Raw genomic sequence first — 64,267 nt, forward strand, 5'->3', positions numbered from 1 at the left:
CTCTCTGAAATCAATAAAAATATATATTTAAAAAAAAAGAAATAGGAGCCAATACTAGCAGCAAGACAGAGCATGAACAAAAATCTTAGTTATTAAAGTGGTTCCCAAGGCAACTTACCAGTGAAAGGCAGGAGCTTTTATTTTGGAATAGCTGCTGCAGAGAATGAGGGCATTAAAGACCTGTCTCCATGCTGTCATTGTGGCTGTTTCCAGGCAGGGACTTCCATTCTTCCAGCAGGGAAGTCAGGATGGTGGGCAGTTTCACCGCAGTTGCAGGAAGGTACCCTGACCAGGTGCAGCCTATGGCATCAGATTTCAGAAGCCCGTTGACCTCCCCTTGGCTGAGTTACTTTAACGTGGGGAGAAAATCTTTTCATCGGTCCCTAGAGGTGATTTCACAGAGCAGTTTTCACTGGGAAAGGTAACACAGGGCTGGCATAGCTTTGCTCTGACTTGCACTAAACCTTTAAAGATGAGAAGAGTAAAAGGCAGGAAAGGAGGTTAATGGGACTGAAACCAAACTTTGAATCCCAACCACTTTAGCCTGAGGTCAACTCTAAATGAGACATATGTTTCCTTGATTAAAAAAAAAAAGATATCTGGGGAAAGTCTAGGGTGACCTAGTTTGAGAAGTAGAGGAGGAATGCTGCTTTCGAGTTCTTAAATGTAAGAAATCTTTTAACGGACTTCATCTATAGAAAATGAAAGTTTTCTGAGAGGTAGGCCATAGTAATACATTGGAGTCCAGAATTAGGTTACTGAAAGGAATTGTTGGTGGATCTGGGCCCCATATTCAGAGAACTTTGGACAGAGCTAACTAGGCTTGAAGTGAGGTGAGGAGCTGGCCTAGTGAGTCTTCTTTGTGGCCTATTGTACTTTCACACAATAAACAAAATTTCAGAAATCTTCCCTTTAATTTCACTTATTGTTCTGCTAATGCCATTCATGGGACAAGGCAGTCCATCAAATTAAGTGTACTTGTATAGGCAGGTGTTCACAATAAAAAAAATAAAAATCAATAGGAGACTATTAATTTTCACAGCAAATAATATTGGCCCACATTATTGGACTGTTACAGTTAGTTTGCTGTCTGTTTATTTGTTGGCACTTTTTAAAATGATAGCATCAAGTGTAATTATCAAGTAATCTTCAGGGCATTAAAAAGAGCTTCATTCAGCTCCTCAGTTATAGCAGTCATTACTGTACTCTCTAAAAACAATTGGCTAGTTACTTGCAGCTTCCAAAGAGCTCCCCAATCTAGGAAACTGCAAATTTCATAGTAATGATTATTGAGGTTCAGTAGTAACTCCAGTCATAATTTCAATGTAATTGGCAGAGCATGAATGGCTATGAATTATGTCATACATACAACCTATTTACAGGGAACTCACAGTTATTTGTGGTATGTGTAATAAAGCAAAACTTAAATCGAAGGTTAATTTTAATAAAAATCACTTTTATAGCTCATTTGCATCTGAATGGATACCACCATTTTCAAGGTGCTAGCAGGCAGTGAAATAAAAATAAACTTTGAAAATACAATTATTTGTCATTTTCCACCTTTTCGAACTAACACTAAAAGCCCATGAATGAAACAAGAAATTTTGATACAGCATTGTTTTCTAGGTCCAGGGGTTGTCAAAGACATCAATAGACATTAATTAAGAACATTAGATCCTTGTCGAGTAGCTCAGTTGGTTAGAGCATTGGCCCAATACGCAGGGTTGTGGGTTCAATCCCCATCAGGGCATATACAAGAGTCAACCAACAAATGCATTAATAAGTGGAACAACAAATCTCTCCCCCACCTCTCTCCCTCTCTCTCTCTCTTCAATTAAAAAAAAAGATGATTAGGATTTTGTTCCTAAGCATGTTCAGCTAAGAAAGCTCTTGTATTCCAATGTAAGATTTCAGATTTTTGGTCATTGTCTACATTTGGGATCATCCAGTAGCAAACCCTCAAACTAGAGTTTGATCACAAGTAGTTTCCTTGGGCGGTGAGCCCAGGAAAGACCAGTGAGGGAGTGGGGACATGAGGTCGGGAGGGGAAGGAAGTGACTAAAGCCTGGCTTACTACTGTGGGCAGTTGGAGCTCAGTGCCCTGGGGGAATCTGGAGATGATGAGCAAAGAACCTCAGACTTGTCCCAAGGCAAGGAGGTTAGAACATCTACCCACCCACACCTTATCTGGAAGTGGCTGGGATGCTTCCGGGGCCTTAACTCCCCAGGCTTCCTTTAATAGTGGGCAGAGCAGGACTAGCAGGCTAAGAGTGCTTCCTCAGACACAGAACCACATTCTCCAAACCACCCTAACCTCAGTGTTCATAGGGGGCACACTTTTTACTGAAGGTGTGGGTAGTAGAGGGATTTACATCTAAAAGAGCATGTTCACCTTAAATGAACAGAACATTAAACTGAATATTAAATATTTCTATTCTTAAAGGTCTTTGCTATCCCTCCCCAGAGAATTTCTCACAGCCATTCTTCTCCTCACTACTTGTTATAGGTTGAATTGTGTCCCCAAAATATAAATGTTCGAGTCCTAATCCCTAGTACCTTAGAAGGCAACCTTATTTGGAGATAATGTGTTTACAGAGGAAGTCAAGTTAAAATGAGGGCACAAAAGTGGGCTCTAATCCAATATGCCTAGGTCCTTAGAGAAAGGGGACATTTGCATAGAGGGAAAATGACAAAAGACATTTTCCCCAGCATCTTCAAGCTGAGGACAGCGGTCTGGAACAGATCCTTACCCCAGAGCCCTCAGGAAGAACCAACCATGCCAACAGGGTTGGCGCTTGAGTTTGGTTTTCTAGCCTCCAGGACTGTGAGGCAATACATTTCTGTTGTTTAAGCCACCCAGGCTGTGGTACTTGGTTATAACAGTCCCAGGACACCAATTATACCATTGTACCCAGATTCCTCCTCCACCAAGACCTCTGTCTCCTGTATTCCCACATTCTTGCTCTTTTGCACAATAGAGAAAGATTCAAATTTTCTGTCATATTATTGTGAGAAGCAACTGGATTCTTTTTAACGAACTCTTTCCCATCTAGGTTAATCCACAAGGAGCCTAGTTGTTTAGAACCAAGCCCATCCATTAGGCTGTTTTTCTAAAACAAAGGAGCAATTCTCTCCTCCCAGTCAACTCCCGGATCTACCAGAATAAAGATAGTATTTCCTGGCTCTCTAGCACCTAGATTTGGGCAGGACAATATAAACATGTGGTGTGGTGTCATGTGGTGGCTTCCAGGAACCTTGCAAGAAAAATGACAGGAGGTATGAGCCCTTTGCCCTCTTCTTTGTCCAGTCTTCCTTCTGTGGTTAGATTATGGACAGCTGGCCGAACGTAGAATCACTATTGGGGACCAGGAGGAAACCATTCCTTGGGAATAGAAGGCCCTATCTTTTAAAACAAGACAGAAGAAGCCTGGATCCATGAAGACGTTATGGCCCTGAGCTGCTCATTTTTGGACTTTTACATAAACTCCATAAAAGAAACAAACTTTTTAAGGCTGCTATTCCTCCTCTTCCACCCCCAATAACTCAATCTAATCCTAACTGATATATTCCCTTAGCTACAGCTCCATCACAAATTAGAAATGTCCTTAAGTGTTTGTTAGTTGAAATTTCCAAGAAAAAGATAGATGTGGCCCAGCTGGCATGGCTCAGTGGTTGAGTGTCGACCTATATATATAATCTAGAAGGTCACGGTTCGATTCCCAGTCAGGGCACATGCCCGGTTGTGGGTTTGATCCCCAGTGTGGGGCATGCAGGAGGCAGTTGATCAATGACTTTCATTATTGATGTTTCTATCTCTCTCTCCCTTTCCATTCCTCTCTGAAATAAATAAAAATATTGATTTAATATATATAAAAATACATATTAAAAAGATAGATCTGTCTAGCCCAGGGGTGGGCAAACTTTTTGACTCGAGGGCCACAATGGGTTCTTAAACTGGACTGGAGGGCCGGAACAAAAGCATGGATGGAGTGTTTGTGTGAACTAATATAAATTCAAAGTAAACAACATTACATAAAAGGGTACGGTCTTTTTTTTTTTTTAGTTTTATTCATTTCAAACGGGCCGGATCTGGCCCGCGGGCCGTAGTTTGCCCACGGCTGGACTCTAGCCTCATCTTTTTCTTTCTTTCTTTTTTTTAATCCTCACCAGAGGACATGCTTAGCAAGAGGGAGGGAGGGAGGAAGGGAAGAGGGAGAGGGGGAGAGAGAGAGAGAGAATGAATGAATATGATCAGTTAACTGCCTTCCGTACTGTGGATCAAATCCACAACTCAGGCATGTATCTGACCAGGAATTGAGCTGACAACCTTTTGGTGCACAGGATGACAATCAACCAACTGAGTCGAGTCACTCTGGCTGAGGGTAGTCCCATCTTTCAATGCCTGTAGCAGAGGTGGCTGGCTTCCACCAGAGACTGTGTTCCCTCTATGGAATTGTGTTTGGGAAGTAGCTGTCCAGTCTGAGACTACATTGGCGAGTCTATGAACCAAAGTTCTTCAGAAGCACCGGTTCTCACTTCTCCATCCTTTGTCTCCCCGTCCAGATGGAAGAGAACACTGAAGCCACGGGGAATGGTGGAGTAATTTATGGAAGAAGACTGGGATACAGAGTTACCATGTAGAAAGCTGCGCCCAAATATCACACTGTATTGTAATGTGAAAGAGAAATAAGCAATTCTTTGTGATAAGCACCTAGACGTTTCTGTTACAGCACTTAGCATTACCCCAATATAATGCGTATCTGTATCTCAGGCCCCCTCTTGCTGACTATGGATTAGCTGCTTGTGGTAGACTTTATAACTGTTCAACAATATCTGGTTCCCGTCCCTGAGAAAGGACTATACTTTCCTATCCCCTTGATCATAAGGCTTGACCATGCGACTTGCTTTGGCCAGTGAAATGTGAGTAGAAGTGATATGTTTAATTTTCAGGAGAGGCCTTTCAGAGCCAAAGCAAGTTCATCATCAGAAAGGAAGAGGTTAGCAGCTGGTCTGCAGCCCATTCTCTTTCCCCTGGGGATACACATGGGTGGTAAGGGGGATTACAAGAAGGGACTTAGTCCTTATGAATGTGCTAAACACACCTTCTGAAGATAATGGAGTCTTCACCTATGGAATGCTTTCAGCTATTTTCTTTTTTCTTCTGCTGTAGCTTTTAGCAGGAGGTAATTTGGCCTGTCTGGGTGGCTGTGGTAAACAAACCTGGGATTTATGTAAACAAATGTGGGCTATGGTCCACTGGAAAATTGTCAATAAGCTATGTATTGATTAGAGTATAAACTGGAGATATTTCATAACTGACAGGCTTCCTTTTAACAAGCGAAGCCCTCCTTAAAACCTACCATTTTAAATCTGGACAAGGATGTGTCCTCATGCAGAAAGGGAGAATTGCATTGACAACCCCAAATTTCTACGTGTTTCACTTGTTTCTTGGAATTGTCTATATCCTTTGAATTATTACTACATTTTAGCATTAAGTAAGTTCTATGATCCCTGTGAGTTTGATTTGACAATTCAACCCTTTGTATTATCTCAGCTATTTTCTTTTTTCTTCTGCTGTAGTGACTAGCAATGCTCCAGGAGGTGGCTGCCCCTTCAGCCTGTCCTGGATTGAGGACGATTTGGAGAGGAACCCCAGCTGACATATTATGGACTTGGAATGTGCATTTTTTTTCTTTTCTTCCTTATGTTTTTTTTTAAGCCAGTAATATTGTGGGTGTCATTTGTTAAGGCAACATAACCTAACCTATCCTGACTGTCCTGCGGTCAAGCACCTACCTCTGGTCTATTGCTGGGTTGGAATAATATGTGCAAATCCACACTGTCATCAAGATATTCTAAGGAGCAAAGTTCCTCAGAAGGGGCTACAGGCAGGAAGGTAGAGTAATCGTACTTACTGCCTTGCTGTTACTTTATTTCTGGCCCCTAGCATTTTCTAAAGTTCTTTGTAATAGGACTGAACAGCGATGTTATTTAGGATTCTTTGATTGTAAGTGTCATCAACTCAATTCAAATGAAACTGGATCACTCTCTTACACCATACATAAAAATTAACTCAAAATGTATGAAAGATTTGAACGTAAGACCTGAAACCATTAAACTCCTAGAAGAAAACACAGGTGGTATGCTCCTTGACATTGGTCTTGGTGAGGATTTTTTTTTGGATCTGACACCAAAAGCAGAGGCAACAAAAGCAAAGACAAACAAGTGGACCAGGTCAAACAAAAAAACTTCTGCGCAGCATAGGAAACCATCAACAAAATGAAAAGGCAACCTCCTGAATGACAGAAAATAGTTGCAAATCATATATCTAATACGGGGTTAATATCTAAAACATATAAAGAACTCATACAATAGTAAAAGCAAAAATCCCATTAAAAATGGACAGAGGATCTGAACAGACATTTTTCCAAAGAAGACATACAAATGGCCAACAGGTACATGAAAAGATGCTCAACACCACTAATTACCAGGAAAAAGCAAATAATAAATGCAATGAAGTATCATCCCACACCTGTTAGAATGGTTATCATCAAAAAGACAAGCAATAGCAAGTGTTGATGAGGCTGTGGAGAAAAGGGAACCCTGTGCACTATTAGTGGGAATGTAAACTGGTGCAGCCACTATAAACAGCAGTATAAAGGTTCCTCAAAAAATTAAAAATAAAACTACCACATGGTCCAGCACTGACACTTTTGGGCAACGATCCAAAGAAAATAAAAACACTAATTTGAAAAGATATATGCACCCCATATTCACTGCAGCACTATTTACAATAGCCAAGACATGGAAGCAACCTAAGTGTCCACTGATGAATAAATGGGTAAAGAAAATGTAAGATACAGATATATTTTACTTATATCACACACACACACACAGCCATAAAAGAAGGAAATCTTGCCATTTGCGACAACATGAGTGGAACTTGAAAGTTGCAAAGAGAGAAGATCTTAAAAGTTCTCATCAAAAGAAAAAACACTGTAACTATGTAAGGTAACTACGTTAACTAGACATACTATTTTGCAATATATAAAATGTTGTTGAATCATATTGTACACCTGACACTAATATAATGTTATATTATCCTATTATCCTATATAATAAAAGGGTAATATGCAAATTGACTGAATGGCGGAAAGACCGGTCGCTATGATGTGTACTGACCACCAGGGGGCAGACGCTCAATGCAGGAGCTGCCCCCTGGTGGTCAGTGCGCTCCCACAGGGGGAGCACAGCTCAGCCAGAAGCCAGGCTCAAGGCTGGCGAGTGCAGCGGGGGTGGTGGGAGCCTCTCCCGCCTCTGAGGCAGTGCTGATGATGTCTGACTGACAGCTGAGCAGACAGCAGTCTAAGCCATCGGTTGGACATCCCCCCCCCCCCCCCCCCCCCGCCCCCCAGGGCTCCAGGACTGCGGAAGGGTGCAGGCTGGGCTGAGGGACCCCTCCCCGGTCCCCCCCCCCCCCGCCCCATTGCATGAATTTCATGCACTGGGCCTCCATACCTCACTAAAACAAAACTCAATTCAGACGGGCTGAAATGTTCCTTGTTCCCAGATTCCTATGGGCCCCAGATTCCTTCACCAGGTCAGGACTGCACACACAATGGTACAAATACAAAGTGGGTCAGAAGACAGGTGATCCCTGCCTACAGTGAATCTCAGCACTGTGTTTCTGCTGGCGAGTGCCACTGTTTGAATCACAATGACCTTCTAAATGCCAGACCTCTGTCTGGAGCACCAACGCGTTCCAACCTGCTTCACCCGGCGCCCCAGATCCAGCCCCTGGCTAGTTGCTGACGGCAGCTAACTGTGCGCCCGGCCTGTGTTCTGCCTCTGCTCCCAGACCCCTGCCCTTTGCGCCAGCTCTGGGGTTCCCTGGCTCTTCTGGGCCACTTTCCATCAGCCCGGATGAGCTGCTGCCTCTCCCCGCAATGTGGTGAGCAGCCTTTGAGGAGCTAAAACACCGTTTACACCCCTCATGGGGCAGGTGAAACAGGTAAAGATGAAATGTCCAACCTGGTCGGCCATAGGCGCCGGCTGAGTGTGAGACGGTTGTTTGCCCGCTAGGTGGCGTCTATCCAGCCTGAGGAGAGAATAAAAGCTTTCCTGTTAAAAAGGCACAAAGTGTTCTTTTGCATTTCGTTTCCTTTGCTGTTTAGTCCACCCACCCCCCTCACCACCCCCACCACCTCCAACCCTGAAAATTACAGTAAAACAAGGCACCTTTCTACTGCTCCCTCCCGGGGGATTCTGGCTTCTCTCCGACTCCCCTGACTAGAGTAAGGCAAGCGGCTGATGCTTGCTCACTCTGACATGATTGCCTACCCAGTTTCATTTGCCATCTGTTAGGTCGTAATTGGAGCCCACTGAGCACCAGCAACCCTCACCTCATCCCAATCCTTCCTTTCTGCTGATTTCCTCCACGGCCCACAACTCAGTTTAGCCACAGGTGTCATTCTCTTCTCTTTAGCCCTCCCCTCCCCTCCCCTCCCCTCCCCCTTTCTCTCCCTCTCTCCCCCTCCCCCTATCCTCTCCAGGAGGTTTTTTGCTTTGTTTTTCTTCTTTATTCTAGGAAAGGGCAGGGCAGCTTGCTTACTATCAGGGGAAAATAAGATCCCTGGCGTGTACGCTGCCGTCTTTGTAAACTCACCGTGAACAGTTTTGAACAACCCCGACTCAGTGGGGTAAAACATAAACCTGTGTTGTCTTCCAGGATCTGGTCCCAATGGTTGAACCTCTCTTTCTCGCTAGGTAGGGACCCCTTGCAACAGCTTCGATTCCATAACTTCCTTGCCCCTCTTGCTTATTAAAAGCTGGCCCAGCTTCTCAGAGCTGTCCATGTTCCCATCTCACCGGCCCTGCGACTCAAGGGACCTGAGTGGGAAGGAAGGGCCACGAACTGCTTGTTCTTCTTCCTTCCACCCTCAGCCCAGAATGGAGGGGCTCGCATTTCCTCTGGGGAGCCTCCTCCCCTTCAGCCTCCGGGCTCTAGCTGCTTCAGGGTGTTGAGCCCCAGTTCACACCCCTGACAATCCTTTCCCTCCTTTCTGAGAAGGTAGTGGGGTTGGAGCGCTGGTCTGCGGCCATGGCTGGTGTTGGAAAGGCCTGGCCTACCACGTCCCAGGAGGCTGTGAGCAAGGTGAGCAACCCAGTGGTTGCCAGTTCTCTTTAGATTAGAATGTGAGGCACTTACCACTTTCTGTTTCCCAAATTGGATCCTAAGCACCAATTTTGGGACAAACAGAACATCTCCACCCTCTTCCCTTTCTCCTGCCATGTCTCCCCTCCTTCCCCAACCTCCCCGGCCGCCCCCCCCCCCCCCCCCCACACACAGACGCACACACATGCTTGGAGGGCCAGGAGCACAGGCAGATCCTGAAACAGCTCACCCAGGCACATCCTCCGGCTGTTCCTCCTTTCTCGCTGCTGCAGGGACCCAGGAGCACGAGGGCCACGTCGTCTGGGCATTGGAGCAGAGGCACCTGTAGCCCTGGCAGTAGGAGAGCTCTGTCCTTTTCACCCCTTTCTCTTCCTTTGAGGCCTTCAAATGTTCTTTGGGGGGAAAATGCCCTCAAAAGGTAACCACTTCGAAGCCATCATCATTAGAGTCTTTGTTCGAGCCCAGGTGAATCCAATAATGTAAGGTCAGCCAGAAGGCATGGCCCCTTCCACAGAGCCATGGACTCTGTTCCTCAAACTCCCCCACGTGGAGGCCACTCTGCTATGGGACTAAATGTCATGCCAGCTTGTGGTCTAAACATTTCAGTTTGTAGTGAAGTGACTTCTCTTCTTACCACCCCCTCTTCACAGGTTTCCGGTACTAGTTCTTAGGAATAACCCAAGGTCTCCCTCTTCAAAAACGAATCTCAATAAGACATTCCCTGCTCAACTTAACAGATTCCTGTTCACACCAACTCATTGTTCTTGGACCACATCAGCCGCCTCTTTTCCTCAGATGAGGTTTTTGTCAGGCCACGTTGGCACCTGTGCACATTTAACTCATGGTGGAGCCTACCCATAGGCCCCCAGAGATGTCCACGTCCTTATCCCTGGAACCTATGTGACAGAGTTTGCAGAGGTGGTTAAGTTATGGGTTTGGGGATGGGGAGACTATCTCTCCTGGATTATTTAGGGGCCGAGGGTAATCACAGGGTCCTTACAATGGAAAGACGGAGGTAGGGGAGTCAAAGATGGAGATGTGAAGTAGAGCCATGAGCCAAGGCATTCAGACAGTCTCTTGAAACTGGGAGGGCAGGGAAACCGAGTTTCCTTCGGGGCCTCCAGAAGAAATGCAGCTCTGCCTCCCAAACGGTCAGAAAGTAAATCTATGTTGCTTTAAGTCACTACATTTGTGCTAATTACTTACAGTATATAGCCCTCCAGACAAGCTCAGCCATTGATAAAGAATCCTGGGGGGAACATAGTCTAGGTTTGCAAGATGGGGTCCCTGTTCCAACTGTTGTGTCAAGGCCAAGATTCCTTAGGCTTCGCACATGTTGCTTTGCTCATGGAATCCTTACTGTCTACGGCTTCATCATCTCACCTCAGGAATCTCATCAGCCTGTTTAGGGTCAAGAGTCTATTCCTATGGCCCAGGGGATGGAAGACTCTGATTGGCTATACCTGAGTCAGGTGACCATCTCTGGAATCAGAGGATGGGTTCATCTTTCCAAATTACACCGGGAAAGAATGAGGAAAGGGTTATCTCTTTAAGGAAAATTAGAGTGATGTGATCAGAAGAGAAAATAGGTGCTAGGCAGGTCTAAAACACAGATGTCCATTATGAAGACTGAGGGAATCAGGATGAGTTTTGAAGTGGTTTTATTGGAATATTAAAGCAACCCTGTATTATAAAAAATTTCATTCTTTTTAAAATATATATTTTTTATTTATTTTAGAGAGGAAGGGAGAGAGAGAGAGAGAAACATCAATGATGAGAGAGAATCATTGATTGGCTACCTCCTGCACGGCCCCCTCTGGGGATCAAGCCCACAACCTGGGCATGTGCCCTTGGCCAGCATTGAACCTGGGACCCTTCAGTCCACAGGCTGATGCTCTACCCACTGAGCCAAATGGGCTAAGGAAAAAATTCCATTCTTTTTTTTTTTAATCAATAAGCTAGTCTTTTTTTTTTCAGAGAGGAAGGAAGAGGGAGAGAGAGATAGAATCATTAATGATGAGAGAGAATCATAGATCGGCTGCTCCCTGCACGTCCCCCACTGGGGATCGAGCCCACAACCTGGGCATGTGCCCTTGACCGGAATCGAACCTGGGACCCTTCAGTCCGCAGGCCAACGCTCGATCCATCGAGCCAAACCGGCTAGGACAAAAAATTCCATTCTTGAGCCCTAAATATAGTAAGCTCCCCTTTATTAAATTGTTTTACACCATCCTTTGGTCAGATTAAAGGATTTTAAGATTCTTGCAGGTAAATTCAATGCATGCATCAGGTTTCCTTTATCTGTAAGAGATACCAGAACTCCCATAATGCCTAGGAGCAGAGCCCCTTGATATGACTGGAGCATTTCCTGTTTAACAGTCTGCCTTATCTAATAGTTAGTTTTTCCAGCTTCAAGGCAGCAGATCACCTGAATCCTAGTGCTTTCAAAGCAGCCTCACAATTGATGCATAGGAAGCAGACAAAGTTAGCAAGCCAGTTCTCAGAGAGGGACTATTAATAAGCTTTAATAAAGAAAAGTTCAAACGCAGGCAGATGAAGGAAAAAGAAAATGACCCAAATGGAAGGTCTGAGATGTAAGAAAGAATTATGCACAAATGAAGCAGCATAGGTATATCTGAGCAAAAATCACTTGAATAAAATGATTAATAATGTACAACTTTTAGGGTTAAATAAGAGAGGCCTAAAATACTGGATAACCATGGACCATATATTGGGAGGAGGATGATCAGAATAAGAGTGTTCTAAGGTTCTAATATGATTCACGAGGACAGTAAAATTATTAATTTTTGAAATGGAAAAGTATTCATGCTAATATATTTAGGATAAGCAATGAAAAAACAGATGGAGAGTATAAGTTACGAGTAGTTATACTCTCCTAAGTTAACATTGGAGAATAACAGCAACAAAAAACCCACCCTCAATTAATTTAAATCTTTCACAAGAAAGGAGAAAAAAGGAACAGATAGATCAAAATAAGATGGTAGAGTTTAATCCAAATATGTCAGTAATCACAAGTGAAATTCCTCAGTTAAAAGACAAAGATGGTCAGATGGAAAAGATGATAAAGTCCAGCTATCTATATGAGGCACACCTAAAACACAAGGATTCAGAAATATTATAATTCAAAGAAGAGAAACTACCTAGTAGGCAAAAAACAAAGAAATGTGGCATAACCATATTAATACCAGACAAAATAGACAAGAAGGCAAAAAAATAATAATAATAGGGAGTCACTACATAATAAAGTTTTAAATCACCAGAAAAATGTGGTAATTAAAACTTGTTTATACCAAATAATAAAGCAATAATTAAACTACTAGGAAAAAAATCAACAAATCTACCATGTTTAGAATTGAATAAAATATCGTGTGTGAAAAGTTGTAGTATATAGCTCAAGTATATCATTAGATGCTTCTATTAGAAAAGAAGAAAAGCTCAAAATTAATGACCTAAGCATAGAGAAATGAGCAGTTAGGAAAAGACTAAAAAATAGGTAGATGAAAGGAAATAATAAATGTAGAAGCAGAAATTAATGAGGCAAAAGCAATCACAATTTAGAGTATTGACCAAGGCAAACATTTTTTGAATAGCTTAATGAAACTGACAAACCCTCTACTAAGGTTAATCAATAAATGCCCTGGCTGGGTGGCTTAGTCAGTTGGAGTATTGTCCCATACACAAAAAGGTTGCAGGTTCAATTCCTAGTTGGGGCATGTATGAGAGGCAACCGATCGATGTTTTCCTCTCTTTTCCCCTTTTCCCCTCTTCCCCTCTTCCCCTCTCCTTCTCCCTCTCCTCTCTCTCTCCCTCTCTCCCTCCCTCAAGTCAATAAAAACATATCCTTATACCCTTACCATACAATTTAGCAATCCTACACATAGGTACTTACCCAACTTGAATGAAAACCTATCTTCACACAAAAATATGCATATTAATGTTTATTTGCCAAAACCCACAAACAATCCAAATTTCCCTGTACTAGAGAATGGATAAACAAAGTGTGGTGCAGCCATACAAATGGAATACTGGGCAGTAATACAAGGAATGAACAACTGACACAGACAACAATAGTGATGAATTTCAAATGCATTGTGTCAAGTAAAAGAAGTTAGACTCAAAGGCTACATATGATATGATTTCACATACATGGTAGGACAAGCAAAATTTGAGGGGCAGAAAACAAATCAGAGATTTCCAGGAATTGGGGATTGGGAGCGGTGTTACATACAAAGAGATGTGGGGGGAATTTATTGGTGTGATAGAACTGTTCTAACCGTGACTGTGTTGATTGTTATGTGACTGAATAGGTTTGCCAAAACTCATAGAACACTATACACAGTATACTAAAATGAGTAAATTTTACTGTATCTTAATTTTATCTTTAATTTTAAAAAATCCCCATTTTCTCCAAAAAATTGTCCCATGGAAAAAATATCTCATGGACAAGGAGAACAGTAATTGCTGAGGGGTTGGGGCAGGGGGAGGTAAAGGTATGGAGGGATAAATGGTGATGGACAGAGACTTGACTTGGGGGGTGAACACACAATACAGAGTACAGATGATGTGTTGTGGAACTGTGCACCTGAAATCTGTATGATTTTGTTAACCAGTGTCACCCCAATAAATTCAATAAAAAGGGAAAAATCTCAGAGAACACTATACACACTACACATGAGTAAATTTTTACTATATCTTAATTTTACCTTAATAAAAAATCCCCATCCTCCCCCCCAAAATTGTCCTGTGGAAAAAAAATATCATGGACCATGGGCCCAGATGCCAGATGCCAATTTCACAGCTGCCTAAAATTGTGTCTGTTACTTTAACCCCTTCCCTGCTAGGCCGGGCCCTGGATAAGGAAATACAGTAGCTAGGAAGCAGTGATGAGCTGAAAAGTGAAAAAAAGAACCTGACTTCACCCCACCACCAGCCTTGCTCTCCCTGCCACTTGGGATTGCAGTCGGAAACAGACCCAGACGAAGGGAGAGGAGAAACTATACACTGTGTAAGAATGTGGAGATTTGCTTACTACACTGAGCTGGACATTAAGTTGCTAAAATGAGACTGTCCCTGTGACTGAGAAATCAGAAAAGCTATGAGATTGGTCTGAATTAAAATAGGGGTGTGAAAAGAATTAGCCTACAGAGGGGATCTGAAGGAGCAGTGAGAAAAAATAAAGTGACTTTTGATGATCACCTCCCTATAGAGCAGTGGTTCTCAACCTTCTGGCCCTTTAAGTACAGTTCCTCATGTTGTGACCCAACCATAAAATTATTTTCGTTGCTACTTCATAGCTGTAATGTTGCTACTGTTATGAATCATAATGTAAATATCTGATATGCAGGATGGTCTTAGGCGACCCCTGTGAAAGGGTCGTTTGACCGCCAAAGGGGTCGAGACCCACAGGTTGAGAACCGCTGCTATAGAGTCGTTTGTTTAGTACAATGGTTACATATGCAATCAGTATGCTAATTGCAAGTGACTGTTATCCAATCCCTATATGAACTAAATAGGGATCTCCTTGTGTTCCCAAACAAGTGGAATACTCTTTTTTTTTAAATGAGCATTTTTATTTTTTTTATTTTTATTTATTTCAGAGAGGGAGAGGGAGACGGAGAGGGAGAGGGAGAGAGAGATAGAAACATCAATGATGAGAGAGAATCATTGATTGGCTGCCTCCTGCACGCCCCCTACTGGGGTTCAAGCCCGCAACCTGTACATGTGCCCTTGACCAGAATCAAACCTGGGACCCTTCAGTCTGCAGGCCGACTCTCTAGCCACTGAGCCAAACCAGCTAGGGCTGAGATAGTCTTATTACAGCTTAATAGAATATCAGATAATGGGCCCTCGCCTAGCTGGTTTGGCTCAGAGGATAGAGCATGGGCCTGTGGACTGAAGAGTCCTGGGTTCCATTCCAGTCAAGGGCACATGCCCGGGGTTGTGGGCTTGATCCCCAGTAGGAGGCATGCAGAAGGCAGCCAATCAATGATCCTCTCTCATCATTGATGTTTCTCTCTGAATTCAATAAAAATATATATTTTTAAAAAGAAAATGGGCCCTATTTCCAAATGAGCCAGTATCAAAACGTATTTCCTGGGAAGTGAACTGGAACCACTGTACAAGCATAAGCAGCAGGAAGGGGTGATTCTATAGCAGCGGTTCTCAACCTGTGGGTCGCGACCCCGTTGGGGGTCGAACGACCCTTTCACAGGGGTCGCCTAAGACCATCGGAAAATACATATATAATTACATATTGTTTTTGTGATTAATCACTATGCTTTAAGTATGTTCAATTTGTAACAATGAAATTGGGGGTCACCACAACATGAGGAACTGTATTAAATAGAGTCGCAGCATTAGGAAGGTTGAGAACCACTGTTCTATAGTCTTAGAGGTATTCAGATCCCAAGGACACCAAAGGACATAAGATTCCCTGGCAGGGAAATTTGTGCTAGAACAGTGCCTGGTACAGAGGAGGAAACATTTGTTGAGTGACTGAATGATTGGAACTCCAAGATGCAAATAGGAAAATGAGAAAGAGATGGCTTTTTTCCCCTCCAGGCTTAAACTGAAAATTAAAAAAAAATTACTATCATAATGATTTTATAGAAATAGCTCTCGGGAACCTATGACAGTAGGTTGAGTCCCAGCTTAATAAGGGTACTGAGTACCATCTAAAGTCAGCTAGTGGACAGTGAATGGGCTGTGGTGACCAAGTAACTATAATTGGAAATCTCTCTTTCTACATGAAAACAAACGGGAAGAAAATTTTGTTTCAGTTCTCCATGGAGAGTATTTTTATTTGTTTATATTCTTCTTGCATACTCTAAAATGCACAGTGTGAATTTCCTTTCCTCAGAAACAGAGGTGAGGCTGGTCCATTTCGCTGAGATCTTCAGAAGGTCTTCGGAAATGTTGCCTTAGGTTTGAGCTAAGCAAGTCACAGGGATTGGTCACGAACGACTACAAAATTACAGGAGATCTAGTTATTATCCGACAATTACTAGAAAAGCATTGGGCACACTGACATACAGCCAGACAGAGGGGGTAACAGAAGAGCAGATGCTGTTTAAGTGATGGGATTTCCATATATACGGCTCTATGTACAGTATCAGAATTCTCTTACACAGTAAACTTAGGCTTAAATCATTTAAGGGCACTCTTATATAAGTACAAGTCTCACTCATTTTAATCTTTTCTCTTTGGCTCACAAATGCACGAAAATACCATGAACAGTTTTCAGAACTTACTGCATTTATATATAAATAAGATACATTACGAATGGGAAGAAAATACAAGACACCTCTTTAACATGGTAAATCTCTGAATATAAATAAGCAAATATCTCATATACCTACAATTAAACAGTCATTTAGATCATTACATGTGTTTTTCCTCCGCCCCAAGGTCAGACAACAGAGATATGCACAATCTACACAAATGAATTTCTAAAAATACAGCAACAGCACACCTGTAACAATGATTCTGCTACTATTTTTCCTTAACCAGATACTAATGGGAAGGGTGTGACTCTTGTCACCGAGTGGTGCTTTTTCTCATCCGTCATCACTTAAGGTGGGGAAAACAATGACAACAAGGTCAACTCCTGCTCACAGGATTTCCCTTGGTCCCTACAACACAACATCTGGAGGAACATCTTTCCTGGGGTTGTTGGGCGAGCTGGTTTGCAGCATGTTTGGCCCGTCAGGTAAAGTTAATTGTCTTGGAGTAGGAACATGCTGTGATCTATTACTAACATCCACACGCTATACATACATACATATATATATATAGAGAGAGGTATATATAACTGTACATATATACTGTGTTCCTAATGTGCAACTTTTTAAAAAGAACATTATTTCCTGCTAACTATCACAAGCTTAAGTACAGTTTTAACAGTATTCAAGATATTATATTTTCCCTCAATGAAATGGCCTATTGTTTTAGCAACTTGCCGAGGTGGCTCTAGCGTGCCAGAGGGGAACGGGAATCCCCATGGCCTCATGTTCTACGGGCGGCTACAGATCCTGGCCCAGTCTCTCTATCTCCTCAATGAGGAAGTCGATGTCAGACTGGGTGGCGGCCGGGTTCGAGATGACCATCCGGAAGAAGTTGGCCTTGTCCCCCTGAGGCTGGTAGCCAACCATGGTCGTGCCAGACTCCATCATCAGGGCTTTGATTTTGGGAGCCACCTTGTGATGGAAACAAAACGAAACTCAAGGCTGATATTAACACCACTCTTTTTACCAGTGCAACCAGTTTCTTGGTTGGGAATAAAGGAGCAGTTTGCTTTTCACCCTTTGTGTTTACACTGACATAAAGACAAAGAAATATTTTATATCTCGGTTTCTTCAGTGGCTAAGATCTAATGACCATTCGAGTCTACCCAGTCATACATTCCCTCAGAAATTTTGAAAGTCAGTCATAGAGCAATGATAATAAAATCAAAATAAAAAACAAACAAACAAAAAAAACTCTTATGGGCAACTACACAAATGAAGGCTTCTGTATAATCCAGAGCCCAAGATCCTGCCTGGCACACAGACAGGCACAGATGAGTATTTGTTGAATGGCTGGATGGTTGGTATATAAAAGAAATATACCAACAAGTATCAATAATATGCAAACTAGATATAGAATCAACAACCAGAATGAATCAGCATTAGAGTAGCCTTGAATTTAGCAGAAGATATGGTAACAGACATAGTTGAATATGGACGTTCCTACGAATATGCATAGGATTCAATTGCCCTGCATACGACCCCTTCTCGATGAAGAACACCAACCTCGGACAGGAATGCGGAGGTTCCTGTTGTATCTGAACCACAGCAAGGGGACAACCCAGACCCAAGTAGAATGTAACAGGATGGCTCCCCACAAGCCCAAGTCTTTAATTTTATTTCTCCCCCATGAGAAGACACATTAGAGTAAGGCTATTCCGACCCACCAGAGAAATGCAAAGGGTGAGATGAGGCAAAGGAGAGAGCCGTACCTTGTGGAGTCTTTCCCGTCGCTCAGGGCTGTCCGGCATGCTCCGGAGGCTTTGTGGGATGTACCAGAAACAGACATTTGTGTGCTCAGGCTGCAGAGATGTTCACAAACAAGCAAACATACAAACAAAACAGAAATTGTGAGAACTTGAGAGAATGCTTCTGCCAAACCCCTATGGACCTTTGGTGGAATTCTCCCCGACCAGAAAAACCCACCAAAAAACAAAGCAAGAAAAAGCAGTGAAATGTTAAAAAATAATTACATTTGGGTAGTTTTAAGAAAGGGTACTATCCATTTGCCATTTTGTAGTGCCTCATATCTCAAAGATGCTCAAAACACTATTTTATTGATAAGTGAATGTTTTTTTGAGCTTACTATACTGATACTGAATCTTTTCTTGATGACTCAGGGTTATCATAAAGAACATTAATACTGGTTCTAACCTGTAAGAGAGGGCTAACTGTGATGCCTAGAATTCTTTAGTGTCCTTCCCTTAAAGACTCCTATGCTTTTCAGTTCTTCCATATTCTTGCTACAGTTTTTCAGTTTCCTTCCCAGTTGCTGTTTGCCGTCATTGTGCCTGCCTCTGACTGGCTTGAGACATCACATCTGTCTTAAAGCTGCTAACAGAATATTTAAAATAATGTAAATGATCAGAGTGAGGTTCCATGGGTGAAGGGCATGAGCACTGTACCGTTGATTTGAACTGCTAGATCCCCCTCCCCCATGCCGACAGGCCTCTTTCTTCCTCATTTGGTGATTCGCCGGCGTGCTCCTACTAGTCTAGACTGCCTAATAAATTGGCTAAGCTGAATGTAGGTGGTGTTATATTATATTGGGTTATGAGTGGATTTTCTTTTATTTAACACTGGCTCCTATTCAGCGATGGAAACATTCTTTAGCCAATTGCCAGCTCCGTTAGGGCAGCGACAGTCTATTTTTTGGTCACTGCTATATAACTCAGCTCCTGGCATGGGGCATCCAATTCACGAGGAGCCAAACTTCCACACAGCGGGCACTCAGTACTTCGTTATGTACCATGTAGATATGAACTCAGGGCAGACACGATTGTACCTTGCTCTCCTCATAATGAATCTATGCAAAGTAGAACTTCACTTTAGAACCTGTCTTGGGAATCATGCATATACCCATCCTATAAGCTTCTTGGAACTGAGAAATAATCTATATATATAAAAGGCTAAGCTGACTTGCACATGCGCGGTACATATAAAGCTCTCACTGGCGCCAATCGCACGCATGTGTTTCGATCTGTCACGGTTGATCATGAATTTGGTTGATGCTTCTATTATAGAGAAAGGGCAAATAGTGATATTAAAATATTTCTTCTAGCCCTAACCGGTTTGGCTCAGTGGATAGAGCGTCGGCCTGTGGACTGAAAGGTCCCAGGTTTGATTCCGGTCAAGGGCATGTACCTTGGTTGCAGGCACATCCCCAGTAGGAGGTGTGCAGGAGGCAGCTGATTGATGTTTCTCTCTCATTGATGTTTCTAACTCTCTACCCTTCTCCCTTCCTCTCTGTAAAAAATCAATAAAACATATTTTAAAACATTTCTTCTAATTAATTTCCTTTCAATGTACATGAATCCGTGCACCGGAACATTAGTTTATGATAAAGGATTCAGACCTGCCAAGGAAAGACCTCTTGTCTGCAAAGAGGTGAAGGGGAAAAGTCATCCCAATGTTACTGGAAGAAAAGTTCATGGACACAGAGAGAATTAAATGAATAGTGCATGAGATTGAAAATTCTGAAACAGCTTTTAACAATGTTAGAAAATATGGTTTTAGGAGCTTCCCTCGACAGATTTTCTGAAAATGCTATATATCTAGTCCATGATGACAACTTACCTCACCATTGAAAACCATCTCAAATTCTTCTCTGTTTTTAATTTTGGCATAGAGGTATTCAGCCAGTTCCAAGCATTTGTTGATCTGATTTTCAAATCCCACTGTTCCCTGTTTTAAAGAAAGAAAAATCGAGTTTATTGGTGAGAGGTTGTATTTCCACTGGTGATGGGCATTTGAGAAGGCCATGCTGTCCTTGTCTACTGGAAATGGACATGAGACTATCCTCGGAGATGGACAGGAAGCAGCATCTGACTGTGCACAGCCTCTTCGCAGCTCAAGCGAAGCATGCCTGCTCTCTTTCGAAGGCTCTCTAGTCTCTGGGCAGTAATTCTCAACAGGGCTCTTAGCTCCTGCTAGTTATTCACAGCCTGGACCTGGAGTCTATTTTCTGGTTTGCTTTATGATACTGCTACTCAGTTTATAAACTGTAACCAGCCCATGATAAAATGAGTACAGAAATTGAGATTTCTCAATAAGAAACTTTTATAGCAATGTGACAGAATAACTTTAATGTCTACTGAATCTAATTTTAAAAATTGGCGTTTATACCTTGGATGTTTTTCATTTCGTTTTTTTTCTAGCAATTCATCTCTATTGTAACTGGCTCTTCACCACAGTTTGAGAAGCATTGCTTTAGACCCACCCTCCCCAGCAGTGAGTCCTGGTCACAACATGTCCCCACGCTCCCAGGCAGGCTACCTTCCACAGCACAGAATCATCCTTTGTGCTGACAGGCAGGCAGGCAGATGGGGAAGCCACTGGTCTCAGTACATGCCCTGAGATCGCAATAGCTCCAACTATTGACGAACTGGTTGAGCATGAGTTTCAAAAGCCAGCATGGCTGATTAATAACAGCAGTGTGGAGGCTGTTCAGCGGGTCAGTGTTAACAAGAGCAGATGCACAGGCTGGCTTGTGGATTGCTAATGGGCCTGGGCGAGGTCCAACACTGGCAAAGCAGCAGTCACTGCTAGGCGTACACCCTGGCCAGGCCACTTTCCACTTGGGAAGCAAGCCTGCACCAGGGGCCCCCCCTCAGCCACCGATTCACAAGGAGCCAAACTTCCAGCAGATGGCTCAAGGGGTTATTTTTAGGTAAAACAAATAAGCAAATTACTGAGACAGTGTGGTTATTATATTTCTAAATGATAGGGCTCTTTCTCTTGTTGCTTATGGCTATTTGTATGTTTAAAATACCTATAATTTCTTTGTGGTAGACATAAAATTCAGACTACTTATATATTAAGACACAATGGCTACATCAGGGGAAAAAACTAAGAATCTTGTCAAATTCTTCCTACAGAGGAAATACGTGACTAGATATTTCACTGGAAAGCCTTGTTTTGGTATTAGGTCGACCCAATCTTAAATCATGGAAGTTAGTAAAGTTAATTTACAGTAGGTAAATAAAAATTATAGATACAGTATACAGCTGTAAAATAAAAATTGCCTTTACTTGATTGCATAAAAGCACTTTTGAAACAAATAGTTAAACAGTGATCCTCTCCCCTCACCCATATTTTGGGGGAAATTCCAATAGTTTGCTTTTTTTAAATATATATATAGACACAGAAACATAACCTGAATGGCCAATGAGTGCAGATCCTGCATTCAGTCTAGCAGTAGGATTTCTTGGAATAAGTATGATTTTCCAGAATAGTGTATCGAGTACAAATAATGAGAAAGCCATATTTAAACAGATCTTAAAACTGTTCTGCTTTGCCCTAGCTGGTTTGACTCAGTGGATAGAGTGTTGGCCTATGGACTGAAGGGTCCCAGGTTCGATTCTGGTCAAAGGCACATATCCAGGTTTCGGGCTCAATCCCCAGAGCGGGGCGTGCGGAAGGCAGCTAATCAATGATTCTCTCTAATCACTGATGTATCTATCTCTCCTCTTTTGTGAAAATCAATAATAAAAAAACAAAAATTGTTCTGTTTTGTTCATTTGTTTTGATATGTTCATTGAATATATCCCATGATTGGAGGCCTTATAAAGGCATTCAGGGTTCTGTTCACATCAATGCAGTAATTTTATCTTTATCTCTTTCTATATCTACACTAAATAACTTCAGCATCCCTAAGGATTGCTGTCGAAGTCTGCATCTTGGCATCATTTTTAGTTGTTATAAGAGAAAGTTATAAAAAAAAAAACTTCATGCTAATTCAAACTGAGGAGATTGAATGGAGGAAGGGAGAATTTGACATGAGAAAGAAAGTGACTTCATTCACAAAGAAAATACAGTTAACTCAATTATCTAGATATTGATTGAACACATAGTGAGTTATCTGTGATACAACTTTGCCTCTCTTTTGCCAGCCTGTGCAAATTACATTTCTGCTCTATTTCCTGAATTCCCTTTTTCTTACCTTTGCTTTCCACATCAGCCAGAACTTGAAAATGTCCACGTGACGGCCACACTGAATTGCCTTGTCCCCAGTGTCATAGGAGACATCATATTGCTTGTCTGGCTGGAAGAGGTAGCCTGCACACATCTGGTTGCATCCTTGGAGTATCCCCTATCATGCAATTCAAGACAGGCATGAATCTGTATCCGCAGATCAGAGATGTGGTGGCTTTGGAGCAGGGCTGGCTGGATGAGGGGTCACAGGCATCCTTCCTGATGTCTTATGAGCTCTTGCACTTGTTCTCTCGTCCTTCTCTAAAACCACTCTTGGGAAAACCTTCGCCCCTTTCCCTCTGTCACTCTCATTAGAAAATAATCTTTTGTCTCAGATGCCAACCCAAGGACCCCACTGCCCCTCTTAGGGACATTTGGAAATACGTGTGGGTGTTTTGGGTTGTTTCAAAGTCTGGGAAGTGCTATGGCATTCAGTGGGCAGGGGATAGAAACTTCCTGCAGTGGGTGGGACAGTCTCATGTTGGGAAGAATGTTCCTCCCCAAAAGCATCCCCTAGAAAGTCTTCTGATCTTTTCCAGGAGGTGCTATGCAGTTAGAGGCCCTCTGAGGGGTGGAGTAAAGCACGCATGCGGGTTCTGGCTCCTACAGGTTGGGGACAGATTCTTTGGGTTGCCTCAGTGTGCAAAAGTTTCCCTTCGAGGGCAGGGTGCTGTTATCAGATGCTTCTGGAAGGGAATCCGCTACTAACTCATTTACAGAAGCTTTTGGTCAACAGTCCTCGTTACTCTGAGCTGACATTTGTAAATATGTAAAGGTCATCTGTATCTCAGCTCCTGAGGCCACAAATTCAAGCTAAGAATTTCAAGAATGTTCCAGTGACCACTTTGCTGCCCTCACTCAGGTTCCAATTGCTCTCACTTTGTTTGTATAAACATGAAGGAATGTGAAATGAAATAATACCCTTAGAGTTCCTGTCACTGACAGGGCCCTGAGCCCTGAACAAGGAAGGACAGTGGAAGGCAGGAGCCTAGAGGAGGCAGGAGATTAGCTGAAGACTAACAGATAAAGGCAGGGAAGAGCAGCAATGGTGGTCCTCACGGGCAGTCATCGTGTGAGCTTGTCACCGAGTACTGTATCAAGACCCCATGCCTTTCTCTTCTTGTGCCTTCTAAACTTTAATAAAGGGTGTGCAGGCCACCAGCTCATCTCTGGAGGGAGTACAGACCTTCTCCTTGACGAGGATGGCGGAGCACTGCAGCAGCACGCCCATCATCTTGTGAGGGTTCCAGGTCACCGAGCTGGCCCTGCAAGAAGCATGTGACACTCTGAGAAGGTGCAGGCATCAGCAAGAGACTGTCCTCTTAAGGAAAACACCATCCTAGGCAGCCCACGTTTTCGACGCCTAGTGGTAAACAACTGTTTTGCAGGCAGTCTCAGGGTACTAAGGGGCAGATTCCCGCTTCTAAACAACTCCTGTTCATAACGGCTAACGTTCGTGAAGAACTTGCTGCGTGTCCTATTACCGTGGGAGCTTTGCAGGCGTTATGCCAGTGTGGTGTCATGGTTCGAAACTCCGGACTTCGGAGCCAAACTGTCCGAATCTGAATCCTGGCTCTGATATTTGCTAGTTTGGGCAAGTTACATAACTCCTCTGGGCCTCAGTTTCCTCATCTGTAAAATGGGGGGTATGTGTCACAGAATTGAAGGAGAAAATGAGTTAATAAATACATACCGCTAATAACTGTGCCTGGAATACTTAATTCTCATAACAACCCTATGATACAGGAACTACTGTCTATTTTAGATGGAGAAACTAAGGCACAAATAGGTTAAATACATCACCCAAAAGCACAGAGCTAGGAAGTGTTGGAGCCAAGATTCAAGTCCAAGGAGTCTAATTGCACAGCCAGTGTTCCTAACCCTTCTGCAGCCTGCCTCCCTCTCAGCCACAGACTCTGGCTGCTTCAGCCTTCAGTTCTTATTTATAAAATGGGCTGGCCATGCTGATCTGCCTACTTATGAGGTAGTGAGTGGAGTGACACTTAAAAGCAAGGATCAATTAGGCAGCCCTAGACTTTGACTATGTAGCAGCTTTGTTCAAATGCTAAATGAACATGACATTGCCAGTTTAGGCCGCAATGATAGCTTAACAAGCATGGTCTCCTAGCAACCGCATCACTCTGTTAGTGAGCAGCACACTAGCTAGGACATTACGGAAAGGACTAAGTATACTGTATAATGACTACAACTTGGGTAACTCGCTTCGGTGGTTTACAGACTCCTTCCCAATGGCCTGGCCCACAGCTGGGCTCTGCGCTTTCATATGTTAAGGATGTTCTCCCCAAACAGAGCAATTGGCTCTGAAATACACAGACTCTCTCCCTAGAGCAGTGGTTCTCAACCTTCCTAATGCTGTGACCCTTTAATACAGTTCCTCATGTTGTGGTGACCCCCAATTTCATTGTTACAAATTGAACATAATTAAAGCATAGTGATTAATCACAAAAACAATATGTAATTATATATGTGTTTTCCAATGGTCTTAGGCGACCCTTGTGAAAGGGTCGTTCGACCCCCAACGGGGTCTCGACCCACAGTTTGAGAACCGCTGCCCTAGAGCTAACACTTGCTGTGAATTTGTAACCTCTCCATCTTGCCTAGGTCCTTTAGAGGGAAAAGGGTGTATATTGTGTGACGACAGGGTGTGCGCTGTGTTTCAAAGATAAGAGAGAAAGGCCTGAGGTCCTGTTGTTCTAAGTGGGTAAGAAAGAAAACCTTTGAGAAAGAGACCCATGAGAAGTTCTAAGGAAAGTTGACTAAGTGCTTATCTCATTAAAATGCATCAGTGAGTCAAGCCATATTTAATCAATTTTCTCATAGCTCTCCTCCCTGAGCCATTCAAAATTATATTTAGACCTCATGAAATGCCTTAAATTAAGTGGTTTTTTGAGTGTCCTAAAGGTCTGAAGTAAATGACTCTTTGCTGCTACAAATGGGAAATAATAAGACATGATATGGATTCAATTTCCTTCAGAAGACATACATGCTCTGAAATGTTAGATAAGAAAAAGGCTAGTGCAAAATGTTCCTACGCTCAAGGATGGAAAATAAAAATTGCCAGATAAACCTAAAGTACAGTTGGACTGGTTCTTCTATATTTAATATATTATCCTCCAAGTTACAGAGTCAAGGAACTATGCTGCAAAGGGTCCGTCCCGGTCACTTTGACACTGGCTTTTCAAAACTGGCCCAGAAGGGAAGCGGCACAGCACAGGTCACAGAACCTCTGTGAGAGAAGCCACTGGTGCGCTCTCCCTGGTGCCGCTCCCAGTCCGCGCTCTAGCCTTGTCTGCTCTCACCTGGCACTTTGCTCCAACCTCACTGGACTCTTTGATGGTCCTCCAACTTGCCAAGAACATTCCTGCTCAGGGCCTTTGCACCTGCCCTTCTCAGGTGAGAAGTATCCTTGCTTCCTGTCTCCCTTTATCTGCTGAAATGTCACCTCCTCAGTGCAGCCTCTGACTACACTGCCTTGAACAGCATGCCTTGTCCCTCCCTGTTATTTAACTGTTTTATTTTTTCCCTCTGAGATAGATGAAGTATCTCTTTGTTTATGAACATCCAGCCCACTGGAACGTAAGCTCCGGGAGGGTAAACCTCTCAGCTGATAACACCTTCCATATGTTGCCGTGTTTTCCTACATGTAGCAGATACACGTTTTTTAGGAAAGTGCCATGCATGGCTAGACTAGAGGCAGGCAACCAGATATTCACATCCATGTCTTCCTGGCTCATGATAAGTGCTCAGTAAGTATTTGCTGAATCAATGGGATCAACTGGGATCAATACATTGGCATCAGGTCAAAATCACATTCAGCTGAGCACACCCACCAAACTTGAATGGTGAATGAGAAAATACATAAGTTGGATGAGCCCAGTGTCCCACCCTTCTCGCAGCAGTAAGCTCAATGAGAAAGAAGAGTGAAATGCACCCTTGTAAACTCTCATTTCGCCTCCAAACTCCCCACTGCTTGGCTCCTCCTCTCTTCTACCCGAGCACCTAGCAATCACATTCATTGTTGTGCTTATCCCATTGGGTTGTAACTATTTGTTTACTTGTCTCTCTCTCTAAATTATAAACTCATTGAGGTGAGGACTCATTTGACTGAGAAATCAATCATAGCTGATCTCCCAGTGCCTGGCACACCATCATTGCTCAATAAATCTCTACTCAGCAAAACTGAGCTCAGTCAGATTGAAATAAGATGTTGGGGACATGAGCAGACTCGGCGGCACAGCATGTCTGATGGCCCGAATGGGAGGAGGCCCAAACTCTGGCCCTTACCTTTCTATGCCACTGAGTTTATGACGGTGCTTCCTGGACATGAGCAGCCCACCGCCCCAGGCAGCCTGTGAGGACAGAGAAAGGAGAGGGAGGGGGAGCCGTGACATTTAAGAATCCGAACCAGTCACTCCACACCTCTACTAAAACATGAGAAAGTAAATGGTGAAAAACATAAGCTTCTCTGACAAAAGGAACCCATACTGATTGTTCAACCAGTGGCAGCTGTAATTCATCATTTGTCAGGTCTTCAGAAGTTCCTCCAGCTTAAAGTCGGAGTAGCTCTGAGGGACACAGGTAAACCTGGTCTGAGCCTGTGGTGCCAAGACCCAAAGGCCTAGAGCACGCCGGGAGGGCAGAGACACTCCGTGAGCCCCAGGGTGGCTCTGGGAGGGACACAGACTGGCGCCCGCCATCAGATCCTGCCCCTGGTAGGAGTCTAAGGGCGTCTGCAAACTCAGAAAGCAGCAGCCCTGCCAGGCTGGGACGTCCCACCACAGCTCCTGCAACATGAAGACATTTTGTGGGCACCCTGGTGCGTACGTTTACTGAATAGCTTGGGACACAGCCTTTGTCGGTCATTTGTTCAATAGTAACGCAGATTATCCAACTGTCCAGTTGTGAGAAGTTACATCCATAAGAGAATGGAGCGAGGAAAAAATAAAAAAATACACTCAGTCATGCATGTGAACAATGTACCTTTTGTGTTCCTGGGAAAATTTGATTTGGGACTACATCTCTTAGCTGATAACACCTTCCATATACTGTCTTATTTTTTCCTACAGGTACCAGATATGCAATATGCTTTTTTTTTTTTTTATAAAAGCGTGTCATAGATGGCTCTGACTGAAGGCAGCTAGTCGAGCGTCCAGATTCATGGCCACTTTCTTCATTGTACCTTATGTTTTTTCCCTCTGAAATCAGTTATATTTCCCTCTGCAGCTATGTGTCCAGACAAAAGCTACCTGGGAAGGCGATAGAGACCATATTCTAAAATGAATCCCAGGAGATAGGAGCCAGAGAGGAGGGGAACTAATGCAGTGTGGGGAGAGAGCCAGCTGGGCAGTGGGAGAAGCTTGAGGCAAATCACAAAGCAGAACCGCGTCCACCCCTATGGGCTGGGCCACACTGTGAGTTACAGCACTTACATCGACATGCAGCCAAAGGTTATATTTCTCACATATATCTGCAATCTCCTGTATCGGATCAAAGGCTCCATAAACAGTCGTGCCAGCAGTTGCATTGACGTAAAGAGGAACATATCCCTGTAAGGCAAGAGGGACAGGCTGATTAGTCTCTTTAACCTCTCTCCTTTCCACAGGAGGTAGATGAATTGCAGTAGCATTTATTCACAGATCAGCTGTGGTATCAGACACTCTATCTGGCAGTTCTTCGTTGGTACATTTACTCATTCATTCATTTATTCAACACATAGTTTTTGAGCGACGTTTTTGTGCCAAGCCCTGTTGTAGACGCAGGGAACATAGCAGTGAGCAAAAGAGATGAAGATTTTTGTCCCTGTGGAGGTTACGTTCTAGTGGACAGTGACAGCAAACAAAATCAAATAAGCAAAATACACAGTCTGATATTGACAAGGTCTATGGCAGCGGTTCTCAGCCTGTGGGTCGCGACCCCTTTGGCGGTCGAATGACCCTTTCACAGGGGTCGCCTACAACCATCCTGCATATCAGATATTTACATTACGATTCATAACAGTAGCAACATTACAGTTATGAAGTAGCAACGAAAATAATTTTATGGTTGGGTCACAACATGAGGAACTGTACTTAAAGGGCCAGAAGGTTGAGAACCACTGGTCTATGGTGAACAATAAAGCAGGGAAGAGAAATAACAAGTTTAAAGTGTTAGGCAGGTAGTTCTGAATAGCATCTGGACACTGTACAGTTGAGAAGCTGTGTTATTCTAAGTGTACTGATGTAATAATAACACTGAAGCATTGCTTGGTTATTTAAAGCCAGTCTATACACTGTTTCACTAATAGTGGATGTGGTAAAATGTGTTGATGTGAACAAGAAATAAACAAGGAAGTGGCGTCAGACAGACTGAGGGAAACCTGTGAGTCCTACGCGTTATTGGAGCTCAGCTCCACCTCTACTCCTTGCTCAGTCCTAGTGACATTTCCATCCATCCTCTACCGAAACCCCAGCAAACAACTACAGTCAGAGAAGGAGGCTCAAGAATGTAACCAAAACAATGAGTTGGTAAATGGTTTGTCAGCTATCTGGCACTGCCTTGTGGATACATCTGCTCTATGAGATTTTGTTTTGTCTGTTTAATAGACTTGACTGAGGCCGATTCACCAAGTATCATGGTCCACCTGGCAGGGCATGGAAGTACTTTGTTAAACAAAATCCTAAGCTAAAATGATACTTGTTAAAATGAGATTATACCTAAGAAGTAAGTGAAAACTACAATAGGCTGTATCTTTGTGGTGCTTGGGTAGTAGATTTATTGAAGTACATAAAACCAATCATTTGGCACAATTAAAATAGGGCAAGAGGTTTAATGTCTGAAATTTTTATTTTTCAAAAAAACCGATATGGTATAGACCAGCCGTGGGCAAACTACAGCCCGCGGGCTGGATCCGGCCCGTTTGAAATGAATAAAACTAAAAAAAAAAAAAGACTGTACCCTTTTATGTAATGATGTTTACTTTGAATTTATATTAGTTCACACAAACACTCCATCCATGCTTTTGTTCCGGCCCTCTGGTCCAGTTTAAGAACCCATTGTGGCCCTTGAGTCAAAAAGTTTGCCCACCCCTGGTATAGACACAGCGTTAAAGCCAAATCATCTCACAAGTTGGAAATAAATAAATATCTAAGAATAGAATTTTAGAAACACAATAAAATAATATCTTATACTATCAAAGATTTTTACTTTCTACAGCAGAGAGAAGGTATTTTTAAAAATTTGTATTCGCCAGAGTTTAGATGTACCCTAGAGTATATACCTTTTGCTTGGCTTCAAGAATTTTTGCCTCTAAATCAGCAGGAATTATCTTCCCCCTGTAATTGTTATAAAAGGAGAGAAATGAAAATGAAAAATCAATGAGACTGCACATGAAAAAAACTTCAGCCGCAGTAAAAAGTAATTTAATCGGATATTTTCAACAGACCATTAGCAGCTTGGCACACTGTACTGAGTCAGTCCTTAAGCACAATAAAACAAATTTAACAGATGAACACATTTCATACATCAAGAACCTAATAGTCACTCTCCCCTGCCTACCTTTCATTGCACTTTATCAAAATCACATTGTCGGTTCCAAAGCCAAGCGCAGCCCCAGCCTTTTTTATGGAGTAGTGACTCTGCAACAAACAGAGGCTCGAGGTTAGATGTTCCACAGTCCCGTGGAAAACACCACAATCCACGAGCAAGAGCACCTGACTCACATGTTCTGAGGTGAAGAGGACCAGGTTGGGCACGGCCGCCATACCCTTTGTCTTAACTTCTGGGAAGTACTTGTAGCGCGCTGCCATGATGCTGTACATGTTGGATATGGCTCCCCCTATCGGCAAGCAGACACATTGGGTGGTGTTGCAACTCCTTCGTTATTTTTTCTAACAGCAAAGGCTAAGCCGGGTGTCTCAAGAGACAAGGGAGGTCAGAAAGGGGGAAGGACAGTATTCTGATAGGATTTGATGGCTTCCCTATTGCCAGGAACCCTTTGCCCAGGGAATATAGTGGTCACACTCCTTACCAAAGCCATCTAGGCAATTTGGTTGGAGGTGCATCACATACTCCAGTGCCTGCCCCACCTGAAGCCTAGACAGAAATATAAGAGGTGGCAGTGGCTGTAAAGAGAGAGGCGAGTTACAACTTCCCTGCTTCTGCTCTCTGCTCAATCTATTTACTGAACGAAGATTAATTTGTTCTCTGAGTCAGAAAGACAGAGAAAGAGAGAATTATGGAGCCTACTGAAGGAAATGGTGACATTGCCTGGATACTCTTCCAAGAACAGCCTAACTGAGTAATTTGGGAGAGCTCTAAGTTGATGAAAATAAAACCAAACGTGTGTTTACTTAAATAAAGACACAAGGAGAAGTCAGGTAGCTAGGTACATCTGGCCAAGTCAAACTAATTGCTTTTGCATCAATTACCTCACAATTAAACAGGCAAATTGGTGGGTCGCTTGAATTGCTTGGACAAGTGTAATTCTTATTTCTTTTCCATTTGAATACAATCACACTGTCTCTGACACCATCCCAAACTCCTTCCTATCTTCCTTCCTGTCCTTGTTTTTAAAATTTTTATTGTATCCTTTGAACTAGAGATCAAAGTAGATAAACTATTTTGGCAGAAATTGATTAGTCAGTTGACAACCTTGATTCACTTATCCTCAGCTTAATCCAACCATTGTTGACAAACTGGAATTATTTAGCATAATTTAGACACAATCTTTCTCAGTTTGGACAGGTTTAGGCCCTGCCTTTGTTGGTTAGTACACACAGAAGGTAGCATTGTTGCTAGCCTTCACCCTGACAAAGATAGGAAGGCAGAGGATCCAAAAAAAATCTTTAAAAGTCATTATTCTTCCATGAACTCACTCTGTGGTTACTATTCTCAAAAGGGTCCTAAGGATCCATATTACAAACCTGTAGGAGAATCAGGGAAACAGAACGAACAGAAACTTACCAGGAGAAAATATCCCATCACCATCTTTATTTGACCATCCAACTATCTCTCTCATCTTCTTAAGCGTTATTTGCTCCATGAGGACAAACACTGGAGCAATTTCATAAGTAAACCTGGAATGGTGGTAAAAAAATGAATGAAAATAAAGAAGTCAACCACTTATTTGAAGAACACAGATGACTGTTTTAATATTTGTACTTGGGATCTAAGAAGAAAAAAAGGAGGTTCAAAACCACTAAAACAATTCATTTCCTGGAAATGCATTAGGTCACCAATCATAAAATGTCAGAAACCAGTCTGTGTTACCAAAAGAGGTGGTTGAAGTGCCTGCCCTATGATTTTTCACCAACAAAATATATTCTTATCTAAATGGAATGTCTTCAGTGTGGTTCACCCAGAGAAAAAAAAATGAAAGATTACTTTTCTGGGTCCCTTTCACCTCTGAGATTGTTGCATGATGCAAATATTAATTGAAAAAAATGTATCCTAACATTCATATAAAATCGATTTGCAACATTAAAAAAAAACACACCTTGACTGCCAATTTCACACTTGTAGAATCTATAAAGCCCAGAGCCAAACTCTATCTTTTAAAAAACAACGTAAACATCTGGAAGCTAACTGTGAAGATAATTGGAAATATTGACCCAGGTTTTTAAGATCTCAATTTAATTACCTACATGGTTTTTCTACTGAGAATCCCCAAGGACAGCTCTATTTCCATAGTTCTCTGAAGTTGATATCGGTCAAGAATAATTATAAGCGATGATTTTCTAATTACCAATTATAAATAACAAGAAGATGGTCAATTGGCATAAACAGCTAACTATGGGCATTAGATATCCTGGTAGGTTAGCTTTGTCTTCTAACAAACTGATTTAAAAGCAGCAGGCCATGCTCTTCTCAAAGCAATTCAAAACAGGGCACGGTCTGGCAGACAAGTCATTGAAACAAGATCATGGTGCCAAGTATAGGACTTAGGATACATCAAAGAAGGTGCATCCACAGAAAATTGAGCCAGAAAACAAAAAGACATTTATCAGCTCTGAGGCTCGCTGTCTTTCTTCCTTTGGCTTGACCCTCTCAAGCATTGGAGTCTGTGACCATGCTCACTGAAGAGAGATGCCTAGATTGACTCAGCTGAGTGATAGGGGAAACTTAATCATTGGGTAGGGTGTTTGAGCTGAATGTCAATGCTGAGAACTAATGGAAATTCTTACTGGCTTAATGACTTAGAAAAGCTATTTGCAAGGATGAGATAACAATGGTTGCATATAAGACATAGGTGAAGCTACTAAGTTTTAATCATGGAAAAAAAAGCCATCAAATTAATCACACAGCTGTAAAAGAGAACAAAAAGATCCTGGAGGATCCTCAGGCTATATCTGCTGGTAGAAGAATTTTGTTTCCAAAATAAAAAGAATATGTCTATTTTCCTTAGTAGGAACTTGAAATTTAGGAGGAAGACCCTTGGAAATCATGTGTTCCGTTACCATCACCTCTGGAGTTCACAATCATGCTTTGGTTCTCTCTGAGCCCCATCACCGTAGCAACCAACACTCCCTCATGTCTGATGGCCTGATAAAGGAAGAAGAAAAGAAGGATTCCTGGTTTAGCCTGTGCTGCTGAGTGTACCAAGAGTCAAACTCATGATGTGCTCACCATTCTTGAACAAATGTGCTAATAGTGCCATTGACTTTTGGAAATGTTGGCATAGCAAACATGTTTGCATGGTGAATAGGTACTGGTGGCATTGTGTGTGTTGGAATGTCACAATAGGCAGGGAACATGGAATCATATACAATAGTATCAGAGCCTTACCGAGGATTGGATGGAAGCTGAGTTGGAATCAAGTCAGTGTTAGATGGTCAGGCAGGAACCACATGGGGAAGGGAGAAGAGATGGGGCTGAAGGCCAGGGTTTGGTCCGCTTCATGATTTGTATCAATTTAGGCCCCCGGTTTAGTCTTAGAATTCGTCTTCCTACTCAAGGACCAGGAAGGAACAAGACCACTACTCTCAGGACTGGAAGAAAGAGTCTAGAGAGTTTGATCATGAGACTATCTGATCTTATCCTTTTCAGGTTCCTTATTTGTGCCAGGTTCTCAATTCAGAAACCTTTCTTTCGGTTCTGTTCAACAAATGCTTACTGAATGACTATTCTCTGCCAGGTAGCAGCTTGCGTACTGAGGAGACAAATGTGTTATAAGACACCACTCCCAACCTTGAGGAAGAAGCTTAGGAGGATGAATCCAGCATAGGTTCTTGGCCTTAGATGCATCCTGTTTGACAGTTCCTACCTGGGTCTTAAGGACCAGTTATTTCATAGCTACTACCATGCTTATCTTGATTATTAGTCCTGATGTCCTCTCTTAGAAGTACTAGTAGATAGGTTGGCTCATGACTGTTGATCCTCCGCCAGGCCTGTCAAATGGGCTGACATGGTGCTCCCTGTTTCTGACATTTCTGTGACCCTGCCTTCCCACTGGGCCATCTTTACAACTGGTTGTCTGCCTGCACCCAAAACCTTATAGAAGGCCTTGAAGTTCACCCTTCAGCAGTGATTCTTAACTTAATTGGGGCCATAGACCCCTTTAGGACTCCTCGGAAAGCCATAGCCCCTCTTCCCAGGAAGAAAATGAGGACACACATCATTTGATATACAATTGTAGGAGACACCCCTCTTGCAACCTGGACTCCAGGTTAGGTACCCCTTCCCTAAATGACAGATGAAAGAAGAGAAAGTCGAGAGATCAGAGGTCAAATATGGATTCAGAAGAAGCTGGTTAGATGCTACAGTTAGAGTACAAGATCATATTTCAGAATCAGAGAACAAGAAACTAAACCTGCAAAAAGCTCTGAGTTGAAGCATAAGAACATGAGATTGGAAGTAAAAATGTAGAACAGTCATGGATGACACTGAAGGAGACTTCTGGGCTTTTCTACATTCTGAGTAGAGTAGTGAGTCAGCCCTTTTTGTGTGGCTCAACTCACCTTCCCAGAGGGATTCACTCAGAACCCAGGTAAATTGCTTAAGAAGCTACATTTCTCTGTGGCAGAATCTGCTGGTTGCTAACCAGTATCAATCTTCTCTTGCTTCATTCCATTTCATTTGGGATGGCAATTCACCCAGATCAGAGACTACCCTTCCTAGCCTCCCTAGTGTGGCTATGGGGCTAAGCTCTGGCTAAAGAGAAGCTGTGGGAAATGTGTGGCACTTCTGAAGTTCCTTGGAAGGAAAGAGTGTGTTCCCCTTGGGCCCTTCCTCCTTCTCTCCCTCTCCCTCCATCCTCCCTGAGGTCTGAAGCAGGGATGCGATACTAGAGCTCCAGCAGCCAGCCTGCGCCATCGTGTGACTGACTCTGAGGACATGAGCCACGTGCTACAATAGGGATGAAAAAGGCACAAGGAATCTGGATCCCTGGTGACTGCCAAATTGGAAACTTCTTTAGTGAGCGAAAGAAATAACTCTCTACGTTGACCATCTTGACACTCCTCTTAGATCTCCCCTCCTTACAGCTGTGGCAGGTGGCCTATCTTCACCTTCAGAGCAAACACATCTGGGAGGAGCTTAGTGAGCCCTCTGGTGTCCAGAGAGGATGAGAGACAGAAACAAAAGAGCCAAAAGGCTGAAGGGAGGGTCTTGAATGACAACAGCACCTGCAGGGTGGACTTGCTTTCCTCAGTGTGTGCCTGTGCCCTGCATCTTGGATACACTGGGTGCTGAAGACCGGTGCCATTTTCAGTCTTCAGAACCACCCTCTTGGATGGGTATTATTATCCCCCACTTTCCAGAAGAAGAAAATGAGGTTCAGAGAAATTCAGCGATTTGCTTTAAGCTCTCACAGTTAGTTTCAGAGTCAGAATCCCCAGTCCTTTGTATCACATCTGCTTTTGTATGACAAACGAGAACGGCTTCCTGCAGGCTCTCACACTCTGCCCAGTGTTAAATGACTGATAACTCTCCTAGAAAATTCCTCCTGCGTAATTTCTATGAAAACAAAGCACTAGATAATTGAAACCCTAGCCTCAGAACAAAGGGCCGGGATAGGTCTCCCCATAAAGATTATGTATGGTGCTCAGTTACTTGTGGGCAGGCTGCTGTGTACACTTGGGCACAAGTCGACCTGCACTGTTGTGGTTGGTGACCCTGTTTTTGGAAGGAGAGAGTTGTATGTGTACATTTGTGAAGTTTTCTTTGGATCTTCACTGGGTCCTCGCTTGGAAGAATACAACTCCAAGATATATGCACAGGCAAGTATAAATGCATGCACATAAATGTGCTTTTTATTCCAGCAGCCTGATACCTCACACTTTGTCACTTGCGTTTGGATATTGGACATTTCTTTTAAAAAAGACTATGCTGAGGAATACAGTCACTATTTCCTATTACCAGTGCTACCCACACTTAATGATAGCACGGTAAAAAAAATGAGTATATCACAAACTCCTACTCTGCCAAAGAAAGAGCCTTTTGCTCTTCTTTCTCAGGCTGATTTGGACACTGTTCCCAGTTGGAGGAGAAACTGTCACAGGGAGCACATTTCTGCATAAGCTCCCGACAGCGCTGCTACATTTCATGATCTTCCAGGGGAACTGGCTTAGAATAATTTCTAGATAATAGTTATGCCTTCTTCAGGCAATGCCTTGTCTCCAACTGACAGAAGCTATTTCACTCTTTTAAATAACCTTCTCTATCGATCTGTTGGAATCGGATCATATTTTATAAATATCCTTTGTTCAGTACAGCTGCAATTACTATGTGCCATGTGGTTGGACTGGCCTTGACCTCAGATGGCTGGGACATATTTTAGTGTTTCATGGCTGAGCTGCACTAAGGGAAGAATAAGGGGCTTTGATTTTTATGAAGCCATACAAACAAGGAGAGTTTGAGAACTCTCTGGTTGAAGAAAAGCCGTTCAGGAGACTATCTGGTCATAAATGGCTCAAAGGGGTGAGTTCCTTTTAATTACCTTGAGATTGGGCTATATATATCAGGAAATTGCAGCTGGGAGACCTACAGAATATACACTTAAACATGCTGGGTGAATACAGGGCCTATATTAATAAGGGTATTTAGACCTTAATAGATATGTAGCTCTTACTCTATTTTTCTTACTTATTTTCTAAAAAGTTAAGTTTTTTAAAAAAATATTTTTTTATTGATTTCAGAGAGGGAGAGGGAGAGAGAGATAGAAACATCAATGATGAGAGAGAATCATTGATCGGCTGCCTCCTGTATGCCCCCCCTGGGGATTGAGACAGCAATCCAGCAATGTGCCCTGACAGAATCGAATCGTGACCTGGTTCACAGGTTGACGCTAAACCACTGAGCCACACGGAAGTTCTTTTAAAGCTATACTTTCTAATTAAAATTGTTCATTAGTGTGAAATGCTCCAATTAAGTGTTAGTATCTTTTCAAGTTATGAGTATATCATGATGTCTGTGCTTGCTGATACATTTTTACCTCACAAATCATAACACAGTAAAAAGACAAGATACCAGCAATTATTTCTTTGACCCGAATTCCTCTCTGCCCTTTGCAGCCTCAGCGATTCAACATGGACACTCTGTGAAGTTAACCATGACTTGCGAGCAGGGAGCGTAAAAACCATTTTCAATTTTAATCAATTTAATCTTTTAAGCCTTTTAGCATGAAAGGCTTCACCTGTCACATTTGCTTTTCAAAAATTTGTCATTGTTGTTTTAAATTAGCTAACAAAGCAAGAATCTTTAATTAATAGAAACTTTTCTGAATGGAGTTAAGTATTTTGAGTCACAGCATTAAACTGCTTTGGAACACACACGACTCAGTAAGTAATTTTAAAGTGCCCGTTCAGGTTTCATGGCTGGGAGAAAAATAGAGTACCTTGGACTTTAACAACTTACACTCTATCTTAATGTCTGATGGAATTTCTCATTTTAAATAATACCACCATTTTACCTAAATTTATTTTTCAAATCTACTTTACCATGAATTTAAAAAGTGGGGGATTATTTTTTGAATAGTTTCATAGTTACTAAAACCCATGTAATTCTTATGTAGTTATTTTAAAATTATTGTAAAAAATTTGTTTCATTATTTCTCCTGGATACTTTAACAAAATGTGGTGCCATTGTCTAGGTCACCCGTGGGCAAACTACGGCATGCGGGCCGGATCCGGCCGTTTCAAATGAATAAAACTAAAAAAAAAAAAAGACCGTACCCTTTTAAGTAATGATGTTTACTTTGAATTTATATTAGTTGACACAAACACTCCATCCATGCTTTTGTTCTGGCCCTCCGGTCCAGTTTAAGAACCCATTGTAGCCCTCGAGTCAGAAAGTTTGCCCACCCCTGGTCTAGGTGCATAGATGGTGGTAAAGCATAATCATAGTGTTGAGAGGAAAGACAGTACTCAGGAGGCTATGCTGACACTACATCAACTGACCACCAGTCCTTGTCTCTGACAAGATAATGTCTATGTAGAGCAGTGGTTCTCAACCTTCTGGCCCTTTAAATACAGTTCCTCATGTTGTGACCCAACCATAAAATTATTTTCGTTGCTACTTCATAACTGTAATGTTGCTACTGTTATGAATTGTAATGTAATATGCAGGATGGTCTTAGGCGACCCCTGTGAAAGGGTCGTTCGACCGCCAAAGGGGTTGCGACCCACAGGTTGAGAACCGCTGATGTAGAGGAAACTGTGAGGTGATTACCAGAAGTCCACCCAGGAAGCACATGCACCCTCCCCCCGCACCCAGGACCTTAGAGTCAGTTTCATATAAATGTACAAGAACTTAGAAACAAAGGGTTCACCTACTCAAACAAGTATGGGGGAAAAGCAAATCCAGAAACAAACAATGATTTTGAAAGGAATGTATCACTACCAACTGAATTTTGTTTTGGAATTTTTAGTTAACAATAGGTTGATCAAATTAGTTTGTGAATTTATGACAGCTTTAACTATAAAGGAAATACAACTGAAATATAAGGACCAATAAGCTTGGATGGGAAAATGGACCAAGATCATACTCTACAACATGACCTCTTTAGATACATCATTAAGATATATGGAAATTCGCAGTAAATTTTGAAAGCTAGAGTTATTCTTTCTTATAACTATGCTTTTATTAAATTGCATCATTCAATTAAAAAATAGTTCATCTATTATCCACTATTATCAGTATAAACCTACTAGATTTATAAGGTGATAAACCTAAAATATTTAAAGATAAAAGATGACGAGGGTAACTGTAATAGATTATTACAGAGTCACTGGAATTGAAATGTTAAAGTAAGAAGCCATAATCATACATCATGGTTGTTTATATGAAAATAATAAGAAGGACTTACATGTTGGTGTTGGCAGTTGATGTCAGCCATTCACCAGCTAATCCAATGATATCCAGTCCAGTGGAAAGCTGATTGAAAAATCGAGGATGACCTAGAGAGGAAAGTAACAGGCAAGCATCAAAGCAAACCCAGATTTTTCAAGCTACCTTCAAAGCAAAAGCCTGCTCTCCCAGGCCTCACAGATGGGGCCTCCATCCCAATGGTCTAATAGGGCTGCCCAAGGATGTGGAGAAGGAAGAGCAGGTTGACTCACCCTATACCAACTTTTACCATGAATGATGTCCCCCAAATTTATATGTTTCTAAAGCATAATGCTTTTAAATTTTAAAAAATCCAATGTCATGAAACTAATAATCTTTCCAATATCTTAATTTCCAGATGAAATTCTTATTGTATTTATCTTTTAAAATATATTTTTTTATTGATTTCAGAGAGGAAGGGAGAGGGAGAGAGAGATAGAAACATCAACGATGAGAGAGAATCATTGATCGGCTGCCTCCTGCATGTTCCACATTGGGGACTGAGCCCGCAACCTGTGCATGTGTCCTTGACCATAATCGAACTCAGGACCTTTCAGTCTGCAGGCCGATGCTCTATGCACTGAGCCAAACTGGCTAGGGCTTGTTGTATTTATTTTTTAAATTACAAATTAGGATGTAGTGGTCCTGATTTTTCCCATAAATGTTTCAACCTTTAAATTTTTTTGTTTTGTTAATCCTCACCCAAGGATATTTTTTCCATTGATTTTTAGAGAGAGTGGAAGGTGGGGGGAAGGGAGGGAAGGAGGGAAAATAGGAGGAAGGGAGGAAGGCAGAGAGAAACATCGATGTGAGAGAGACACATTGATTGGTTGCCTCCTGAACACACACCGACCGCGCTGGGATGGAACCTGCAACCCAGGTACGTGCCCTTTACCAGGAATCAAACCCATGGCCCTTTGGTGCTCGGGCCAACACACCAACCACTGAACAACACTGGCCAGGGCTCAAATTTTAATTTAACATCTCAAGGATTTAATCCCCAAATCAAGGTTTACTAATGGAGGAGAGGCTGCAGGCCTCAGAGAGTGTTTGTGGCTCTGTGGACCAAACCAAGACCAGGCAGGTGCCAGCTATGATGCTGATGCCGAGGGCATGCCATCACTCTCTGGGTCTCTGGGTCAGTCAAATATGGCATCAAGCGTTGGTGTGTTTGCCTATATATAGTCACGTGGATGTTAAACTAAATTTACTGCTGAGATGACCTGGCCTCTCCTCTGTGAAACAGGGGTGGACACAGCCTCATTCACTCATTGAGTTGTTGGTAAAATAATTGTTATTATTATTAAACTTCAAAGTCCTTTGCAACCCAGAGTAGGCTTTCACAGGCTTTGTTCTCAGCAATTTCAGGATTGCTGCCAAGTTTTGGACAACTTGGCATTCACGCAAAAACTCAACCCCACATCAGCAGGCTAGGCTTGGCTGTCCCAAAGGAGTCAACGCGATAGATTATCTAGAGGTACGTGACAGGGAACTGGTGTTAGAAAGATATGCTGACTGCTGTGTTTCTAGTGGAAATTGCTTTTGCCTCTGAAATAACTGTCAGAAAGCTAGAGTTTGGCAGTTCCTCCTCTAAGCCCCCTCTCTGAGAATGTCTGTTCTTTCTCACATGTGATGGGGACTCATTCAGAACATCTGGACTATTACTTCTTTTATTTAACATACAAATTTTTGTGCACTGGGCGGGGGGGTGTCCTTCAGCTCGGCCTATGCCCTCTCGCAGTCTGGGACCCCTCGGGGGATGTCCACTTGACAGCGGGGAGCAGGCCTAAGCTGCAGTTGGACATCCTTAGTGCTGCTGAGGCAGGAGAGGCTCCATCCACCACCACTGTGCTGGCAGCCGTCAGCCTGGCTTGTGGTTGAGCAGAACTCCCCTGTGGGAGCGCACTGACCAAAAGGGGACAGCTCCTGCATTGAGCATCTGCCCCCTGGTGGTCAATGTGTGTCATAGTGACCAGTCATTCCCAGTCATTCTGCTGTTAGGGTCAGTTTGCATATTACCCTTTTATTATATAGGATATTTATTAAATGTATTGGGGTGACATCGGTTAACATGAACATTCGACTATTACTTCCTATCAGAATAGTCCAATCCTTGCATCTCAACAGTACTCAGAAAATAATACTGATCTTTAGAAAAAATAAAAGAAGCATAAACATTAAGCCTAGTGTAAGTATGGGGCCAGATTCTAGACCAGGGGTGGGCAAACTTTTTGACTCGAGGGCCACAATGGGTTCTTAAACTGGACCGGAGGGCCGGAACAAAAGCATGGATGGAGTGTTTGTGTGAACTAATATAAATTCAAAGTAAACATCATTACATAAAAGGGTACGGTCTTTTTTTTTTTTTTTTAGTTATATTCATTTGAAATGGCTGGATCTGGCCCGCGGGCCGTTGTTTGCCCACGGCTGTTCTAGACATTCGGGTAGAGTACCCTAAATAGTTTAAACTAGCCCATTTCATTCTGCTTTGCTCAGTATCAACAGAATCTATGAGATCTCCTGCAACATAATTTTGTTGAAATTCATTTAAAAATACATGTGATAGCTCTGGCCAGTGTGGTGCAGTTGGTTAGAGAGCCCTCCAGTGCACAGAAGGGTCTCAGGTTTGATTCTCAGTCAGGGCACATACCCAGGTTGTGGATTCCATACCCAGTAAAGGCAGATGGGGGGTGGGAGCAATAGATAGATGTCACTCTCTCACATCAATTTTTCTTTCTGTCTCTCTCCCGCCCCATCTCTCTCTCTCTTTCTCATCAATGAAAAACATATCCTTGGGTAAGTATTAAAAACAAACAAACAAAAGAACAAACAAATACAAACACATGTGATACCCATTTGAAAACTTTTAACAACAAACCTTTCATTTTAAATAGGACTGAATCATAAATAAATTCAATCACACTATTTGACAATGTCTCAAAACCTCATGGCCTGGCAGAGACAAAAGATGGTCAAAGATGAATGACAGAAATGACCTCAAATAAAAGTGAAACAGCATCTCATTTCCATTAAAATATAAAGGACACAAAAGTAAGTAAAACCTTAGTTTTCTCTTATGGCTACAGCTTTATGCCCCCAAAATCTCATATGAGAATTTAAACCAAGTAACAAAATGACCCAGTTTAAATTTCAATTTCAATTCTCTACAGTCAATGAAAATAACAGATGACAAATATGGTGATGTGCTACACATGGCCTGGAGTCAGAGAGTGGGAGAAAAAAGTAATTTCTTAAAGTTCAAGTTTTATTTTTGAACAAATAAGCTTCAAGAAAGAAAAAGAGAGCTGGAAGGGAAAATCTACTTTGATTATGAGACATATCAAACAATTGCAATGTGAGGCACTTATTTGGGTTCTGACTCAAACGAAATATAACAAAACAAAACATTTCTGACTTTCATGAGACATTGAAAATTTGAACACTGACTGAATATTTGATATTAAGGAACTATAAATGTTGTGGGGTTTTGTATATAATAATGATATGTGATTATTTTTGTTTAAAGAGCCCTTGATGGTGAAAAATATCTCTATTATAAAACCCTAAAATGCAAACAGACTGAACTGCAGAACAACCGAACAACTGATCGCTATGATGTGCGCTGACCACCAGGGGGCATGCGCGGACTATGGCAGGCGTCAGCAGCAGGTGGCAGAGCATGGAACATGGTGGGCATTGGCCACAGCAGGATGGTGGAGCAGGTGAGTGGGGGTGCCAGACCAAGGCGGGGCACCGGTCGCTGTCATCGGGGCAAGCCTCTGGTGGTTACTGAAAATTCTTTGCTCCTGCGTGCTCCATCCCTGCCAGGTGCTCTCACCTGCTGCCAGCGCCCGCCCCGCTCACACCTCTGCTGGTGCCCGGCATCAGCCCTGATCACTTGGCACCGTCAGCGGGTATGAGAAGCAGCTGCAGCCCGGATTGCCCCTCAGGGCTTCTCCACCTCCCCCTGTCCTGAGGGGCGATCGGGGCCAGCAGCCACCTCTCACACCCGCTGCTGGCGAGGCCCCGCTCGCACCCACTGCCAGCGCCTGGCGCCGGTCCTGATCACTTGGCGCCATCAGTGGGTGTGAGCAGCGGCTGCCAGCCTCAATCACCCCTGAGGGCTTTTCCACCTCCCCCTGCTCCTGAGGGGCAATTGGGGCAGCAGCAGGTGCAGGCGGGACTGGCGCTGTCAGTGGGTAGGAGTGGTGGCAGTGGGAGCGGAGCTGCCAGCAGACAGGGGGTTGGGGGCCACGGTGGGAGGGGCTGGGCAGGGATGCAGAGGATGGGCTGAGACTGCCGCTGTGCCCACTGCAGCCTTGTGGCCCACAGTTCAAGGTGCACGAATTCGTGCACTGGGCCCCTAGGTTATGGATAAAATAATATTATGCCAGGGATGTGCTTTCATATAATACAGAAGAGGGGACCATGGGCGGGGGGACAGGTTAACAAAATTGGCAGCAGCTGATAATAGTTGAAGCTGGGTGTTGGGTATACAGGGTTCATTATACTACTCTACTTTTGTATAAGTTTTAAAATTTTCCATAATAAAAAGTTAAAAAGAAAAATTAAGGAATTCTACATATTTACTGTGACTGAGGGCTGATTAGCATCTGTCTCATGGACAATCTACATATACTGGTCCTTTTTTCAGAAGTCTTTTGTTAATTTGTAGAGAAATCTCCAAATGCCATTATCACCCTTCACAGAGTGTACCCAGATCAGCATGTTTTCACTATTAAAACCCAATTCACGCCCTGACTGATGTGGCTCAGTTGGTTGAGCATTCCCTGAAGGGTTGCGGGTTCGATTCCTGGTGAGGGACGTGCAGGAGGCAGCCGATCCATGTTTTGCTCTCACATTGATGTTTCTCTCTCCCCCTTCCTCTCTCTCTAAAAATAAATTAAAATAAACCCAAACCCCAATTCATTATTTTGGCTGATCATTAATATCCTTTTTAAAAGAATAAAATATCTTCTTCTGTGTGTAGCTACCTGTGGGGTTTACCCTGTTGCTTTGATATCTACCTCTGTGTTAGAGACCAGCATCCAGAAGCTGTTTTCACATGGCAGCCACAGTACACTTTGCCAGGGTCAATACCCTGAGATTCAGCAGAAGGCTTCACATTGCCTGGAAGATAGTAAACTCTAAAGATGCAAATACCTGTTCCCAGAAGCTGCTCTGAAGAACAGGGATGAATGGCTACAGGGTGAATATCTAAGTGAATTCATACACTGAACTAATAAAAGTCCATGCTTCAGAGCCCAGAAATAAACCCACATCTATACGGTCCAATAATATATGACAAAGGAGGCAAGAACATACAATGGGGTAAAGACAGCCTATTCAATATATGGTGTTGGGAAAACTGGGCTGATACATGCAAAATAAGGAAACTAGGCCACCTTCTTATATCATACACAAGGATAAACTTCAAATGGATTAAAGACTTAAATATAAAACTCGAAACCATAAATCTTCTAGAAGAAAACATAGGCAGAAAAATCTCTGACATTTCTCTTAGCAGTATTTTTCCTGCCATATCTCCTTGGGCAAGGGAAACAAAAGAAAAAGAAACAAATGGGAATACATCAAACTAAAAAGTTTTTGCACAGCAAAGGAAAACCATCAACAAAATTAAAAGACAACCTACTAAATGGCAGAAGATACATTCAATAAGGGGTTAATATCCACAATTTATACAGAACTCGTACAACTCAACACCAAAAAATGCCCCCCAAGCAATTCAATTGAACAGTGGACAGAGGACCTGAATAAATACTTCTCCAAGAGGATATGTAGATGGCCAATAGACATATGAAAAGATGCTCAACATCACTTATCAGCAGAGAAATGCAAATTAAAACAACAATGAGATATCATGTCACACCTGTCAGAATGGCTATCATCAATAAATCCACAAACAACAAGTGTTGGTGAAGAGGTGAAGAAAAGGGAGCCCTTGTCGTGCACTGCTGGTGGGAATGCAGACTGATGCAGCCATTGTGGAAAATAATAGGGAGGATCTTGAAAAAATTAAAAATGGAACTGCCTTATGACCCAGTGATTCCACTTCTGGATATATACCCAAAGAAACTTAAAACACTAATTCTAAAAACTATATGTACCCCTATGTTCATTGCAGCATTATTTACAATAGCCAAGACGTGAAAGCAACCCAAATGCCCATCAATGGACAAATGGATAAAGGAGAGTGGCACGTATATATAATGGAATATTACTCAGCCATAAAAAACAATGAAATCTTACCATTTGCTACACCATGGATGGACCTAGAGCAGTGGTTCTCAACCTTGGCTGCACATTAGAATCACCTGGGAATCTTTTTAAAATCCTGATTTCTGGGCCTCATCCTCTAGAAATTTTGTTTCTTTGTTATAGGGTGGGGCCACAACATTAGTAACAAAGAAACAGAATTTCTGGAGGATGAGGCCCAGAAATCAGGATTTTAGAAAGATTCCTAGGTGATTCTAATGTGCAGCCAAGGTAGAGAACCACTGACCTAGAGTATATTATGCTAAGTGAAATAAGTCAGACAGAGAAAGACAAATATCATATGATTTCACTTATATGTGAAATCTAAAGAACAAAGTAAATGAACAAACACAATAAAAACAGACTCATAGATACAGAGAATGGACTGATGATTGCCAGAGGGTAAGGGGGGAGGGCTGGGTGAAAAAGGTGGGGGGATTGAGAAGTACATATTGGTAATTACAGAAGAGTCATGGGGATATAGTCAATAACATTGTAATAACTATGAATAGTGCCAGGTGGGTACTGGAAAAATCAGGGGGAACTACTATGTAAAGCAAGCATGTCAAACTTGCGGCCTGTGGGCTGCATGCCTCATTTATTTGGCCCATGTTAGCTGTTGAGTTTGACATGCTTGGTGTAAAGTTTATAATTGTCTAGTCATTATGCTACACTCAAATTAATTCGAAATAATATTAAATATAAACTATAATTAAAAAATAAAATTTTAAAAAGGAGCCTATGATGCTTCAGTTTTATCATCAATAGGGGTTGCCATTATGACAAATCCATGTATTTTTCTTTAAGGGACAACACTATCTGGGCTTTACTGATAAAAGTATGTGGTCTCATCTCTCTGAGAAAGTGTATTTAGAGTGAGCTGACAAAATAAAAAATGTTGGCTCAAAGCAAGTCAAGCTAATTCTGACTCTTTTAATCTAGCCACATAACACTACTTAATTTCCATCAGAAATGGGTTAGCCATTAGATACCAAGGTGAGATGTAACTAAATTGATGAGTGTGCTTTTCTTTAAAAATGAAACACAGACTTTGTAATATAATTGAGTCGTGTCCACCCTACAGTTATTCAAGGAAGTTACACTTATTCCAGTGGTGTTGGCAAACCTCAAAAGCTGTTTGGGATTCTTTATTTAAAAAAAAATGCTTCTTTGGCCAGCCTCATTATTTCATTTTAACACTTTGTTTTTGACATCTAATAGCCTTACTCAGCTCTATCTCCACCAACCTTCCCAGTCATATTTTCAAATGACTAGGAAGAGTAAGAGGGATAATGAAAGAGAAGGAGAGAAAAAGAAGAAAAAACAAGAGGCTACCAGTAGTGGTCTCAGGAGCTCTCCATATGTTGGAAACTATACTATGAATTGCCAATACTTGTAGAGCTATCTGCCAAGAGCTCAGGAGGGCCAGGCTGCTGTGGGGAACGATAGCAGAGAGAAGAAATCACTGCTTAACTCTCAGGCTTGGACGTAGACAGGCAGAAATCCAAAAAGTCCTTGAACTTGAGGCAACTGAAAAGTAACCACTTTGGCCAGGATTGCTGATTAGAGAGGGTTTCTATAACATGAAAAGGAGGCAAGAGGGGATCCTCCAGAGCTTCCTGTTGAGATGGGAGTTGGTGATTTAGGGTGTCTAAACTCCAGAGGTAGCCCTAGCCGGTTTGGCTCAGCGGATAGAGCATTGGCCTGTGGATGGAAGGGTCTCAGGTTCAATTCCGGTCAAGGGCATGTACCTTGGTTGCAGGCTCATGTGGGAGGCAACCAATTGATGTGTCTCTCTCATATCAATGTTTCTCTCTCTGTCTCTCCCCCTCACTTCCACTCTAAGAATCAATAGAAAAATATCCAGGTGATGGTTAAATAAAGAAATCTCTAGAAACTCTTAAAAAAAAATCAAAGTTTTAAACTCCAGAGGTAGGAAGAGAATTTGAAGTGTGTGTGTGTGTGTGTGTGTGTGTGTGTGTGAGAGAGAGACTTTTTGGTCTAGCCAATAGAAGGGGTTGTGGGTTAAATTGTGTGCCTTAAAAAGATATGTTCAAGTGTTAACTCCTGGTGAGTGACTATTTGGAAATAGGTTCTTTGCAAATGTAATCAAGTTAAGATGAGGTCATAATGGATTGCGGTGGGCCCTAGACCAAAGATTGGTGTCCTTATAAGAAGAAATTTTGACACATACACAGGGAGAATGCCATGTGAAGGTGAAAGTGAAGGCAAAGACTGGAGTGATGCATCTACATGTCAAGGAATACCCACAACCACCAGAAGTTGGAAGAGGCATGAATGGATCCTTCTCAAGATTCTTCAGAGAGAGCATGGCCCTGCAGACACCTTGATTTCAAACCTCTGGCCTCCAGAACTGACAGAGAATAAGTTTCTACTGTTTTATTCACCCAGTTTGTGGTAATTTGTTATGGCAGCCTTAGGAAATTAATATAAGAAGGAAGAGAAATGGGCCCAATTCTCCCCAATTTCAGGGACAGGCAAGAGCAGGATTTATCAGAATGAAATGGCCATGAAAATGGGTCCTTCTGCTCTCTTTAGGTTGTGAATGCTTAAAACCAAGAATGAAAACTTTATACTGAAGCTGACAGAGTACCATGTACTGTATATCTTTTAAATCTACTTTCACAACAATAAATGATGATGGGCTTTTGCCAGGGTTGGGGCCTTCCATTAACTGTCACTGCCTGAGGTGGCTGTGTGGTCACTGAGCACGTTGCTGCCTTCCCTCACTAGGTTTGTGCTCTCCTTCCACATGGGTTTGACATCCTCACAACTGGAGAGGGTGTGGTGTAGGGCAAGCTTGCCGCTGCATGTCCACCTGGCTCCCACCCTTACCTGTGCGGACCCCATACTTCAGGGTGTCTCTGCAGTCAACCAGGATCTGCTCCAGGGACTCAGGCTGGTCAGAGAGCTCCAAGTTGAAGCCCTCCATGCCTTCCAGCAGCTGGTGTGGGTGATGGAAGTCCAGCACCTTGGTGGAGCGATCAAAAGTCTTGCGGACATAGTTGAGGAGTATGTCTACCACCTCCAGTAGGAATTGCACAGTTTGCTCCTCCCCGTTCTTAGCTGGAAGCAGATCTGGGAAGTGGGGGGGGGGGGGGGGGGGGGGGGGGGGGGAAGCCAATGAGTGGTTATCACTTGACTCATATCTGCCTTTCCCAGGCCCAGAAATTCCTAGCACCAGCCATGATAGCTCTTACAGGCCTAATTTCATTCCAGGGTATGTACCCATATACAAACTGAGAATCTGATGTACCATCTTCCCAGAAAAATCGCACATAAGCATATACACAGAAGTTCTGCACACACTTTCTGGGGGTCCACAGACTTCCAGATAGTTGGGCTGCTCATAAGTGAAATGGAGAGCTTTGAGAAGCTGTGAGCAGCCTGCCATTTGCAGGCCGAACGAACATCTGTCAGGTTTGTGATGGAGGGGGCTTCTGTCTTGCCCCCCTGGTACCATGCGTGTCCCTATACATCTGATTCAGACATTGGCTTTTGATTTAGTGTCATGATGTGCTTGATCTGTTGAGGCGGAGGGTCAGGCCTCTGTGGGTAAAGGCTGAGGTCTCCCTTGAAGAGGGTGGTCCTTTGTGATGTCCTTAGACAGAAAACTAGAACTAGAAGGTGGAACTCAGGAAGGTGAGCGGTGTGATGCTCTGTGTCTATTCCCTGGATTATCCCTGAGGTTTAATAAAGTCTCGTTTACTGTTCTGGTCACTCCTGCTTGTGGGGAGTTAATGGACAGTGTGGTGGTGGACTTACCTTGGAGCTGTTTGGGAGAGAGAGACGGGGAAAGCACCAGTGATGTGGGGGACAACAGTAAATACTGAAAGGTCCCCAAAAGGAAAATGAGTTTTGGGACAGCACTTTGGCATGAGGTCCAGACACACAGCTTCCCACAGGGTGATTTGGTTCTTACTGTTGTTGCCAACCTTGCAGGATAAATGCTATTAAGGAAATTACCTATATTCCTATATTCTAGGAATCCATATTAATCCTTGGAAGTGTTAGAATGGACTGTTTTATTGACTATCCTCATCCAGCTCCCAAGGCAATAAAGACTGGCACTAAGGAAAGGGATTCAAATGTTGAAAAAGTAATGACATCTTTGGTAAAAGAAGTAACGTTTTAGGAAAAAGTCAAGAAATGCAATAGAACCTACTGGATAGCTCTGGAAAAATGGGGGTAAGGGACGGGTGGGGAGGGACTACCTCGAGCAAACAGGTTGGAGAAATCAGTCTCCGTGCGCCTGAAGTGGCCATCCCTGTCGCTGTTCTCGCAGGAAATCAGGTTCTTGGAGGCCTGCCTGTCCTTGAAGGCGCTCACCAGCCGGCTCTTCTCTTCCAGGCTGTTGGTCCTTTGCAAGAAGCCTGTAGTGCAAGAAGCTGGGTCAGAGATGGTGCACTGAACCCCAGCCTCAGAGGGTCAGCTGCTGAGCCAGGCTGACTGTGCAGGCAGGGTTCTCACTTCTCCAGAGAAGCTGTCTGCGTTTTCTACAGAAGGGCTCTGGCACTGCTTGCCTTCAGGCGGGGAAGGGGCAGTGCCAAGTGTTATCAGTGGCACAGACCCAGTCATGCAAGAGAGAAAAACAGTGAGCAAAGCCCATTCTCATCTCCAAACGTGACAGCGAACTCGGAATTAAGTCCATTGGACAGCTTCCACTCCAGTAACCAGCCCCAGGATGGGCTTTTAAGGGAAGGACGCAATCGGAGAGGATACTGCCAGCCCAGGGTCTATGGGCTGTGCAGCCGAGGGAGGGGGTGAGGACCAGCAGTGGGGATTAGGGAAGATGCTTTCCTCAGCCACCAAGTACAGCTCACAGGTTGAATGTAAGTGTAATTGTTCTGAAGATAAATGAGACAGACCCCCTACCCTCCAGGAGCTTACAGTTTGGCAGATGGTAGCCAAGGCTGTAATAAAGCTAGAAAGGCATCCAAGAACTCCACGGAGATAGACTCTGAGCCCAGGGTGGGATTCAAAGTACCTCACCTCTGCCCCTCCGAGGGAATGGATCTCTCCCAGAGAAGCAGGCTGAGCCGAAAGGACTGGAGACTCTCCACACATCCCCTCTGGGCTCGGGGCCTGCAGGCCCCCACCTCCCCTCAGCATCTCCTCCAATTTAGCCTCAGGCTTAGTCCTTCGCCTGAAATGCACCACACTGAAAAGAGGAAGGGAGTTCTAAGCTTCTTGGTGACCCCAAAGCTGTCTTTGTAGATACAATGATCCTTGGGGAGTCGCTTACATCACAAGGGAGGCTTGGAGCAAAGTCCCAGGAGGTTCAAGAAGAGGCAAGTTAATCTGAGGAATTCCGCTTTACTTCCCCAGGACTGCACTTCAGCGGTGCTGGGTGGAGGAAGGAGGGATGCAGGGGGAAGGCTGGGTGATTAGAGTCCTCCCACACACAGGAGTAGGGTCTATTTTTGGAGGGAAGAACAGGAAGGCAGAGGCACCAGGCCCTTCATTGTTCCCAGCATCTTGCAAACTTACCGCTAAAGCCCGAAAGGACACCAGAAGAGGAGAAACACACCACTGCAGTGACTTTCAACCGGTGTGCCACAAGAATCTTTAAAACATGCCATACCTGGCGATTTAGTCAGGGGCACTGACCTATTTTTCCTTAGATTGTCAAATTAAAAAATGACAACAGCCAACACAACAATAGCCGTCCAGTGTGAATGAATCAGAATTATACCTATTTTTTTTTTTTTTGCAGATCAGAAAAAAATGTATTTTCTGGTGTGCCACAGAATTTTAGTAATTAGTTTATGTGTGCTGTGCAATGACAAAGGTTGAAAATCACTGTACTGTATAACAGAGCTCTACACTTGGATATAAAGGTGGGGTCTTATCCTTTCCCTCACCTCTTCTCCTAAGTTCTGAATTCCTCCTCCAAATCCCCAAAGTCCAAAACTCACTTGCCAGAGAGATGCAGGGTCGCCTGGCTCCTGAATTCAGAGACTGCTGCCCTGCTCCCAGCACAGGGAGCTGTGGAATTTGCCAGGCTGAAAAGACCAAATTTGCCCTGTGGCAGAATGGAGGCGAGGTCCTGCCTGCTGAAATCCTACTCTTAGGTCCTTAACCTCTGGTTGGCTCTGACCCACTCCTGGGAAAAGCCTTCAGTCTCTGTACTCTGGGCAGCTGCAGGACCTAGGACCTCCACTTGGGCTTTGAATGTTATCTCTAAATCTCAGAGGTGTCCTGATGGGGTTGAGAGGTGACAACTGTGACACAACTTCAAACCTGCATCCCATTCCTGGACCACCCTCCCTGGAGTGCACTAGGAATCCATATTTTCTATAAGTCCTGTAAGTGGTCTTATGACTAGCACACTTACACTGCATTATAATTTGTGGCAAAAACCAATTAATCTGATAATATAAACACTTACTGTATATTGTTATTATAATAACAATTTCTTGGAAAGTATTTGTTTTCTAAAATACTGGGAGCCTCGCTGGGCTCTGAGAGGCTCTGGAAGGAGCTGTGAGCTTCTGCAAGGATGACCAGGTGGTGGGTCACATTGAGGTCAGTGTGTTGACAACTTCCCTGCGTAGCAAGAAGTCCCAGAGACGGATGCAGACTGTATTCCCTCTTGCTCTACACCCTGGCGCTGAGGATCTAGTGTAAAGTAACCCAGCTCAACATTCTTAAGAGGCAAAGAGGCAAATCAGAGTGAAAGACAAAGCTGTAGGTGGCTTTGGTCAGGCTGTAGCACTCTGGCTAGCTTCAAGCTGAGGACAGGAGGTGAGCCTGTCACGACTCCACCTTTGGGCTCTGGGGAGATCCTGCTGATGGTTCCACATGCTGACACCAAACTCAAAGGTCTAGGTGTCCCAGTGAGTGGGGAAGTGTGGGAACTAGGGGGTACCTGACACGAGCCAGTTGTTTCCAAGTGGGGCTTTGAGTAGCACAGGGCATAAAAGCACATGGCCAAGCTGGGCACTGGGCCTGAAGCCCAACAGCTCTGTTCTCCCCAGCTGTAGCATGGAATTGCATTTAACTAGAGGAAGGGACTCTTGTTCTGATTTCTGTGGGCTAAAAGTACCCTGCCAGATCTCCCCCCACTCACACCTTTAATTTTATTTCACGAGAAGCCAAAAATGTATTTGAAGTCTCTCCCTGTTTAAAAGTTGGCAATTAACACAAAATCAAACATACACACACAGAGACACACACACTGCATAGGCTAAATAAGGGCACAGGGGCTGTAACTGGCAGCCGGTCTGGGACCTCTGCAAAGATAAGTGATGGAGCAGAGCCCAGATTCAGAACTTCGGGGCTCGCTGCATCTCCTCTTTCGGTCATGCCACCATGCCTGTAGCCACCCCAATCTCAACCTCTTGACAAGACTTGGATTTCTTCCCCAGGGGATTCTGCCTCCAGAGCTAAGGGTACCTCTGGTGAGACCCAGGTCTTCCTTGCAGCCTCATTCCTGGGGGTTCCAGGGAAGGGGGTAGGAGAGTGGGTGGGGTGAAACTTGGCGAGGCACTGAAGAAGGTGGGGGGGGGGCGGTCAGCAGGGCAATGAATTAGGAGATGGGAGGAGGACCATTAGTCCCTCTGCTATTTTAAGGTGAAAGATCAAACCAACCCCAAATGGTAACAGGTTAGGAGGGCAACCTTCAGGCCACAGAAAATCTGGAATGAAGGGAGTGGAGGTGTCTATGTGGGGGGAGGGGGAGGGGCTGTGGATTCAGGTCAAAACTAAAGACTGCACTATGCCTCCACTAGATGAAAATGGAAAGCCAGAGTTGGCCCAAAGGATGGAAAAGAAATCCTCCTGGCGTTTTTCTTTCCTTTCAGAATCAAACCTCACGTGAAGCCTCCTAACCGGTTGCGCCAAGAGCATGCATTTTAGCAGAAGGCAATTTTCCCTTAACGACTACCAGCCCTGTCCGCCTCCGATGGGTTTCAGCTTTCCTGAAATTACTGTTGGGGGCGGGGGTAGAAACAGAGAAGAGCTCTCTAAGGACGGTGGCCCCCCACAATGCCCAAGGGCTCTCCCTCAGGGGAAGTTGATGCAAACTCGGGGGCCCCTATTCCTGGACCCAGAGAAGCTCCTTTACCCAAAGGGCCGTTTAGACCTTTTCCTGCAGACTCGAAGGGCCGAAGGACCGGGGCGAGGCCAAGAGGCGGGGACGGGGCGGGTAAGGCTGCCCACGGGCCGGCCCAGGGCCGCGGGGACAGCGGCCCTTTCCCCACACCTCTCCCACCGGCCCTCAGTTCTGCTCGCCGACCGCTGACAATGACGGCTGCTGGAGCCCAGCGCCTCGCCGAGGGGACACGGCGCGGAACGGGCCATTAGGCCGGGAATGGCGGCGGGGGGAGGGGAGGGCTATTTATAGAACAAAGCTCGGCTGCTGCGGGCTGCCCGCCGGGACCGGCCCCCCGCCTCGCCCCACCGGCCTAGCGTGCCCGGGAGAGGGCCAAACCCTGGGGCTGGGCTTTCCCTGGAAAATGGCTAGGTCTGGGGTGGAGCAACCCTTCCTCACCGTCAGAGCTGCTCCCGGGATCCAGAGGGCAGAGCCCCAGCAACGCAGGGCGGGCGCCGCGGGGGAGGGAGGGTGGTTCCCAGGAGCTGCTATAAACAACCCGCTGTCGCCGCCCGGGGCCGGGGCGCAGCGAAGCTCGGGGGACCCGGCCCCGCTCGCACCCGCTCGCCCCCCGGCGGGCGTGCCGGCGAGGCCCGCGTTATCTCCGCGAGCAGCAGCTGATGGATGGCTCCGTAATAAGCCCCTCGTCCATCTCCCGCGCCGCTCCGCCCCCTGCCCGGGGAAGCCCGTATTTTCTGGCCCGATAAGGCTAACGATTTTAGACGGTGAACTGTAGCCAGGAAAGCAAATCCTCATTGTTCAGCCGGAGCCACTCGGCTGTGTCCCTTCGAACAATCTCCTTTTTTTTTCCTTTTAAAAAAAATGACATCCCTTGAGCGCTTCCATTTCAGACCTTCACGTCTCCAGAGAGCTGTTCTTTCTCCTTTCCAGTTCCCAGATCTATTTCCCTTTCTCTCTGGCAAACTGCACCCGACTCCCCCTTTCCCTCCTGAGGCCCCCCGCCCTCGCCCGCTCCCTTTCCCGTCCCTCCTCCATTTCAAGGGCAAGCTCGGCAAACCCTCGGATCTGCGCCGTCCGCACCCCACCCCCCACCCCCCAACCCGCCCAGGTAGGCCACCGGGGGCTGCAGGCAATCCTTTCTCTTGCCCTCCGAGGCCCCAGAGAACGAAATCTGGATGTTATGGCATCTCGGGGCGAAAATCTCCACCCGGAGAGGCCGCTTTCCATGCACGATGGAAAGAGGGGAAGGGGAGGTGTCTGCCGCCGCCTTGGGCCAGCTCTCGGGTGACGCCCGCCGGTTCACCTTTCTGCTCGACCTTCCAGACACGCGGGCGGAGCGCTAGGGCTGGAGCGGCCTGGGCGCCGGGCCGCCGCGCGGGGGCGCTGTGCTCACGCGCTGGCACCTAGACACGCGGCGGGTGGCCCGCGGTCGCAGGCGCCCGAAAAGTCCCTCCAGGCCAGGCCAGGGGCAGGCAGAGGAGAGTCCCGGCCCTAGAGCCGCGTCTCCGCGCCGCCTACGGACTGTAAGCACCGGATCCCGCAGCCAGGAGTCCCTGGCAAGTGCATCCCGCTCCTAAACCCGCGAAGCCACCCGCGAAGCCGCCCGCAGCGCCGCCTGGCCCGGCCCCGGAGGGCCTCTTCACTCACCGCAAATCTTGAGCCCCAGTTTTTTGGTGCATCCATGGGCCACGCCACACCAGGTGTCATACGCTAGAAAGCAAGAGAGGGGCGATCAGTGAGGCTCGGACCACGGGAGAGCGGGTGGAGAGCAGAGGTTTTTCTGGGGAAGGAGGCGCAGGGCTTGGCCACAGCTCCTGGTTCAAAGCTCTCTCCTGAAAGGACCACGGAGCCAGGTCGGTGGGCGGACGGGCACACTCGCGTCCTGCTCCCACGTCCAGGTACAGAACGGGGTCTCCGAGAGGCCGCGCCCCAGCGCCCCGCCGGCCTCCGAGCGACCCTCGCGGGGAGCCGCGGACGCGGGTGGCAGCCGATCCCACGAGCACAGGGCCAGCCCCGCAGCACGCATTGCCCGGTGCCCACCCGCCTGGCCCCGGCTCTCGGTCTCCGCCCCAAAGACTCGAAAGGCGACCACAGCCGCCCGCAAAGGGAACACGGAGGCATCTGGGACCAACACATCTCATAATTTCTTGGCGGGTCTCCAGCCGAGTGGCAGCTTAAAATAAACTGGCATGAAATGGGGGTCGCGGGAGAGTTCAGGAATTAATTGGGTGAAAAATAGTATTTGACTAGATGATCGGACTCGCTTGACTGCTCTTCTGCCTGACGGGGGAGTCGGGAAGACAATAGTGCGCATCCGGTCCTCATCCCCGGCCCCCCTTCCCAACCCGCGCCCCCCCTCCCCATTAACCCTTCCCTCGACATCTGGGGTCTGGAGATAGCGAAGGGGCCTGTCCTCCGGTCACATCGGTGGACCCACGAGGTGCCGTATTATCAGACTCCTCAGGGCCTATCCTGCCCTCGGGTTTCAACTTGCAGCCAGCAGCACCGGGGTGCCTACGAAGCCCCCGTGAATTCCCTTCGGATCCTTCAAAGCAAGACTCCTCCCACCACTCCCACCCCACCCCGCTCTGGCCGGTGCCTGCAGCCCCTGGCGAGGGTAGACTGCGACCAGGACAGTGAAATCCATGGAACCGAGGCCCAGCGGAGCCCCAGCGAGGAGAGGAAACAGCCCCAGGTCAGTGAGGCAGCATGGCACGGTCGGAGTTCCTGCAGCAGAATGACCTCGGTGCCAAAGTCAAACCCTGCTAATACCTGGCAGGTAAAAAAGCCCATAAAGTGCTTTCACTTTAAACACCACCGCGGCTAATTTTCATAGCCGCCCTGTGAGACAAGAGAAGTGTTCATCTAAGACCCATTTTACAGATAAAAGCACCGAGGCTCAGAGAGGCTACGCGTTTGCCAGGGTCAGGCAGCTGGGGCGCTGGAGTTCAGACCTATCCCCCTGTCTTTCGGAGTTGGGGATAACAGTAAAAGAAAAGGAAAAGGAAGTAGAGGAAATGAGAGAGCAGCAAGTGGCGGAAAGCAAGGAGGAGGGATGGCTGGAGCAGAGGCGAGTCCTGGGGTGCAGATTCTGCAAGGCTACCTCTCTGGGGCAGAGCAGCGAGCCAGCTGGGCGGGCGGGGACGTGTCTGCAGCGGAGGCTGAGAGTGTAGAGAGCCCAGCGTGCAGCCTGGGATGCTCCCGCCACAGCTGGCTGGTGGGGGCCCTGCGACGGTGTTCTCCCCGACAGGTGCATGCACTTCCCCGCGGAATCTTCTTCTATTTCCCCTCTACTCGGCGGATTACAGTCGCGCCAGGCAATGTGCGAACTCAGATCAGAGCTTCTGCTGGGGTTCCGACCCGGGCTGGGCACATGCCACTCCACGGCTGGCTGCAGCCGGGAAGGGAAGTAGGAGCTCATCGGAGGTGGGGGCGCAGGACTCAAGGGTGGAAGAACACAAGGGCCCTCGACAGAAGAGGGACGGGAGCAGGAAATGTGGAGAGGACTGGGAAAGAAATCCATCCAGGCCAGAGCAGCAGACAAAGGCGCCTGGCCTCGATTTCCTCGCGGCCTGCTCCGGCCAGCTCCGCCGCCAGTGCCAGACTCACGTGCTGCCAGGGCTGGCGGCCCTCCCGAGCCCCTCTTTGTTGTGTGGGTAATTGTAGCCTGCGGGGGCGGGGGGGGGGGGGGGGGCGGGGAGAGGGAGCCGCAATGGGAACTAGAACGCAGCCTAAGGACTTAAGACAAGGCCTCCAGCGCCGGAGCCAGTGGCAACACTAAGGGGATGGAGAGAGGGCTTTACCCCATAACACCCCCCATCTTCGCTGGTGGAAACCAACCACGTTTTCTTAAGCGCATAGAAAGTGTCGTAAAAGCGCAGCAATAAGCCCTCTCAAGGACCCTGCCACCCTCAGGCTCTCTTTTATAGAAATTTTGGGGCTGTTACTATCTGAAGCTGATGGATTTGGGAATGACACATTTCAATCCAAATTGGAAAAAGAAAAAACAATTCTCTCATCCCCGTGCCTCTACAGAAAAGTGGGATATCAATCTGAATTAAAGGCATTCTGGAATGGATTGAAGAACTGAACTAGGAGTGGGGAAGCATAACCCCCCCCTTACCCCCCCCCCCCCCCCCCCCCCCCCCGCCTCTGCCCTTGAACCGGTTCCCCCTTTCTTCCTCTCTCTTCAGGACACTCAATTGCAGACAGGTCTCCTGCCCGGGAGAAAACAGAGCGGTGCTCTCTCCCCCCGCCCTGGCAAACCTTCTGGCCTTCTGGTTCGACAGCTCTCGCCATTCAGGATGCTGCCCGCTCCTTTTTTTTTCCTTTTTCCTTTCTTGTCTCTGGGATGTAATGAATTGTCTAAAATGTTCAGGCTCAACCTCAAATCATTTTATGCACCTTTCTTGCCTTTGACTTCTCCCTCACTTGTCAATAGCTAGAGGCAAATTTGGAGCAATTAGGGACCCCGAGTTTTCTAAAAGCTGCAATTAACGTCGACGTTCCCGCTGATTGTAGACTTGGAGTACAGCGCGCGGGGAAGGGAGGAGGGGTCAGATCTCGGCTTAACGAAAACCGGAGCCAGAAAACTCTATTCCAGCTGAGACTCCCGACTCCTCACACCGCCCCCTACCCTGACCCCCGACGTCCCACCAAGCCAAGAAACCACACACAACACAACAAAAACAACGCGCTCGCCGCCCGCCCCTCTCTCGCAGCAAAGCCCTAGCCCTCAACCATCGCTGCCACTCGGACACGGCGTGGTCCCCTTTCTCCAGCGCCTCCAAATCGCCTGGCAGCCCAGTCAGCTGGTGACCTCTGTCCGGCCGGGAGCGGACCGGGGCCCCATTTCTTTCCAGCCTCCTTCCCCGCTCTCCCCCTTCCTTTCCGCCAGCAGAGCCTCCTCCGGTCCCAGCACTCATCTTCCCTGCAGTGATTTCCTAGGAACCCGGGCAGGACCTACTTGTGGGACGCAGGTTGGCAGTATTGGGGTCCGCTCCAGCGTTCGAGGAGGTAGCCGATGAAGAAGGGGTCGAAGACGCCATCGCCTCGGTCGTGCCGGGGCCTCTGCTGCCCGGGTCCTCTGCCCGTCAGGCGCAGGAATAGGCTGTAAAGAGAAGCGATAGCTGTGCGGGGAGGGCTGGCGGGGTCCGGCGCGCGGGAGGCGGCTGAGCTACCGGGGGGCGCGGACGCTCCCCCTGAAGTCCTGGCTGGGGGGAGAGGAGCGGGGGGAAGGGCTGCTAGTCGGCTGGGTCCGGGTGCGCAGGGGGTGAGGGGGAACACGCGCGGGAACTCCGAGACTCCGGGGTCGGCCACGTAGCCCCGGGCGGCTCTCCAGTCTTGAGAAGCAGCGGGGCGACCTGGAGCGCAGAGCTGAGGCCAGAGGCGCCCAAGGCCAGCGCAGGACGCAGGGTGCGGGGCTGGGCTAGAGGGCAAGGCAGGCTCGGGGCGCGATTTCCCAGCCCAGCCGCGACAAGCCCCATTGGGTTCTCGTCTGCCGGAGGGCGGGAGAGGGGGGTGGGGGGAGCGGCGCACGGGGCGGGCACGTCTGGTTCAATGTCTGATTCCCGTTGTTGTGTCTGGCTAATTCCCTGGAAAGAAGGAGGCGAGCTGCTCTGGGAAACCGATGCCTTCGGTGAGACCAGGTGAGGACAAAAGAGTCCGGACCTTTGGGTGCTTCCTCGGACTTGGCCGGGGAAGCACTCCAGTCACGCTGCACTCCAAACCGCCAGAGAGCAGCGGGTCGCAACCTCGCGGGTCTCCCTCTGGTCCCACCCCGCTGTGAGCCATCTCGAAGCCTCGGATGAGGCTCGGTCCAGGATTCTGTGTTTCCCCTCTACCCAGCCCTCTGAGGTCCCCGGATCCCTCGCCGCACAGAAAGGGCGAGGGAGGCCAGAAAGGGGAACGTCACTCGGGAAACGAATTTGCGCCCAGCGCGCGGGAGGCGGCGGACAGGGGTTGAGACGCGGCACCCTTGCTCCGCGCTGGCGCGATGGCGCCCGAAGACTCGGGGACAGAGAGAGGGAGGGCGAATCTGGGCCGGTCTCAGAGCGCGCGGAGTAAAGCCCACCGGCCACTGCCTTCTCAGCCTCCCTAGGACCTCGCCCCCAGCTCCGCGCTCGCAGGCGCACGAAAACGCAGGCACAGGGTAGACCGCGGCTCCTGGAGGAGTAACAGGTTATCGCTTCGAGTCGCGCCTTCGGCGGCGGCTGCCCCCGAGCCCTCAGGTGAGACGGGCACTCGCAGCCGGGACGCGCGGGCGGAAAGCACTCGCCATCCACGTCTGCGCGAGCCTCAGCCTCGGTGCATCCCCGGCGCGTGGATCTCGCCGGTGGGCACAAGCTGAGGGCGAGGGCGGGGGTCTCTGCGACGCACCGGCGGAGAGGCAGGGCCGGGCGGGAGGCACGCACTCGGCCGCCGAGGGTAGATGGCGGGCGCCCGGTATTGACCGAGAGACCGCGGGAGCCTAGGCTGGGCACTGGGAAGTCCGGCGGCCGCGCGCTTACCCACCTTGGCTCGGCGACAGCAAGCCGAGCGCTTCCGCTGCTCCTCCGCGCGGCGCCGCGCGATCCGCTCGGCTCGGCTGGCTCCGCCACAGGCTTAATCGGCCCCGCGTCCCCTCCAGCTGCCGCCTCGCTCCCACGAGCACGGTCCCGCACACTAGCGCCGGGAGGAGAAGAGAGCGACGGGGAGAGGCGGCGGCGAGGCTTGGGGGAGGCGGGGGCGGAGTAGGGAGGCGGGACCCGCGAGGCGGGGGAATCACGCGGCCGCTGCTCGCGGGGGCAGCTCGTCGGCAGAGCGGCGGGGCTCCTCTGCAGGTGCGTGACCGCCTCTGGAGCTTTACACGGCGATTATAAACCCAGATCACGGTTTTGCGCCCGGAAAAAAAAAATGACCCTATGAGTAATCCAGTATGTACTCAACACGCTCGTGGTTTTTTTTTGTTTTTGTTTTTTTTTTAAATAGTGTCGGGTGAGACGAGGGAAAAGATAATTCCTGTGAAGAATTCTGCTGGGCCGGGCACTTCTTCCTCCCTTTCCTACCCCCACCCCCATATGTTTGAGAAGGCAAGAGCAGCGGCTTTGCCTCAATTTCTTTCCCCCAGACCTACCAGTGTCCTCGCCGGCCCTCTACTCAGCCAGCATTGTTGTAAAAGCAAAGGAGGCAGAGATGGGGGAAACACTCAGACGCTTGACGGAATCTCCATCTCCTTTTCGTTTGTTTTCTTATCCAGCTGAAGGTCTCCCCAGAGTATCTCACTTGAGCACAGCTACCCAGTGCCACGGCAGAGAAAGGGTCCCGTTTCCCACCCCCTTGAGGCTCCCACCTAAGGTAAAGGCTTTGGCTAGAAATAAGTGATAAAGATTTGTTCAAGGGTCTTAGTGTGTGCAAACCAGAAACACAAGTAGGCAATACCCAGAGTGTTCCCAAGGAGAAAGGTAGGCTGAGGGCTCATATAGTACAGATTCTTAAGAAAATTCAGTCCTACATTCTAACTCTTTGGATTGGTCCGAGATGGTAATCCTCTAGATGACAGGGTGGTTAAAAAGTTGAAATTCCCAGGTTAGTTGAAATAAGAATAGCATGGTTTCCTCATGCCTCAACCTACTTGATTTTAGTAATTTAGAAGCCTGGCTATAGTGACTTCATTTCTTTATTCTGTTCCTCACTGGCTTTGCTCCTCTTGGTGATGGGGAAAGAAGTAATTTTGATTGATCACATCTGAAGGTTAATAATATGTAGAAGCGCCACTCTACTCACGCGGGGAACCGAGCACAGAGTGGTTATGGTGTGTGTGTGTGTGTGTGTGTGTGTGTGTGTGTGTGTGTGTGTAGGTAGAAGCCCTTGCTTTTTAGGTGCTCCTTTTGCAATATTTAAGCATATTTAATGAATTGCCGGGTGCAGCAAGCCCCTTACCACAAAAAGGCGTTCACGGAAAAATTTCCACCAGAGGGCGCCAGGCGCCCAGAAACCGAAAGGCTCGGTGTTAGCCGGGTCTTTCCGGATGCGCCAGAGCCCACACCTGGAGGGGCTGGCTGTGCTCTTCTGTGCCTTCGAGCCCTCCCTCAGCTACCCTCGTCGCTAAATAATGCTCTCCTCTTTCCTCGACTTCAGCTTCTTTTTATTTAGGGCAAAACAGAGTTATCTTTGTGTGTGTCTAGATGACACCGGGTAACCTTTACTCGTTTTCACAGTAATTTTTTTCCTGTTGCTGTGCAGCAGGGAAAGGTTATTCATGGACACCGCTGCGGCCCTGCTGGTCCCCACCCCCCCTCCGCTGTCCCTCCTCTCTTAATGGCTGATCACTTTTCACCACGACACAGTGGAAATGCAGAAAATCTTACAAATCACTGTAAATTCCATAAGGGTGATGGAAGATGCCCTCTGAGAAAATATAGTCCGATCAGTAAGAAAGATCTCGCTGTGAGGTTTAAAATAACCGCGTTGCCCTTGATACCAAAGAAAACACTGTTGCCCTCTCTCGACCTCACAATAAAAGCTTGGGCACTTTTAAAGGCACAAACGCATCCCGAAAGGCGGGCCTGGGGAAACCACAGCTCCGGGGCAGGGCTTGGGGCTGGGAAGGGTGGGCGTGCCCACTCCGCGCAGGAAACGTTCCTGGGAACCACACACCGCGCAGCTCCTCTGTCACGCTTGAAATGCGCAGTTTACTCTCGGGTGAGGCTGGGAATTCCACCCATGTCCCCTGCTCGAGCCTTTCTGAGATGGTTGTACCAATCATGGAGCCGGGTGCGGTGCTATTATGCAGGACGCACGCGGGGCCAGGAGACGGGAGGGAAGAGACCACAAATCCCAGCGCCCCTGGGGGCAGCAGTCGTGGGAAGATGCCCGCTCGTCCTCTGTCTCCTCAACCTTCTCCCATTTCCCGAGATTCTCCTAAAGGAAGATTCGTTTACCTTCACCTGTGGCATCAGACTGAGAAATGCCCAACCACTCCCTCTTCTGACTCCGGTGTCCAAACCACTCACCCCTAACGTTTTAGCCAAGAAAATGATCTCGTTGAAAAAGAAACCTACAAGAGCAGGCATCAGAAATTAAAGCTGAGTCGGTCCAGTTGCGATGACAGTCCCCCCTTTCTCCTTTATAGAGGGGAGCGATAAGGGCGCGTCCTTAATTTTAAAATGTTTAAGTATTAGAAATTGAACGAGTATTTATCCCTTACTATGTGCCAGACGCTGTTCTCATGGAGCTTACACTGTCCCAGCAACTTCTATTATCCCTGCTCTCAAGGAGTTGACATTCCAGTTAGGCGGGGAGAGTAACAAACTTGGGAACTTGGATTTATTTTCCAATTATCTTTCATCCCAACCAAGAATCTTGGGCTCGGCGGAGCTGACAAGGAACTCAAGGTCTGGAACCCCACCGCCCTAGCACGTCGAGTTCGGAGGCAGGGCCCAGCCCTTTCAGCACCAAGGACAGCGCCCACCGTGCGGCGCCTCCCACCTCTTTAGCCTCTTCAGTCTCCAGCGTTTGGCCCACCCGCCCGGCTCGCCCCCGCCCGCCTCCCTTCGGGCAATAACTGACGTTTTTCCCTGTCGGCAGAGGTGATGGTGGTGGTGGTGTTTTTCGCCCCCTCCCCCCTCTCCATAAGAAATCGTACGGAGGGTGGTTGTGGTCGTCTTTTGGCTTTTGGGAATCTATATTTTTGTGTTTTTCACTCCTCTTTTTGTCTTTTGTTACTACCGAGGGGAGATGCTTTGGACAATGGGGGTGGAAAAATGATATCCTCTCAAGGGACTCGAACCGGAGGGGCGGGGCAGCCCAGAGGGAGTGGCATCCGCCCAGCTGTTTCGTTTCCATTCATTTGATCTAAGGTTTAGCGCTTTGAAGAAATGGGAACACGACGCCCAGAGGCAGAAGGAGTGGGCGAGTGCGATCCCTCCGGACTCTCTCCGGGTGTGCAGCCCCGGCTACTCGGTCCTGTCCGCGAGCATAACCTTCCTTTAGGTCACCGTGGGCTTAACTTGGGAGCAGGACCATCCGCCCACAATGCCCTTTCCCCAGGAGGTTTAAAGATATTCCAACCGGATTTGGAGCCGAGCCTTTCAGCAAAGGAAAAAAGGAGTGGGTGGGAAGAGAGTAAGACGGAGAAGGGGCGCCCACACGGGCTGCGGGGGAGATTTTTATGCGTAAGATATGTCCACGTCAAGGTGAGTAAACAAGAAACGTCAATCTTGGTATGTGGGTTTTTTGGTGTTTTTTTTTTTGACGTATTTAGTATTTTTAGCCTCCAGGAAAGGTAATTTAGAGCCACGGTGTTGGTTCATTTCAGTGGGCTCTTTAAAGGTCTATTTAAAGTATCTAATTTATGATACACACACATACACACACACACACACACACACAGGGAGAGAGAGAGAGAGAGAGAGAGAGAGAGAGAGAGAGAGAGAAAGAGAGAGAAAGAGAGAGAGAGTGCAGTGTTCACTCTTTAAAGGGTTCCCTCCTGAGACCAGGGCTGTGGGAAGCGCTGACACTCTGCTTTTCCTAGGTCGGAGCTGAGGTCTTCAATGTACTTGTTTACTTTAAAGATAATTTCCCAAATCATTCTGGACTTTGGAGGCCATAGCTAAATCGCCACCCCTATCCCAAAGAGCCACACTACACTCACTCCTCAGAGACAGGGAAGGGTTAAAAGGGTGGTGAGGGAGGCAGAATTCCAGCTGGATGGCTGGAATGGACTCCGGGAATTACAACTTTTCTCCTAGAGAGCTGAATTGCTCACATAACAGTCAAATAGTCCCTTCCCCCTTGATATCCAGAAGATGAAAATATTCTAATGTTAAAGAAATTAACCAAGGAGGTCAGAGTGATTTCTATTAGGGCAAATCTTGTATAAATCTTGTTATTCCAAACATAAAGACAAAGGGACCACCAGGTGGCGATAGATTACAATTTCTGAGAAGAAACAACAGGCCCCACTAGGGGGCAGTTCAAGGAAAACTGCTGGTCCTTTCCAGTTCACACTCATCCCCTGCCATATTTCACAAAGCAGGGCGGTTTGTTTTGTTTTAAATGCTGAGAGATGCTGCCGGAAGTGGCCTGAAACATCCTAAGTCTCTGTCCCTTTGGTGAAAGAGAAGGGATGCAGAGTATCTATTTCCCACAGAGATGCTCCTC

The 64,267-nt window shown here is 45.9% G+C and overlaps 1 protein-coding gene across 1 annotated transcript; it reads right to left on the bottom strand.

The window, feature by feature from the left end:
- Window positions 1-15,947: 15,947 nt before the first annotated feature.
- GAD1 (glutamate decarboxylase 1) lies at window positions 15,948-59,785 on the bottom strand. The gene is made up of 17 exons (XM_070422779.1): window positions 59,639-59,785; window positions 58,092-58,235; window positions 54,773-54,835; window positions 49,284-49,442; window positions 47,905-48,147; window positions 38,753-38,843; window positions 31,414-31,526; window positions 30,171-30,286; window positions 30,007-30,086; window positions 29,729-29,783; window positions 27,903-28,019; window positions 26,758-26,822; window positions 23,639-23,717; window positions 22,421-22,570; window positions 20,056-20,163; window positions 18,192-18,281; window positions 15,948-17,391 (listed from the first exon to the last, which is right to left on the bottom strand). The coding sequence occupies exons 2-17, from the start codon at window positions 58,171-58,173 to the stop codon at window positions 17,218-17,220; spliced, it is 1,785 nt and encodes a 594-aa protein (XP_070278880.1). The 5' UTR covers window positions 58,174-58,235; window positions 59,639-59,785; the 3' UTR covers window positions 15,948-17,217.
- Window positions 59,786-64,267: the final 4,482 nt, after the last annotated feature.

Source organism: Myotis yumanensis, unplaced genomic scaffold (genome assembly GCF_028538775.1).
Source record: "Myotis yumanensis isolate MYYU_CA2020_CCGP unplaced genomic scaffold, mMyoYum1.0.hap1 SCAF_8, whole genome shotgun sequence".
In the NCBI taxonomy this organism is placed as follows: domain Eukaryota; kingdom Metazoa; phylum Chordata; class Mammalia; order Chiroptera; family Vespertilionidae; genus Myotis; species Myotis yumanensis.

Excerpts from the sequence above, each read along its gene's own strand:
- GAD1 (XM_070422779.1), bottom strand. The coding sequence starts at position 58,173 with ATGGCGTCTTCGACCCCTTCTTCATCGGCTACCTCCTCGAACGCTGGA. Across the intron at positions 38,844-47,904 it reads GAAGTATGGGGTCCGCACAG|GTCATCCTCGATTTTTCAAT; the intron begins GTAAGGGTGGGA and ends TTTCCTCTCTAG. Across the intron at positions 28,020-29,728 it reads TTCTTGAAGCCAAGCAAAAG|GGATATGTTCCTCTTTACGT; the intron begins GTATATACTCTA and ends CTTGCCTTACAG.